Genomic DNA, 72,089 nt, shown 5'->3' with positions numbered 1-72,089 from the left:
CATCTATATCATCGAAGATGAGTGAGTCAGGAAACACATCGTATCGATCTAATGAGCAGCACATCGATCAGTATGGGAGGGCCAGAGACAGGGGTCGATTGAGAGTTTTTCGAGATGGACGTCAGGTACATATTGATAGACCGAGCATGCCATCACCTCCCATCCTACTGATCGATACTGTGCCTGAGCCATCATGCCAGTGGCCAGAGATGACATGCATTAACGAGAGGCGGATGTGAAGGAGGCCCCAATATCTTAATATTCATGCCTCTTGATAGTTCGATACTTGTATATTTTTTTTTTGCTAAAAAATTTTATAATCATCAATTATTGGGTTATATTATTTTAAAATTAATGTTATAAATTTTTTTTAATCTGAAAGCACATGTTATAATTTTTGTTGGTTACATAAAAAATTAATTGTCGACCTTGATATAGATTATATGGTTGGAGTTTGGAATTATTCATCATTTCTAAAATATCCTACCCTGTTAATTATAAACAAAGTTGGAAAAATTAGAATTTATGTCTCAAAAAAGTATATTTAATATAATATGATAATATATAATAATATAATATATTATATTTTATTTTATTAAAATAAAATATTAATATAATATAATTTTTTTAATATATTATATTACATTATAATAATATACAATAAGAAAATAATATAATTATATATTAATATAATATATTACTAAATAATTTATAATAATATTATATAATATAATATTATAATATATAATATTATAATATATAATTTACTTATAGAGTCATCCTATGTTAGGGCGACTTGTAGTGTCGCCCTACCATAGGGCGACTCGTGCTGTGTATCCATGCTGGCAGTAGGACTACAGTAAGAGTGCTAAACCAGTACATAAAGTCCTCCTATGATAGGATGATTTTGTTCCAGACAGTAGTTTGGTAAATACTTTTGAAAGAGCATTATTGTGATAATTTTTTTAAATTAAACATTAAATCGATAAAATGTTCCTAAAACAAAAGTTCAAAGATCAAAAATTTTTATTAACAAAATCATCAATCCTATGATTGGAAAAAAAAATCATGCATGGCATCTCTTTCTTTTGCATTTTCCAAATATAGTTTTTTCTTTTAGATAAATGACCAGATAATATATACCAAATAAATTAATCATCTACCTCTAGATAAATTGATATATAGTTTTCGAAACATGATATACGTCAATATATAATACATAATCTGGCGATATATACTAAACAAATTAGTTATCTAGCATCTCAATACACATTTTTAAGTAAATTGATAGATAGTTTTCAAATATTATAATTCTCAGTATACACTACATAATCGAGTAATGTATACTCATCGACTTCTTGATACACACTACAAGCTTCTTGGACAGATATCCAACAGTGATCCAATAAGCATCTCTAAGTAAATCAATAGATAATTTTGAAAACATGTTTTTTACTAGTATGCATTATATGGCCATGAAATATATATCAAGCAAATTAAGAGTCTGTTTGAATGGTTAGGCCCAAAATTTTATAGAATCTATAGGTTGAGCTAGTACAACCATCAAAAAATATTGAATTAGAGACTAGGCTGAGCCTATATCTATAACTATTCAAGACTATCTTTCATGGAATAGATTATTTTTTTCTGTATGAGATTCGAGCCAGTCCACTCCAAAAGCCCCTAGGTATTGGCAATATAAGTCTAGCCCAGACTTCTTTTTTCTATTTGCACTGGTTGAAACCTATGAGTCTCATGGGATTTTGGATTTGAACATTCAAATGGGCCGTAAATGATTTAGCAAGCCAATACACATTTTTAGATAACTTGATATATAAATTTTAAAAGATAATATTCATCAATATTAGTACATAGTGCACAACTTTTTAGCTTTATCTAACATAAGAAAATATATTTTTATTATTTCTTAGATTCTATAAACTCTTGGGTGTAGAGTCTTAAAAAAGAGAAGAATTTGAATGATGAGAAAGAGACATAGAAAGGAGAAAAGAGATCTCGTGAGCAAGAAAGAGAGTTTGATGAGAAAGATGATAGAAGGAAAGATTTGATAGAAAGTGAATGCCACGTGCGTTTAACTTTCCTTCTTTATTTTTTTTCAAATCATGGGACTGACAACTCCCGTAATATGAGAAGTCTTTTGACTTTTTGACTTCTGCTTTAAGATTGGCACTAGAAAAATATGTTAAAATATGAAGTCCGCCTTATATTTCTTTCTCTAGTGTCCGATCCTCTAAAAATACAGCTCTTTTGTGAATTCCAAATTTGAAGAATCTATATACTCCATATCATCTCCGGCACCCCAATTAGAGTTGACTAGGTTGGATATGATGCTACCAGCAATAATGCACCGTATTTCATCAGAAAACCAACAAAAACTTCAAACAAATCAAATATGAATAAGTATCCAATATTGGTACATTTATATTTGTACCCATATCTTTTAGCATCCACGTATAGGGATATGGATATCAAAATTAGCATCCATATTTATTATAAACAGGCACAGATACAGTCTGATGTTAACTATATCTATATTTTTTTTGTAGATACAAGTTGGATAGTAATCATATGCATGTTTTTCTATTTAATTATAGATATAATCGAATTGTTTGGATATAAATTAGATTTTAAGTAGAATTCAATAATAAACTTGCATTAATGAGATAATCATAAAGAATGAGAATGAATACCACTATCCAAATTATAGCAACACACTAATCCATTAAAGCTTATATTAAATATTAAAATTTAAAAATTATTTAAATTAATCTAATATAAAACCTAACAATGTGTCAAAATTAAATACCACATAACTCTATAATCATAGTATTAGAATAATAATAATGAATTATCTATTTTAAGAAAGTTTTAAAAAAAATATATGTAAATATAGGAATTTATAAGTTATTGATATTTTTATCAACAAAGTTATAAAAATAGCATAAAGAATGAATTAAAATATATTTATTTTTTCTTTCTGTTCAAAGAATCAATTTATTTATAGTAACAAATTAATTATTAGAATATGAAATATCATCACATACATCAAATAGAAATATCTAATTATGTGAATAAAATTTGAATAAGAGTAACAAATTATCATTTAAGAATAGATATAACCCCTCTAGCCATCTCTCCTATAGCGTCAACTTTCACCTTCGCTCTCGCCATGCCACCACTTCCATCTTTAGCTACGTCACTTATGCCATCGTCTACACCATCTCTTCTACCACATACATAGCTCTCATCAAGGGGCCAAAAGACTTGAACATTTTTATCAATGGTTGTGGCTTGACCAATTTGAGCTTTGGACACCATCTATTACCTTCTATCCAATCTCTACTCCACCCTCCAATAAGATCTCAAGGTGACCATGAGCCCTTTGATGGTTCAGCTACCACCACAATGATCACTTCTGCTGAGAAATTCAATCGATCAACATGACAAATTAGATTGCGATTGATGAATATTAGAAAGAAGGAAGTAGATAATGAGAAGCCAATGATGGAGAACATAGATTTTTGTTTTTTTTGTTTTCAGTTTTCCTTTTCTCATTTTCCTTCATTACTGTTATTAATGATGGTAGTGTCGTCATATAATAAACAAACAAGAAAAAAGGTGTGGATGATGCTAAGTATGTGTAACATCAAAATAATTATATGCAGAGATATGATAGATGTGTGTTAAGTGGACAACTATATGCCGGCATATAATATGTATCTATCAAATAGAAATAAATGTATGCCACATAAAGATAAGTGTACCGTACAAAGAAATAAGAGTATGAAGAGACCTCTCATCTCTCCTACACTTGCTCCTATGATCTCTCATCACCTTGCTCCTCTATTGAAGCCTGTCCATGTGGCCTTTCTTGTAAGAGAAAGTGCAACTCCTCCCTAGGCTCTAAAAGTGCAACTCCTCCCCTGTAGACTCTAACTTTTTGATCATCTAATATGAACAAAAAAAAAACTTATACATTGGCTTGAAAAAATTACAATGATAGATACAAACAAAAATAACTATATACCTCAAATCTTTTTAGCTTCTTCATAACTTTGATGATTGCCTCCACCTTGTGAGGGAATAGCTAGGGCATTGATCTAATGCAAGAGACATGATTCCATGAATGACAATTGGTGATTTTCCAAAAGGCTACTGGCATGCTCAACAACCCATGCCTACTAAAAAAACCAATGTACCATTACACTTTGAAACTAATATCTCTCTTAGCAATTAAATTACAAACAAATATAAAGATACTTACCACTAAAGCAATCATGTAGCCATCATACCTAGCAGAATCTTTGCTAGTTAGGTTCCTTCTCCTCACATTCTATGCTACAATAAATATCTACTTTTAGAAGAAAAGCAAAAATTGCAAGACCTCAACCATATGATTCTAAGTGATCCAAATCATTAAGATATGAACATAATGCCTTAAGAATGTCGTAGTTCATGGTAGGGTAATGAAAAAACATATAGGACCCATAACTTTATGAAATCCTCTACATCTTGCAGCCCATACTTTCTGACAAGAATTTTCCATTTATTTTTTAAGGTATCCCTAGTAGCTTTTTTATGCTCGCCATAAAAAATTGAGTGATGATGTTCGACCAAAGCCTCCCCTTCCTCTTCAATTCAACCTCATTATCCAAGGCCCTTAAATGAAAGATGCAGGTAAAATCGCTCCCTATAAAAGACATCTGTATCTTACCAAACCAAAAATCCTTCTACTCATCATTCCAGAAGGAGAGCAAAGCATCTAGGAGTGGGCCACTTTGCCTGATATATGAAAATCCTTGCAGGTGGCTAAATGGAGTGCTAGTCATTATCTGCTTCTACTTTTAAGATATGGACTTAACAAGGATGACTATGAAGTCTATGAAGTAGCTGAAGTAGCATCTTTTGTTGACCGTATTCTTGGGGCCAATAGAAGGTGCTTTGCTTTTTTTCAAACTTGAAGCATTCTTTTCTTCTTTGGATTTTATGTTTCTCCTTTTTTAGCTTTGCTATTTTCTATCTATATATCACAAATTACATTCAAACAATACTTATTATATAAAAATATGAGTCAACTATAAAGTGGATGAAAGGAAACAAAAAAGTGTACATACAACTCATGATCTTAAATTGATCCCAATCCAAGGATAGGATCTAGATCATTTAGGGCCATTATGATCTAAATGATAAGATCCAAGTTATGGATTGTGGAACAATAACAATAATGGATATCAACATTGACTAATATAGTTATCTATTGAGAAGACGATATGATTGATATTTGAACCCTTGCTAATAAATGAATAGTTCCTTTTAGAGTCTTGAACCTACCTCCTACCAAACATGTTATAGAGTTTTCTTCAAGTCTATAATGCATAGCACATAGTAAAGTGGCAATATTATATCATTAGTATCGGAAAATGTGTCCCAAAGTCAATCATCAGTCTGTTGACGGTTGTGCTAATTGATGTAATTATATATGAATTAATTAATAAAATATTTATTTGATAATTTTCATCATAAGCTTGTACATTTTCTATATCGAACTTCTATGTTATGATGAAAGTCCTTAAGACTATTTTAAATTGATAAATGAAGATTTATCATTTAGTCCTTAAATGAGTTTACGATTAAATGATATGCTATTACTAGAACGATAGATATATCAAGTGTAGGTCATTGTATGCCATATAGGTTGGTTGTCCTCTTAACCAAGTAGCGTGAAGACGCTGGTATGGCATGCAGGTGAAATGTAGGAGTATATTTCATGGAACATGACCAACTTCAGAGTACTCTATAATCAAGAGTCACTCCAAAGGAATATGGGTATAAGTATCCCTCTGATCTGAGATCACCACAGTGACTTGCAAGTAACTCACTGTGCTTTGATATCGAACTACCTAAATTTCTAATTCAGGATTGAAAGGTTTCTAGACACAATCAAGTACTTGTGAAGTCGGTGTGTGAGTCAAGATGGAATTGACCACTCCAAGAGATTGAAGAGAATACTTTGTATTTCAATTTAGTAAGACCTTGGCCAGGACAATCCTTATAAAGAGTCACAAGATTTATTAGGTTGAGACACATAATGGATGTACTATTAAGAGTTAATAGTTTAAACTCTAAGTCATCCTAGCATTAAGGGTCAAAGGGATGAATTATATGGTAACTATATCCAAATAAGTTCTTGAGTATTGCTTTGCATACATTCGGTCTATCCGGACATCGGGTACCATTGCTAGATGGTTACTCCGATTAGTGCAGGAATCAGTTCCTGTGCTACCGGCTTAGGTACGAACTTATGGGGTCACACGCATTAGAAGTTTCTCTTCGATTACATGATTAATCTGAAGAGTCCCATTGGACGGAGACTTTGCTGAAGAGTTCAACTGAATGGAGACTCTAGAGAAGAGTCCCACTAGACTTAGACTCTATTATTAATAAAGGATTAATTAATGATTAGATTACTAATTAGCTTAATTTAATTGAGCATTAAAGTCTGGATCAAGTTTGATTGAATTGGATTCAATCAGGTCAAGTCTGATTAGGTTATGAGATGACCTAATCGGTAAGAAAGAAATGATCTTGATTTGATTGGATCTATGACTCAATTAATTTATTAATTTGATCAAATTTAATTAAAATTATAGGAGCCTAATTAGATTAGATTCATCATATTTTATTTGGATTTAATTGAATTGGATTTAAAAGAAATCTAATTGGTTAAACCTTAGTGTCCCAAATGAGTGGGACTCTCTCTCTTGCGCCACCAAATTATCTCACACTTTTTCTCACTGCATAAAATCAATTTATGTATGAAAAAATCAAAAAATAACCCTTCTTTTATCACCCATTAAGGATAGAAATTGGTTGGTTTTGATTTGAATTCAAAATGGTTTGAATTTTAACTTAAAACCTTATCCATATCCTTCCACACGTTGGCTGTTTTTGAAGGAGCTCATTATGTGTGAGAAAAAAAAAATCTTTTCAATTGATTTTCATACCCAATTTTTTTTATTAAGTCTCTCTTTAAGTTAGATAAGGGTGAAAAAAATTGGGAGTTAAATTGAAATTCAAAATGATTTGAATTGCGACAAACTCCAGCCCTTATCCTGTCTTATCTGGTTTGTGCGACAATCATACAAATGCCACAATTTTGTATGTCAAAAGAGGAGAGCTTTTTACTGTGAGATATTAGAGAGAAAGAAGGTCGAAAATCCTTCTTTGGGATGTGAGGTTTGGGTGGGTTTCCTTCTTTCTTGGCGTGAACAAAAGAAGAGACCGATCTCCTTTTGGGTGAGCGACCTAGAACCATTCTAAGATTTTTGGGTGAGAAAAAAACAAAAGAGAAGAGAGTCTTCATCTAGTTTTCTCTACCATTCAGCATCCTCTTTTGATTCATCTTCGATATTGAAAAGGTTCAAGGCGATTGAAGGAAGAACTCAAATCAGATCTGCCGTCAGAAACCAACTGCGCGAGCTAGCACTCCCGTGGAGGGCTGATCGGTCTGAAAACTTCATGTGGACCATCCGTAGAGGTCAGATGCTTGTGTGGCTACGAGCGATCAGAGAGAATTTTTAGATCTATATTTTCGATCGTAAAATTCGACTATCTACGTTCAGATATTGCATTTGGAACCCTAGAAGTAGTAGATTAGATCTATTATTAAATGCTATTTTTAGTTCACATGCTTGTATTTTAGATTCAAAATTTATATATATATAAATTCATGTCATCGATCCGTTTGTAGGAATTTTAAGATCAGATCTTATATATGTACTTGTAGATTAAATAGTTTAATCTAATATTTTTCCACTGAAAAATTTTTAAAATACATGCATGAAACCCCTATGCATCCCAACAATTAGATCCTTCATGCCCCATATAAAGAGAATAGTTATATATGGAGTCTTAGATCTATCCTCTATTATATACTAAAAGATTTACTTCAGACAACTAGAACAATATTGTGTGAGAAATGTTATCACATATATTATTTAAAAATTTATTGGAGAGTCCCTAGGATGCCAAATATGGTTTTGTATGATGAAAATGACACACTATCCTCTCACAAAAATTTCTAGATAGAAAAAAAAAGAAAAATTAACTTATTTTTACTTAAATTCTTTCACATTAAAACTTTAAGTTGAGTTATCTAGGCTTAAATCTAAGATTATGATTCGGTATATAACATATACCTGATATCATATATTTACACCTCTCAGAGTATAATCATCTCATTATATTCTTAAATAAATACATTAGATGGAAAAGTTTAAATAAATTATGAAAAATAAATGCATGAGCTTTTGTGTGCCATCCTTTATCATCATAGTATTATCAGATGGCCAATATTGGAATATCTTGGAAGGGGTTGTTGTTGGATGGGTGACTTTACATTGATGAATTGTAATATTGTGGAACTTATCAAACTTCATACTCTTAGCTTAATTAATCATTTATGCTTGTAGTCCTCTTCTTATTTTCAAATTCCACTAAAATTCTATGGATCGAGACTTTTACATTCTCTTTGTCCAGTGTTAACAATTGCTATGAATGGAAATAGTGAGACAAAGGCAATTGGTTGGGGATTCATGTCGAAAAGATTGTACTTATAGGTCGGACGATAGAAGGAGGTAGAGGATCGAGAAGAAAATGCACCACTATAAATAAAGATGGTGGTACCAATTGGCCCGAATAACATGATGAGGATGAGGACTTCCAAGTTAACAGATGTTGGAGAGACGATGAGTTGTAGGTTGGGAAGATAGAGGGAGATGGCAGAGTTAGAGGAATGCACAATATAGTGCAAGAAAGGTGGAGTTCAATGAATTGGGAGCAGGGAAGTTAGAAAGAGCGTTAGGGATTAAGAAATTACAAAGGGCATAATTATCCTCTAGGGACTAAAAATTAAAATTATTTTTTTTGTAGACTAGATGCTACAAAGTCAATCAATAGGAGATAACTTAAGGCATGGTCCATAAATGAACCAGCCTTTAATTTCCTCTGAAAAGAATGGAAAATATATATTGAAAATAGATAAACTTATTTTTTATTGAATTGAATTGTCTACTACATATTTAACTTTGGAAGGGATAAATTAAACACAACTACTCAAGATGAAACTGGTATTGCAATCTTTATTATATGTAAAAAATTGGTTAGCGATGAATTGGTATTCTAGTGCTCAATCTTGCTATGGACATAAGATTTGATAGATTTGGGCTTCTACTTGTTATTGAAAAGATCCTTAATGCATATATACCTTCTAAATCATGTTTGGTTCATAAGACTTTAATAATCATATTTATAATTTCAAAGTAACCAAAATTTTTTAGGTAGGTGAATCTCTATCCAAGAATTTGTATCAAAGTTCCAGTGTCAGATCTTTTTCTTTCCAAATTTCAAAAGAAGTTCTGGTTTCAACTCTCGAAAAATAAATTCATGTAAAACTTTTTTCAAAAAAAAAAAGAAAAACACTCTTACAAAAATATCACCAAGCAAAACTCAGCAATGTACCTATACTAGGAACTTTCTTTTCCAATTATTTCTTATGCAAAAAAAAATAAAACAGATCAATATAACTCTGCATAATCTATACAAAAAGTTGCTAACAATACCATCAACAAAGAACCATGTATCTAGTAACTTTAACTGTTGTCTTTCATTCTATTCTATTACCGGATACTAATAATTGTATAATACCATAATCCAACATTTTTCTTTTGTCAATACAAGTGAAGAAACTACACTTGATGAAAATTAACATCCATGTAAGTTTAATGATATTTCAAAGATTCTTCAATAAAAAAATTCTTTATACACCACATCCGGTGTAGAAAAAATGCACCACCCATCTAATTGGGCCATGTAGCCACCACTTTCTAATACGATTTAATGCCTATAATTTCATTTTTTTGTTTGAAATTTTAAATGATAAAAATATCTTTCCTCTTCTGAAAAAATTATTACATCCTATGGCCATATTATAATATCCTGCAGTCAAATTATGAGTTCCTATTTTTTTTACACTACCCCATCTAATTGGACCATGTAACTACCACTCACTACAAAAAATTTGACTTTTAACGACGAAATTTTAGCGACGAAATTTATTTCATCACAAATAATTAAGCTTTTGCAACGAAATTTAAATTTCGTCCCCAAAAATCAGGTATTTGCGACGAAAAAAATTGCGTTGCAAAAAGTTATATCTTTTGCAACGAAATTTTTATTTTTGTTGCTAGAAATTGATTTTTAGCGACGAACATTTTTTTCGTTGTAAAAAATAATTTTTTTTGTGATGAAATATTTTTTTTCATAGTAAAAAAATATTTTTTTGTGACAAAAAAAAATTATTGCAAAAAAATTATATTTTTTACGATGAAATTGATATTTCGTTGCAAAAAAGAAAGGCTTTTGCGATCAATTTTATTTATATTTAGCGACGAAACTATTGCGTCGCTAAATTTTATTTTGTTGAAAAAATTTGAATATTTTGTGACAAAAATTTAAATTTCGTTGCTATAAATTGATCTTTAGCGACGAAATTTTTTTCATCGCAAAAAAATAATTTTTTTGGCGACGGAAAAATTTTTCGTTGCTATTTTTTTTTTGCTACGAAAATAATTACGTCGCAAAAAATTTGATTTTATGCGACGAAATATTTGTTTCGTTGCGAAAAACTTGATTTTACGACCATTTTTTATATTTGCGATGAAATTAAATTTTCGTTGCAAAAAATTAATCATTTGCGACGAAAAAATTTTTGTTGTAAAAAATATATTTTTTTGCGACAGAATATTTATTTTTAGCAATGAATGTATTTCGTCGCTACATATTTTTTAATTAAAAAAAAACCCCTTTGATATTTTGCCCTAATGGAAAATAAACCTGTTGATTTCTCCCTCTCCGATCTCCGCCGCGGTCATCCAAATTTTCTCCCTCCCCGATCTCCGACGACAGTCCTCCCTCCCCGATCGTCGGTCGTCCTTCCCGGTAAGTTCTCTCCCTCCCCGCCACCATCCTCTCTCTCTCTCCCTCCCCATCGCCGTCGAGCCCTCCCTCCCTGCCACCGTCGCCGCTCGAGCCCGCCCCCCATCGCTGATCGAGCCCACCTCCCAGCGCGCATCTCCCTCCCACCTCGCCACCCTCTCCTCTACGCACCGTCTCCCTCTCGGTCTCCACTGTGTCGCCATCTCCCTCCCTCCCCCACCGTTTCCCTTCTCGCCTGTCCTCTCCCTCCTCGCCTCCATCGTTTCCCTCTCCCTTCGCTTGCTCTCCGACTCCGACCTCCTCCTCCTCCCCTCCCAAACCCGGTCCCTCGAATCCTCCCTCTTCTCTGCCTCCTTCCCTCCGGTTCCCTCCAATCCCTCGAAACCCTAATCCTAGAGCCCTCTCCTTCATCTTCTTCCTCCTCTTTTGCCCCTCTTCCACCTCGAGCTGCAGCGCCGGCTGTTCCCCATTGAAGAAAATGGTCGAAGATTTTGCAGTCAATCTTTGGCCATACTGCAAACAGAAGCCGAACAGCGAGCAGAGATTAGGGCAAAGCCAGGTCCAGTGAGCCCCTTCACCTTGCCCCGGAGAAACTAAGAAAGCATGTTGTTCATAAAACGAAGGTGGTGGCCACCTCTCCTCCCTCCCTTTCCTCCTCCTTCCATACTTTCCTCATATTCTTCCTCGTCGGCCGCCGCCGAAACGACTACCTCCTCCTCTTCTCCTCTACCCTTCATGGCAGAGTACCTGATGGATCGTCTGGGCTACTCCAAGGATAAGGCCCTCATCGCCTCCAAATCCCTCCTCCACATCACCACCCCCGACAAGCCTGACGCCATCCTCGCCTTCCTCTGCCGCCATGCCGGCCTCTCCCCCCGCCAGCTCCATGCCTTCGTCCGCCGCCGCCCTACTGTCCTCGCCACCAATGTCCCCTCCAATCTCCTCCCCAAGCTCAAGCTCCTCGAGCGCCTCCTACCCTTTCCCGTCCCCCATCGCCGCCTACCGCTTCGGCCTCCCGTCCCCCGCCGCCGCCTACCGCTTCGGCCTCCCGTCCCCCGCCGCCGTAGCGTCTGCAAGGCAGTCGCCGCTGGTCGACCCCTCCATCCCCTGTCTCCCTCCCTCATTTTCTTTCTCAGTCTCTTACCTGAGAAAGAGTTGAAGGTCGATTCCTTACCTGGCTTGTCTGGTTTCGTAGGGCCGCCGCCGCCGGGCCGCCACCGCCATCGTCGGTTGCCGTCACTGTCACCATCACTGTTCATAGAAGAGTTGAAGGTGAGAACCATTTTTTTAATTTATATATTTTTTAATTTTTTTCTTAATAAATTTTAGCCATTAGAAGTAATTATTTATTGTTTTAGTAATTAGATATAATGTTAGATATAATTATTTGTTTGATATAATTAATTTTAATCATGATTTAAAAATATTTTAAAAATAAAAATATTTTTAATAATAATATATTAATTATAGCATAACAAATTTATAAGCCTTAGAATTTTCGTTCGAGGATAGCGTGCATAAACCAATATTTTTTTTATGAAAAAAATATTGGTGCTTTACACACTATTCTCAAATTGTCCTCGTGGATAGTTTGGGCACGTGAATGAATTTAATATTGCAACACATATGCTTCTATATCGCAGAGTTTTATCGGTATTTTCGATCATGTTCTCTGGATACATAGCACAATTTTAATGCTTGTGTATCTGGAGAACTGCGTCGAAATACTGTCGAAATTTTTTTGGTATAGAAGACATGTATTGCAATATTAAATTCTTACGTTCCTGAATGGAATAGGACCATCACCCTATAGGTAGGAGATATAAGATGTTAGTCAACTATTATTACATAAAATTGATTGTATAGTTTGCATCATAAATATGTAGGTATGGATCGTGGTTGGATGTCATTGCGTGATAAGTTCTGTCCCGAGTATATTACGGGTGTGATGACTTTTATGAATGTGGCGTCCAATCATACTAGAGAAGATGGAAAAGCTCGTTGTCCATGTCGTCGATGTAGAAATTTATTTTGGTATACCTTATCGGACATTCAGAATCATTTATACGAACACGGTATAGATGTGACTTACAAGAGATGGACTTGTCATGGTGAAGATTTGTCAACTAGCTCGAGCATGTTGTCCAGGAGTCCCATAAATCCGTCGTCAGTCGGTGGATCATGCTGTCGTGAAAGACAAACACTTGGTGAAGAAGATAGAGAAATTTTAGAGGATCTTCATCCGAATTATTTGAAGTAAATGTAGAAGCGAGAGCAGAACATCAGCATTCCATTTTGAGACAAGAAGCTGAAGAGGACAGTAATATATCTATAAATGATAGATTCGAGCATCTATTAAGAGATGCACAAAGTGATGTTTATCCTGGTTGTAAGAAGTACTCTCTGTTGTCCGCCGTAATAAAGTTATTACACATGAAGACACTTGGTAAGTGGTCAAACAACTCGTTTAATTGGTTGCTCAAATTTTTGAAGGACTTACTGCCAGAGGGAGAGTTACTTCCGTCAAGTCATTATGAAGCCAAAAAATTATTGAAAGGACTCGGTTTGAGAGTCGATGACTTGGGCCTACACTGTGAAAAGATACATGCATGTCCGAATGATTGTGTTCTGTTTCGGAAGGATAAAAAAGATCTACAAGCATGTCCGATTTGTCATTCAAGCAGATGGAAAGAAAGTCGTGGTAAGGATAAGAAGAAAAAAAAAATATCATGCAAGATTTTGCGGTACTTTCCGATTACACCATGATTGCATTGATTATTCATGTCGAGGCATACTGCTCGTGACATGCGATGGCATAAGGAGGAAAACAATATTGATGATGATGTCATGAGACATCCATCAGATGGAGATGCATGGAAACATTTTGATCATGAACATCCATGGTTTGCAGCTGATTCACGAAATATCAGGCTAGGGTTGGCAACAGACGGATTTAATCCATATGATAATCTTAGTACTACTTATAGTATGTGGCCTGTTATGGTATTTTCTTATAATTTACCACCATGAAAGTGCATGAAATCACCTTTTAATCTATTGGCCTTGTTGATCCCGGGTCTCCGTGCCCCTGAAAGAGACATAGACATATTTTTAGAGCCATTGATCGAAGAGTTACAAATATTTGTGGGAAGAAGGATGCGAAACATATGATCATGTTGCAGGAGGCATCTTTCGTATGCATGCAGCACTGCTTTGGACAGTTAACGATTTTCCTGCATATGGCGATATTTTTGGATGGTGTACAAAAGGGTATAAAGCATGCCCAACTTGTAACGATGATATTATATCGGACCATATTCATGGAAAGATTTGTTTTATCGGCCATCAACGTTTCTTGCCAGATGATCATAGATGGAGGAGAAGTCTTAAGTTCAATGGCAAGCATGAACGACATGCGCAGCCAAGATTCTGGTCTACGGACAATATTTTAAATCAGTTACCCAACCCACAGGATGTCATATTTGGTAAGGGTCTGGCCAGCCAAGTAGGGGTGCGAACAAGTATCGAAAATTGGAGAAAAAAGAGCAAGTTGTTTGATCTTCCATATTGGAAAATGCTTCTTCTTCGACATAATCTTGACGTCATGCATATTGAAAAGAATATATTTGATAATGTATTTTATACCATTCTCAATATCGAAGGAAGAACGAAGGATACCGTGAAGGCTCGTCTTGACTTAGAGGATATGCGGATTAGAAAGGAATTACATTTGATTCGACGAGGGGATAGGTTGGTGAAGCCATTGGCATGTTATACACTGAATCGAAGAGAGAGAAATCAATTTCTTTCATATTTGAGATCAGTGAGGTTTTTGATGGATACGCCTCAAACTTGAAACAGTGCATCAAGTCGAAAGATGGGAAGATTGTCGGGATGAAAAGTCATGATTGTCATGTACTTCTACAACATGTGCTCCCAGTTGGTTTGCGCGGATTGTTGCCGGATAATGTGTATGATGCGTTACTTGATCTGTGAACTTATTTTCGGAACTTATGTGCGAAGATATTGAGACAAAGTCAGATCGACATATTGGAGAAGAAGATTATCATTACTCTCTGTAAGCTCGAGATGATATTCCCTCCCGCCTTCTTTGATATCATGGTGCATCTTTCTATTCATCTTCCACATGAGGCTAGATTGGGTGGGCCAGTACATACAAGATGGATGTACCCAATTGAAAGGTAATTGCATGATATTGTAATATTTATTATTCATTATTATATTCTTATTATATGTGATATCAATTGATAATTTATTGAATAGGGAGATGCGTGAATACAAGAGTGCTGTCACTAACAAAGCACGGCCTGAAGGTTCAATAGCAGAGGCACATGTTATGAATGAATGTCTGACATTCTGCTCTATATACCTTCGACGAGTGGAGACCAAATTTACAAGGCCACAACAGAATATCGATGTTGACGAGATTCTGACCGATGGATTGTCCGTGTTCTCCAATGTTGCCCGACCATATGGTAAAAAAGATTTTCGAATGTTGACACCACAAGAAACGGATGACATGCATTGGTATGTGCTAAACAATTGCGAGGAGATAGAAGCGTACATAATGTGAGTATATATATTTAATTTTTATTTATTAATATATCAATGAATGTACATCGTCATGCATATTAAAATATACATAGTATTACTGTATCACTTCAGAGAACACGAAAGTGAGCTCAGAAGAAGTAATCCTACATGAGCAGCGGCACGACATAGGAATCAATTTGCATCATGGTTTGACGAATGGGTAAGTTATGTTCATGTTCATCCATGATTAAAAGTTTGTTTATATAGTATTTATTTTGTCAAATTTAACCTGCTTATTGTTCTTTTAATTGTAGATAGCTCAGCTACGTATAGACAATCCTAACTGTATCAGTAATGACTTGGCTGCACTTGCACGAAAACCTGACAGACGTGTATCAGTATATTCAGCATGCATAGTCAATGGTGTACGATTCTTAATGGAAAATCACGATCACGATCGAACCACACAGAATTATGGAATAAGCGTGGAGGGCAAGCACAAGGGTGAAATAATAGATTTTTTTGATGTTCTGCATGAGGTTATAGAGTTGAGATATAGTGGTCTTCGACGGATTGTGTTATTCAAGTATCGATGGTATGACTTAGGACGACACAGGCCAATTGTTATAGATTCTCAACTCGTCAGTGTCCACACTGGTCATGTATGGTATGAAAGTGATCCTTATATTTTTGCAAAGCAAGCAAGACTAGTGTGGTATATTGATGATAACAAAATGAAAGAGCCTTGGCGAGTTGCAATAAGGGCTCCGCATAGGCATTTGTTTGATCCCGCACTTTTCACATGCCCGAACGATGAAGATCTTGAGAATGAAGTCCGTGCAATTATTGAAAATGAAGCATATCAAATGCAAGCACCAGATAACATATTAGTGCCAGATGATACGATTGACATAGGACAATTACAAAGAGACGACTATGAACCTGAGGATGTTTCTATTGTTGGATCGTCGATAAGGGCACGGGCACGAGCACGATCCAACAATGACTTCATTAACGACGATGATGATAGCACTTCAGGGTCGAAGTCTTCTATGACTCTCACCGAAGATGACTATATGGACACGAGTTCAGAATCTGAGAATAATAATTAATATGAATAAGTAATTCAATTTATTTTTTTTGTTATATCATGTAATACTTGAGTTTTTTTGATTACGTGCTGATTTAAATTATTTTAATCATTGCAGCATCATGACTGATCTTGGATGTAGACGTTCACGGGATAGGCAGCAGGCTCCGCTTGATGATACACATACTCACTTTAGCATTTTGCATGATGAATCAAAGGATTTAGATGAGACTCAGTTACCCGAGTCCACAGAGCAGACTAGTGCTCAGCCAGAGCTTGCCCAGCCGGAGGTCATGGTACCGCAGCATCATCCCCTTACAGGTACATCTCTATCAATTTATAAACCATATATATTTTTTTGTTATATGCATTTAGTGATACATGATATATGTTCATTTCACCAATTTTTACATGTAGGAACACAGCATCGACGTGCAGTGCGTGGTCCAGTAGGGGTCTTGTTTTGAAAAAATATGTGCATACACACAATGAAAAACCGAAGGTACAGATATTTTGAGATCATCCGATTGGCACAGAGGCTAGTATTGTCGCAAATGAGATCAGTTTGTATATGTGGAATCATTTTTCGTGGGCTGCTGAAAGTTTCAAGCATGTAGCTCCTCGATACCGTGATGCTCTAGTTTCTCACATCAGGGTAAGAATTAAATTTGGATGTCTTGCATATCATTACATGATCCATATTATTTTTGGTTATATAAATAAATTTTTTATTATATGAATAATTTCATGTATTTGCTTTTTGGTATGATGACTGTGTAGGATAATATTGACTTCGAGGATTGCACCGACGAAGAAGTGACGGCAGGTATTCTCAAAATGGCTGTAAATAGATACAGAGATCGGTGATGTAGGCTTCATAAATACTACAATGAGCTGCAGGCGAAGGAGATTGATCCTGTGACCCAGCCATACAGAAATTGGGCTGGGTCTAGTGACGATTGGCGGTGGTTATGTGAGCATTTTGGAAGTAAGGCATTTCAGGTATGTCTAGTGTTTCAGGTTATTTTAATTTTGTTATGTCCTTTATTGGTTATAATTGTATGTATTTTGTAGCGACGATCGGAGACGAATAAGGTGAATAGGAGTAAGATTGATTCTATTCACACGTAAGGAGTGCCTCTTTTGCACAGGGAATGAAGAGGATGGTATGTAACTACATTTGCAATCATACTTTATAACTTCTTATTAAATATTAATATTATTTTGATATCTTTTTTTTTCTTTTTTTTTGTTTGAACAGGGACTATCCGGAGTTGACGCCTATGCTAAATTCTATCAAAACAAGAGTGGCGAGTTCGTGACCGAGGAGGCGAGGCAGCGTCATGTAAGTATCATTACTCTACATTTTGAATACTTTTAAAGAGTTTGAAAAAAAATTATGATTTTATTTGATTTATTGTGAAGAAAAAAATATTAGAATTGAGAGACCAGGCGATGAGGGAGGTGGGATCTGACGGTGATACTGGATCGCAACAGGTTTGTTTGATGACAGATGATACGATTTTGGATACCGTCCTCGGGCGGCAGCTAGGATCTGGTCATAGCATGCGGTCCAAAAAATCACGCAGTTTGTCATCCGGTCGGTCTGATGATGCATCGGTGCCAGAGGCAGTTAGGACATCCATGAGCATGATGCAAGATCAGATTAGTTACTGGATGAATCGTAGTCAGACGCTCGAGAGGATAGTAGCTGCAGTGGCGGGACGGCTCGGTATTGATGCTTCTGAGTTAACACCTCTACAGTCACATGATGCCGCCTCTGCACCACCATCGCGACACATATCGGGTCAGGGATCGATGTCTGGGGAAGGGAACGAGGCCAACGAGTCAGATCATACCTAGTTTGTAGTTATTTTAAATTTAAAATGGTGTATGGACTTATATTTTTGTATATGATAAAGATGGTTATGAAACTTTTTGATACTTGGAATTGATCTTTTGACTTAGAATATTTTTATTGTGTTAATATACTATTTATTTAAAATATGTTTGATCAGAGAATTTGTATTTGAGCAGATTTTTTTTGAAAAAAAATTAAAATTTTATTTTTTATCCAAAATTTATTTTAGCGACGAAATATTAATTTCGTTGCAAAAAAATTTGTGAACCCAAAAAAGTAAAATTTTTATTATACATTGCGACAAAATTTTTTATTTCATTGCTATTTTTGCGACGAAAAAATAGTTTCGTCGCTAAAAATTTTAACTTTTTGCGATGAAATTTTTATTTCGTCGTAATTATGGCGACGAATTTTTTTATTTCGTCGTCCTTATAGCGATGAAATTTTTATTTCGTCACCATTATAGTGACGAAATTTTTTTTCGTCGCAATTATAGCAACGAATATTTTTTTCGTCGCAATTATTGCGACGAAATTTTTACAACAAATTTTGTTTGCGACGAAATCCGTCGCTAAGTTTTACGACGAATTTTGTTTTCGTCACAAAAAATAAGAGAATATTTTTTTTTAATCACAATATTAAGCGATGAAATTATTTTTCGTTACAATTTTAGCGACAAAATTTAAGCTCTTGTGACAAAATATTTTCATCGCTAATACAGCACATACTTCGTCATCTAGGTTTACTATTTTTTGCGACGAAATAAAATCGTTTCGTCGCTAAGGTTTTTTGCTACGAGGCTTTCTCTACAAATTTTTAGCGACAATATATTTCATCGCAAATACTTTTAGCAATGAAAATATGATTTTTGACGACGAAAAAATTTCGTCGCAAAAAGTCAAATTTTTTGTAGTGACTTTTCAATGCGATTTAGTGGTTGCAGTTCCATTTTTTTGTTTAAAATTTTAAATGACAAAAACATCCCATCTCTTCTAAAAAAATTATAACATTCTATGACCATATTATAATATCCTATGATCAAATTATGACTTTAAAAAGTCATAATTTGGCTATAAGATGTCATAAGGAAGGGAGAGGCATTTTTGTTATTTAAAAATTTTATAATTTTTTAATGATGAAAATATTCTTCTCTCTTTATAACTTCTGAAAGAAAAATTATGATATCCTATGCAAGAAGTCATAATTTGATAGTAACATATCGTAATATGGCCACAGGATGTCATAATTTTTTCAAAAAAAAAGAGAGATTTTTATTATTCAAAATTTCTAACGAAAAAGTAGAACTGCAGGTATTAAATGCATGTTGGAAAGCATCGTAAATATTCAATGATGAAAATGCCCTACCCTCTTTATGACTTCTGAAAGAAAAATTATGACATCATATATAGAAAATCATAAATTTACCGCAAGATGTCATAATATGACCACAGAATATCATAATTTTTTTTAGAAGAGGAGGAGTGTTTTCATCATTCAAAATTTCGAATAAAAAACTAAAACTGCATGCATTAAATGTGCGTTGGAAAGCTGTGGCTATATGACCCAATTGGATGAGATGGTATATTTTTTCTACATCGAACGTGGTGTACAAAGAATTTCTCTTCTTCACTGTAGTCAAACCTGCTATGTAGCAAAGTTTGGTGGGTGTAACCCGTTAAAGAGCCCTCCAACAACTGGTAGCCCACCAAGCATAATTAACCCATTGGAGGGCTCTCCACCACTAGTAGTCTATTAGTATCGATAACTTGTGCAATTAATCAAAAACAAGTCTAAATTAGATAAGATGTTTGGGGTCCGAAATAAATTTAAAATTAGTTTAAATTGGATAAGGAATTTAGGCCACCAAAAAAAAAAAAAAAATTCGTCCAAGCTGTTCACAACTGGCTGGCCGGCCTGTGCGTGCACAGCATGGCCAAATGGGTCGAGCCAATCATACAGTGTTTAGCCCAAAACCCACGAACCCAATTAGGTCTTCCTAGTTGGAGATGGCATAAGCGCAAGTTATCTTGCATCATTGAAACATCCATTACGGGATAAATAGAAAAAGTCAATGAAGGTTGGAAGAAGACTACTTCTGGATGAGTGTCTGTATTGTGATTTCTTTATGGACGGTTTCTTTGATCTCTTGTGATCATGTATTCTAAGTCCAAACAAGCTATAAGCTGTACAAATTTGGGTTTTGATGCTTCAAAAGGAAAGCAAAGATTTTTTCCAAAATCTCTCTCATTTTGGAGAAAATCATCCTAAATCAAATTTTTAAACATTTAATAATCCACCATAGAATAACCCAATGAAGGCTAATTTCTTTGGAAATTGTTTATGTTTAATGACTTCAAATTAGATTAAAAAAAGTTAAGGACCATACTTTCAAACCATCAAAAGGCAGCATCAATCTCAATATGATACCCACTTTTTCATATGCATCCATCCATTGTTAGATTGAGTAATCGTTATTTGAGATCTGTGCAGCTGGACGACTCAAGAAGCTTGGAGTGCTTTAAGAGCTGTGCGAAGCGCAGTTCAAAAATCCACATCACCAAAGAAGATCCATCATTCTTTCATGTAAAAGATGTAATCTGAACCTACAATTCCAAGTACAAAAACAAGTTGCAAGAAGAAACCAAAGCAAATTATTCATACTCTCTCATCCTCCGAAAGGTCCAAAATATTGGAACTTATGAGCTAATCCGAGAGAAAGGAGTGCGGTAGGGAGACTTTGCTAGGAATTATAATTATGACCCTCATGTATGAACTTTGGCTCCCTCTTGTAAATCCAACAATAAGGGTACTCGGCTGCATATTAAATTATTCAATATATAATGAGGTCCAGGAACTCTTGGTCATTTTACTAGATGCAGAGGTGTTTAAACTTAGTTCATTTGTTGGAAGAGTTTGAAGTTTGCTTTAAGAGGCTTTTTATCCGTGCATAGAAGTTAAAAGTACGGTTATGTATAAACTGTGTGGGAACTAATAACAAGAGAAATAAAAATTGAATAAGATTGGCTATAAAAGAACAACTATATAAATTCCATATCAGATATATTTTATTAGATGCCTGTTCAATTAGATTCAACGGCTTAGAATGTTTCTCGATTAAAATTATCATATATAGTTGTGTGCCATGGAGCCTCTCTCATATTGCCTAAAGAATGTTGAGTCAGAGAATTTGTTAGCATAAGTCAAATGATGGGGATATAACGTGTGCGGGCATGCCTTCGATGCAGAATTAATTGAAAATATAATAAATGAAAGAATGATGGAGAGTCGTATAGATTCAGGTATCATAAATTTTAAAATTTTTTATCAACATCGTACCATTATTAAAAGAAAATAGATCTAAATATGGATAGGATTGTAGTACAAAACTATGATAGAAGAAATTTTAAGTTATAGCTACTTCTATAGTAAAAACCATTAGTAGATTAAGAACTAAAGATGAGATAAAATACGTTGATTTGAATTATCAAAGAGTTCCTTAAGAAGTCTAATTTTGCCTAATTATATTAACAAATAATAATTGCCCACTTCGATGTTTGCACCCATATTTGATCTTTACTTTCAATAGTTTGGATAATTAATGCTGGTTATCCTCTACTATGTTCATTAATACATTTGCTTCACACCAATCATTAGATTGATAATAATATCTTTTATCCTTGGCTTATTCAGTTTTTTACATCGGCCACGGTCTTAGGCACTTTAAGAAAATCATGGATATCGATTCAATCACATTGGCCTACTCCTGCTTGTCATCAAACTTTATATATGTTGTATCGTGATTGGTTTGTCAGCTTGCTTATTGGCGTCATAGCCAAATTTGACCTTTTAGTCTATACCATGGCGTGCAAAATTTCTCATGGTCGGATCCTATCCAGCCTAGTAACCATCATGCAATGTCTATTTATCTTTATTATGATTGTGCAAAACACATACAACTCATCTAATTGGTTATTTACATCTTGTAAGATGTGAATCATGTGATGCACTCGCATAACTTTTGAAACTAACATCAAGTAAATTCTTGCTTATTTGTTTATTTATTTGGATCCTTTGGAACAGGTTTGGGTTTGGTCTAGGTAGGGAAGCATCCATTACGGTTAAACCCATATATCGATGCAAGTACGCAGGTAAATTTTAGGACACCAAAATATGGACCTAAAAAGAAAAAAGAAAAAAAAAAAAAGATGGGTCTCTTTCGGACCCACATCCACTTGTAAGCCCAGATTGGCTGCACGCCTACGGGCTTTAGAGACAATTAACTCCCAAATGTCATCATATTAGCTAGAGATGAGCATGGTCCGATTTGGACCGGTTTCATACTTAAACTTAAGTTGAATCAGTCCTAAATAAATTAACATTTTTAGAAATCAAATTAGACTAATAGAATATTGAAATCAAACCAAACTAACATGATTTAAACGATCTGATTTGGTTTAATTTATCGATTTATATTATTATTATTATTATTATTATTGTGAGTCATGAAGACTTATTTTTCTTTCATATAAGAGTACCACTAAGATAATTTATCAAATAAAATAATTTAAATTGACATAAGATATAATCATTCAACAAAGTAAAATTTTTAAACAAACACCATCATTAAGGATTAAGATAAAGATCTCCAACATATTACAAAAAAAAAAGAGTTTTTACATATATACCCTCCTAAATATTCAAATTTACATAAATATTCTTTCAAAATTGATATCTATATATATACTCTCATAAAATATCTTTTTTGCATACATACCCATATCATCTAACACCGATAAAAATTAACGGTTTTAAATTAAAATGACTAAAATATCCTTATGGATAGATGTGTAAAAAGAAAAATTTATAAGGGTATATATGTAAATAGTAATTTTATGAGGGTATTTATATAAATTTGAATATTTGGAAGGGTATGCACGCAAAATTTTTTTAACATAAATACACTGCTCTTAGTTTGTTAATTCTTTCCTTATTATAATATAAAAAAATAACAGATATAACTAAAATAATAAATTTACTTAATTTATTAATTTATATAAATAAAATAAATTTTTTATCAAATGATAGATCAAAATTATTTTATTTAGAAAATAAACATATCGTAACCATCAATGTTTCCTCTAATGTATAATAATATATTCTAAGAAAAGTAGCTAAACTTAATATTAGATGAATAACTTATATATTTACATAGAATGGATATAGTTATGGATTTGAGCATTATGTAACAATAAAAATTTATAATCTTATGATATTTTATTTTAAATTTTTTATCAAAAATATCTTTATGAAATGTATAAGGTATATCATGTTGTTATAAGATGGACATAATCGTCCCATCTTGCATAAAAATAAAATATAAGATAGTATTCTAATATATAATATATTATATAATATCGTCATGGTGTTGTTATATTATGTAATATATTATTACATTATAGAATAAGAGGGTCTGAATCTATCTAGATGAAATAAATAAAAATTAAATTAAATTTTTTTAGTGTATATTTTTCTAAACATTTAAAATTGTATGAATATCTTTATAAAATTGCTATTTGTATATATATGCATATCTACCAATAAGGATATTTTAGTCATTTAAATTTTAAATCATTAATTTTTTAACAATATTAAATGATGTGGGTATATATACAAAATAATAAGAAAAAAATAATATACATATGAAATAAGTATTTTATTAGGATATACGTACAATATCAATTTTGAAAGGATATTCACACAAATTTAAATATTTAGAAAGATATACATACAAAAAATCTAAAAAATAAATAATCCAGTAAGTAAGTTACTTGGGATTTAAGGCTAATCAATACAAAATCAAATTGATAAATAATATCATAAATTTAAAATTATTTTCTAATATATTAATACTCCAACATAAACAACATCCTAATCAAAATGACGTCGTTTTATTAAAGTCGGTCTGATTCAATTTGAGAACGATTTTATTTAAAATCAATTTACATCTATTTTTTATTTATCAAAAATCAACCAAATCAAATCGAATAAAATTTTAAATCAAATGATTTGATTTAATTTTACTGATTTAATTGATTCAGATTTGATTTTTAGTCACCCCTAATATTAGTAGCGTGGGGGCATCTATTGCTAAATTAAAATAAATACTAATATAGTAAAATAATAATTAAATAATCATTTTATTTAGATATCACTATATGTAAGATAACAGAGGCCTCCAAAACCACTGTAGTAGTTACCGTGTCAAAGAGATTGGTGATTTCTTTGTGCTATGTATATATTATATTAGGATTGTCCATTGGCTCTCTCCTTTTCTCTCTCCTTCTCGCAATCAAATTTTTGTTCAATCCTATATCATAGCCGTCCATCAAACACCTCCCCCCCTAAGTTGGCGACTTACATCCCTGCAATCTGACATAGATGCAACCAAACATGCCATACCCTCTACCAAATCTTAAGCCTTTCGAAGTCGGTTCCGGTCGAGTAACAACCATTCCACTTCAAAACAGCGAACCCCGACAACTATCCGTTCCGTTCATCTCACTGTACGACGTTGCACCGATTGGACAAAACTATCACGCTCCTTCCTATGAGACAGTCGGATCACTAATCCGAGAGTATGATCAACCGAGCCACTAAGAAAACAGTATGAGAAACAAATGAAAATCGGACACCTAGCACAACCACATGACGCACACGCTTTCACGAACAGCCCTATGCCCCAATTCACGTCACGAGCCGTACAGTTAATCCTCCCCAGACAGTCACCACGTGGACCGACTTTCTCTTACCCCAAACGCTTGCCCGCGAGGCAGAATAAGCTACGGCACTTCCGGATCCCATCCTCGACCCATGGCCTCCTCCTCCTCCGGTGACGCCGAAACCCTAGGCCCTGCCGGCGAGTCCCAGAGCCTAATACCTGGCCTCCCCGACGACGTCGCGGCGGTGATCCTTGCCTCGCTTCCGTACTTCCACCAAGCCCGTCTCCGCGCCACCTGTCGGTCGTGGAACGCCTTCCTTGCCCCCCGCCGCCTCCTCCCCCTCCGCCGCCGCCTCCGCCTTCCGCCACGCCACCTCCTCTGCCTCTTCCCGGAGGACCCCTCCCTCTCCCCGCCGTACCTCTTCGACCCTGCCGCCGCCGCCTGGGCGCCGCTTCCGCGACTCCCCTGCAGTCCCCACCTCTACGGCCTCTCCAACTTTGTCCCCGTTTCCCTCGGTCCCCACCTCTACGTCCTCGGCGGCTCCCACTTCGACGCCCGCTCCTACCCTATCGGCATCCCCACCGCCTCCGCTGCCGCCCACCGCCTTGACCTTACCGCCCCGCCCTCTCTCCTCGCCTGGCACCGCCTCCCCGACATGCTCTCCCCGCGAGGCAGCTTCGCCTGCACCCCCGTCCCCTGTGGCGACGACGGCGGTGGCGGCATCATCGTCGCTGGCGGCGGTTCCCGCCACTGCATGTTCCCCTCCGAGGGCAGCCGAATGAGCTCCGTTGAGTGGTACGATGTTGACTCCGGCGAGTGGAAGATGGGGGAAGGACTGCCGAGGTACCGGGCCGGGTGCGTGGGGTTCTTGGTCCGGCGGGGGGAGGAGGAGGAGTTCTGGGTGATGGGAGGATACGGGGATTATCGGACAGTGTCGGGGGTGGTCCCGGCCGACGTTTATTACAGGGACGCGGTGGTGCTTGGGATGAGGAGCGGGAAGTGGAGGGAGGTGGGGGATATGTGGGAGGAAGGGGAGAGAAGGAAGCTTGGGTCGGTTGTGGTCGTTGGTGGAGAGGATGGGCAGACACCAGGGATTTTCATGCTCGATAGAAATGATATTTTGAGGTGATTCCTTTTTACTGCTTCTTTTTTGCATGTTTAATTGCCTTGTTGCTTTCAATGTGCTATCTTCTGATGATTGTGTTTCTTTATGTTACTTTTTGGCTCAATTCTTTGAAGCCTTTTAGAAAAGATGCAACTTGGCTTTGAGGGATGTCATATGAAGTCTTTCTCTTAGGAGCTATAGAATTTTTTTCTGATTGTCTATACTATATTAATTTAAGCTAGTTATGCATACTGGATAGGGCTTTATGATGCCAAAGACTGACTATGCATAATATCGTAGAAATTACTGATTTGAGGGGGTGTTTGGTTGGAGGAAGTGGGGGTCTGGAATCGGAATCGGAATGGGTGACTCTCATTTCAATCGTTTGGTTGGGAGGAGTCCCATTCCGATTTCGATTCCGGAGTGGAATGGGAATAGTTCAATCTATATAGAACTCAATCCCTACTCTCCTTTATGGATTCAAATTTTCATTCCAATTCCAATTCTGATTCCGACTCCGATTTCGGTCATGAATCAAACGTTTTGGAGGATTTGGCCATTCCGATTCTGATTCCAAGTCATTCCAATTCTCATTCCTATTTTGATTCCGGTTGCGAACCAAACACCCCCTGATAGTTTTTCATGATGGTATGAACTTTCTTAGATTTTTTGGAAGTCATTGCATAGTCTACTGTTCATATTGAGCTGATTCCCATGCATTTAAATGGTATTGTTGCTCGAGTATGTGACAAGAAAATTTTATTATCCACCGATAAAATGAGTAAAAGATAAAAAGAAGATTTTCAAGTCTCAGGTGTTTGAATTTTGGCCCTCTTAGTCCAAGTCTATTTCGGAAAATTTCAATAGGTCTAACTGATATGGTTCATTTTCCACCATTCCAACAACCCCATCCACCTGATTCATTTTCTACCATCCGCATATCTGTAATGGTGTGGGCAATGGAAATCAAGAATCTGTGCAAGGTTTTGAGAAATCTTTACGCTCTTATATTATGCCCATGAATCGAGGAGGTTGAACTATCAAAATACCAAATAAATGCTGTTAATAAGTCATGAGAACTTGTAGGGCTTGTTTGGATGCTCGATAAGCTATAGATTAGATGCCTCCTCACAAAGAGTGGTAGTTGAAGAGGAGAGGAGATATGTGAAAAGAGATTTTTAGAGATCAGGTGAGGATACCAGTGCAACCAATCTCTGAAAATCAAGGTAAGGAATTTCATTAAAAATGTCATGTATGAGTGACCTCACTTGAATTTCAAACATAAAAACAATTGTCATAGTTGTCATAATTGAAGAACATGAGTGGACCCCTAGCCAATTGGTGAAAATAATTTCAAACATAAAATAATTGTCATAATTGATGAATATGAGTAGACCCCAGCCAGTTGCTGCACAAGTGACTCACTCAAATTCGATGAGGAACCTTTATCTGGATGTTATTTGTGTCTTCATGTGAATTACAAATAAGGATGCAAGTGGACTGCAGGCTAGGTGGTCCATGAGCAGCTGCACTTGAATTTCGATGAGGAAACCTTTGGATCAGTGACATACTTGGCTCCTTGGTCAAATGTGTGAGTGGACCCTGAGGATACGAGTGTCTCCATTTGCATCAGCAGCAAGGATGATGAGTGATCTCATGTGAACTTTTAGGGCTTGTTTGGATGCTTGATAAGCTATAGACTAGATGCCTCCTCACAAAGAGTGGTAGTTGTAGAGGAGAGGAGATATGTGAAAAGAGATTTTTAGAGATCAAGCGAGGCTACCGGTGTAACTAATCTCTAAAAATCAAGCTAAGGGATTTCATTAAAAAATGTGATTTATGAGTGACCTCAATTGAATTTCAAATGTAAAAATAATTATCATATTTGAAGAACATGATTGGACTTCAGCTAGTTGGTGAAAATAATTCAAACATAAAATAATTGTCATAATCTTTATATGCATGAAAGGGGAGTTCAAAGCTTTCCTTTTGCAGCACTCGTTGCAATTTTGGGAGCCTGAACTCCCCTTTGTCCAAGCCAAAAAACAAAAAAAAAAAATCCATCACCCAACATCCCAACTCATCACTTTTACCCATCAGAGGGAGTCTGAACTCCCCTTTGTCAAAGTTTTTTTTTTTTTTAAAAAATCCATCACCCAACGTCCCATCCCATCATTTTTACCCATCACGTCTGTTTGAACTCCCCTTCATCGAACCCAAAAAAAACCCACTCCATCATCCATCATGTTCCATCTCATTACTTTTGCCAAAAAAAAAAAAACCACTTCATCACATCCAATCACGTCTCATCAAGATGTGGAAATCATCTAAAGGAAGAGAAGGAAATGGATCTGGGAATGGATAGCCATCAATAATCTCATGTGTTAACAAGGACGGAGAGAGAGAGAGAAACTGCATGCGGTGAAATGCAGGAGGGAGCAAGACCGAGAGAGAAGAGTACAATAGACGGTATTTGGGCGGAGACGTCATCAAATCTAACTAAGAAAAAAAGAGATGAGATTATTCATTGGTTTTTTTTCGTCATTTCCATCTTAGTGCTTTATTTCTACACTTCTATTTTTTGTTTTCGAACAAATTTCTTAAAAAATTATATCATCATTTTTTTATAAGTTGTGTGATCATTTTTTTTAAAACAATTATGCAATCATACAAAGATTAGCATCTGGTCCATGCTTTTATTTCTTTACCTAGAAGCCTAGTTGGATAGATTGTATTGAGTACGAGAATTTTAAAAAGGATAAAGATAAAAATTTTCATGATATTCATACTCCATAGGATTAGACTTAGTTGTGGAGCGAGTTTCAAAGTCCTTTTTTAAAAAGAGAGAAGATGGTTGTAAAGTGGAAGTAGGATCCATGCAATGCACTAATAGATGAACCGACCTCAGGAACCACCAACCTGTCCTGACTCTGCCCACTTTTCACTCTCTATCTCTTCTTCTTGGACTTCTCATGCCTTTTCCCTCTTCTCTTATCCTTGGAATTGAGGTCAAGAAGATTTGGTGAGATATGATTGGGAACTGCATGCTATCAATTTTATGTTGTTTTCTGCATATTTTATGCAATCCCCTTGCACAGCGTGGGTTCCATACTAGTTAAAAAATATGAGAAGACACCAGCCAATTGGTGTATGAGTGACCTCACTCAAATTTCGTTGAGGAACCTTTGTCTGGATGCTATTTGTATCTTCATGTGAATTACAAATGAGGGTGTAAGTGGACCCTAAGCTAGGTGGTCCACGAGCTGCCGCATTTGAATTTTGATGAGAAAACCTTTGGATCAGTGGCATACTTGGATCCTTTGTCAAGTGTATGAGTGGACCCTAAGGATATGACTGGCTCCATTTGCATCAGCAGAAAGGATGAGGAGTGGTCTCATCTGATTGTCAGTGAGGATACAAGTGGCCTCGCTTGCATTCGCGATGATGATATAAGTGGTCCTCGATGGTATGAGTGAAAACCTTATAAGAGAATGTGAAACTAAATGAAATATCAAAATTTGATGTAGAATGTGTTTTGATCACTTTCTTCTTGATTGAAGGATTTTAATTTCTGAAGTTTTGATTGACAAAGTGATTTAGTGAACCTTGGCAATTTGATATTTTTAAATTCCAATGATGTTTTGATCATAAATTAAATGATATTTTGATTGATTATATTGGTCCCACTCGGGAATTGGGTGAGTTTGAATTTCCAGTTGTGATATAAACATTTCTTCTGCAAGAAGTGTTTTATACATAGATTAGCTATTTAGCCATCCAAATGGATCCTTATTCAATAAGCATTCATGATGTTGTTTGTTTAATTTAAAATGGGGTGGTCTTGATGCTGTTACTAGGATGTGATATTTGTGAGAACATTGATAGAATTTTGAAGGTATCCAAGTCTTGGTAGAATGCAACTACAAACTGCATGCTTGTGATGGTGGAAGAGGTTTTTCAAGGTAGAATGCTGAATTGTGATGAAAATTACCTTGGTGTGGTTATTTGTAGTGAGCTTTTTTGACATTGTCTATTAGTATAAAGCTTTTTGCCCATAGGACTTAGGGATTTGTAGTATTTGCATCATGAAATAATTGTGGATAAGAAGCATTCATTGGTAAATTGTCTGTAATATAATAAATTTACCATTAAAATTCTAGACTATCAATCAAGTAAAGCCTTATCTAAAAAATCACCCATTTTGAATCCCCCTTTTTTGGTACAATCATCTTGAATTTGTTGGATGCATACACAAAAGGCATAGAAAATACATGATATCTTGTTTGTAGCCAATTTGATTGTTTAAATCATGATCAAAGGTGTGGCTACAGTAGAATTTCAATGGGAAGCATTCAGGGCATATGCTTTCAAAAGCATTGTTATTATTTAATAATTGCAAAATATTCACTTTGTATTAATAATTTATCTAGCTTTGAAATTTTTAGTGCAGTGTGCAGGACAAGCTTTGTCTATTCCCTTAGTGAGTGACCATAAAACCTTAAATCTCTCTCTCTCTCTCTCATGCGCGCGCATGAGGCTTAGCTTCCCCTTTTCTTGCCTTTGTATTGGGTGTGGTGGGATGCCTTGTTGGCTGAACCTTCCATGAGAAACCCTCTATCTACCTGAGCAAGGTTGATGGAGATTACAGTTGATCCATGCTAGATTGGTGCCATGGTTACCAATTTGCTTGATGAAGCTTAATAGTCATCTATCTTGATTTTACAGTTAAGGATGCCAAACTTATCGGTTCTCTATCATAATTTTACTTGAGAGTGTGCCAAGTTTACCACTCTACTGTCCCAAAGATATATAACTTACAAAATATTTTACTACTCATGTATCCTGAATAGGGTTTGTTGAACCATCCCAACGGCAATTGACATGGTTCGAGCATGAAAAATGGAACACCAATGAGGAGGGAGAAGAAAAGAGAGGAAAAGAGATGGGGGGAGGGAAGGAGACCAAGGTCGGAGAGGCTCCAGAGGCCCATCGAGGCCACTCGAGGGTCACTGAGGCCTCCAGAGCTCCGCCCTCCTTCGTAGAGAGGAGATAAGAGAGAGGGAGGGAGAGAGGAGAATGGAAGGAGTAGGAGGGCAGGGAGGCAGACAGTGGTTGCTAGAGGGCTGCGGAGGCCTCCGGAGAGTGGGATCTTCCTCCCTGCCCTTCGTCGGATGGAGCATGATTCTTTTTTTTTTTATCATGATCCATAGTTAAGAGGGAAACATGGGGTGGGAGACTTTAGAGGAGTGGATGGACAAGAGGGAGGAATGGGTGGGTAGATGGGAAGGAGGGGGGGCTAGGGATGGGATCAAGAGAGATTAGATCATTAGCGAGAGATGGCAACCTTAAAGAGAGAAATGGGATTGGGAGAGATGGGATCGATGAAAAGAGTGTGGTTTCTCTCAACAATATATTATTTTAATGGATGGAGAGACATCTAGAGAACATGGGTAATTTGGTTATCCAAAAATTACCCAATCACCCATTTACAGTCCTTTTGAAATAAAGAAGCCTGAGTTTCAGTTGGAATTAAAGTTGACCCAAGCCATTATATTAACCGAAATATGACCCTCTCATGTTCCTATTTAATTGATCAATTATTTTTTTCAATGTAAAGTAATCTTATGAGTCATACCTAAGTTTAACAAAAAAGCTCCAACATTTAGTCTTACATGGTACAAAGTAAAGCATTCAATGATAACCACAAAAATGCAGAATTTTGACATGAACTTGTGTCAACTGTTAAGAAGAAAATGGCTGAATACATATATTTTAGTATAAAACAAAACTGAAATGTTTGTTAATTTTCTAAGTTGTTTTTCATATTATGTAGACCAGGGTAGGATACTATCATAAGATAAAAAAACATAATTACTGAGAATTTTTGTTAGTATATTAGACTTGGGTTGAAGTAAGCATTCAAGAAATTAATTTGACTTGGCCTTTTTCTTTAGCTAGAATAACCTATTTGACAGAATAAAATGGATGTTCTTTTTCCAATAGAACATCATATTTCCAATTTTTTGCTAATAGTTAAATACTTTAACAGATGGTATGTGATCCTTTTTGGATGGATGCATGTTGGTGTTGCTCCTAAAGTAGGTACTGTTCAGGTGCCCTAATGCTTGGTCCTATTCAAGTGCCGCTTATGCGAGAACTAGTTGACAATTAAAACATTACCAGAACAGCTTCTATAGAAATCCTTTAGTAAGAAAGTTATAAATATGTTGTTTCAAACTATGATAGACAATTTCTCAAGTTTCTGTCATTGCAAGACAAATACAAGGGGAGGTTTGTTGACTGAAAATTAGTCTAGTGTATGAATTTGATGGTTGATGTGATGTCATGATGGTGGTGTACCAGTTATTAGACTTGCCTTGACAAATTGGAAATTAGAAGTCTACACAAGATTTGTGCACATTTGGTTAAGGAGCCTAAATCATAACCGTGAACTTCGGTGCATTGCATGGAGCAAAATAGATCAGAATCAAGGATTTAGGTCCCAGCGAGATGTCCCACGGGACATCGGGACAAAGGGTATCATCCCATATGTCGGGAAGGGCTGTTCCGCTAGCGTCTCAGCGTCCGGATCGGTACGTCTTAGGATATACTCTGTCTTAAGTATCGGGACGGGATGGGACGGCGGTGTATCCCGTTCTTTGAGAAAATCGGGATAGCCCCATCCCACGGGATTTAAAACTTTGATTAGAATACCAACAAAAGAACATGTTAATAGAAACATATGAAGGTTATGTTTGTGAATGCAAAGATACGTTCGCCTTTTTGAGGATGTGGGTGGTCAATGTACCTATCACAGTACATGAATGATCATATTTAATCATCTGTAGATCTCTCTATTTTTGTTTTCAGTAGGCTGTGCAATTTGGAAATGTGAAAGTTTCAGTATGGATAATTGGGTGATTCATCATTGTTAGATGGATGTAATGTTTCACTTGAAGCAGTAATGGAAGTTCAAGGAAACAGGATGGCGTTTCCATTGAGGACACTTAGCACAGACATGGAATTAGGGACAGCTTACTTTGACAGATAATGGGTTGCAATCATGTGCATATCCTCTTTGTAGTGAGCAGAAAATTTTATTTCTAAGTAGAAGGAATCCTAACAAGCCTAAATTTAATGAAAACTTAATAGTTTCAAAATGGTTGCATATACATTGAGGAGTCGCAAGATTACAGACATATTTTTTTATCCATGTTCCTTGGTCATAAGCTTTGACTTTTGTGTCTAAGATTGATTATGTTTCTTCATTATATATGATGTGCTCCAATAATGAGTAGATGGACTTTTTATGTGGTGGTTTATCAATACTAAAGCAGGTCCAGTAATTCTCCTATTTGCTGGAATAATTTTCTGATCTGATTTGTTACATCATTTTCTTGTATGGAGAACTGGCCCTTGACTCATGATACCAACAAAATCTAATCTGGAGTCCTTTTCAAACATCTCTCATCCATGATTTTGATCTTTGATTGTATCCTCTTACAATTAGAATCCTTAATTTCCTACTTCTAATTAAAGGCGTAAAAACCCTTTCATCCTATAACCTCATTGTAGCCTTTTTCTTTCCCTCTCCAAATTTCTTCTAGTTTCCATTTGTTGCTTTCCCATGACATCTGTATAGTTGATAAAAAATGTATTTTATCTTAATCTAACTGATTGCATATCGTAATTGCTAGAGTACTTTAGTTCAGTAATCTTTGTAGGTGTCTCATCTGCCATAATTGAGAAATGAATTTTATGGTGTCTATTTAATGTTAAGGCATAAGTGTTGGCAATTTCATGTTCTTCCACTTTCCTATCATAGAGTTCTAGGACTATTTATGGCAATCATCATAACTATGCCCATTGTAGATTGAATCTCTACCTTGCAATTCCCACTTTATAATTTTAATCCTCAATATATTCTTCTTAATCCTATCATCTTCCTCTTCAATTAAGCATCTTTTATTAATGTAATAAAACTTAGCTTTATTGCAGTTGTCTGTTTTATTATTATACCATTTTCTGCATTCATTTATCATGCATTTCTTCAAGATGCAATGATCATATGTTTTATCATACTCTTTTACTTTATCTATATACTTCCTATGTGCTTGGTTTTGCACCTACTCTCAATTGAGTAACTAAGATCATACCACACCAAATAAATCCTTTAGATTTGCTATTTATATGCCATTAGAGATTAGTGTAGCAATGAGGGCGAGCCTTGGTGCAGCAGTAAAGTTGCTCCATCGTGACCTGGAGGTCAATGGTTCCAAATACAGAGACAACCTCTTTGCATACGAGATGAGGTTGCATACATTTGATATTCCCTGGACCTTGCAATGGAGGGAGCCTTGTGCACTGGGCTGCCTTTTCTAGAGATTACTTTGTGGTCTATAGTTATTTCAGGTAAACTTGTGTTGCTGCCATATCATCAGGTTTATTTTCTGCCACATCACCTTGGATCCCTCCCTCCCTTTTCCTCAGCTGGTTTTTTGTTCTTATTTTGACAGATGAGATTCTGCTTTTGAGTTTGCTTGGCTTATCCCTGACACAAATTTGAGAACCTTTTGTGAGACCTCCATGGTGTAAAATTAGGATCTATTTTGTCCCTTCTCTCCCCTTCTTACCTTTCTGCCTATTTTCTAGTTGTTTCATTCTTCTATCTTCTTTTATTAACCTAACACTGAAAACACTCCCATATGAAAGCACCAACCCTTTCATTTGATTGGAACCAACTATGTTGTATCCACCTTTACTCTCTCAAACATCTATCACCTGTAACCCCCTAAGCCAAGCATTTATTAGTCCAAACTCCATATACACAGTTTATTTGCCCTCTGAGATCTGTTCAACTTCTCTCCAGCCCTAAGCTCTCAAAGCCACCGTTAAGTCTGAACCCCTTGTAGACCTAATTCCATTAGTATACTACTTGAGATGATCCCAAATCAGCAAATAGAACTGCTCAATCTTGGACTTGGGAAAGGATTTGGTTGATCTCTGAAATGGTTTTAAGGGCAGGACTTCTCCTAGTTGTGTTCTTAAATTTTGGACCTGTCTTGAAATTTGGCAATATGTTTACTAATTTCAAAGCGAGTATTGGATCTATCAATTCATTTCCATTCTTGCATTTCCTTCTATTAAATTTGGTGTAGGACAGCCTTGATTAGGGAAAATTCAGGGATGTTTAATGGGGCTTTTTGGGCCAAAAAAGGTAGGGAATTTATGTAAGAAAGTAGGGTTATGTTGGTATATGGATGGGAAGTGATTTGGGTGCAAAATAGGGTTAAAAAGATGAAGTTTTGAGGGTTTTATGTGAGCTGGAGAAAGAGGGGAATAAAAATTTTGTTTGTTTTGTGAATCTGAAGGTTAATTGATAGATGGGTGGCTACAGGTTTGTTGCTTTTGGTTGCCAGGGTTTAGTGGAGATGGAATTAGATCTGAATTTGAGGTTTTAGGGTGTTTTAATGAAAGAAAAAAAGAAGACAAGAGAGAGACTTTCCAAGAATCAGACCTGGAATCCTGTAGGCATCACATCTAGGGTTAGAATTGCATCATACATCTGCAGAAGAAAGTATAATTACTTAGGAAAAATCTCTGAAGTTTTTCATTGTGTACATAATGAGAAATTACAGCTTATTTATATGAAGTTCTGAATTTCTAATACTCCTAGGACTTGGACTCCATATAACAAATCTGTAAATTTTGATTAATAAGACCTCACTAAAGATGATAAACAAAGTCTCAAAACATAAATAGACGTAAAATACAACCCATCAGCCCTATGACAGCATATGTGCAGAAAATTTGGAAAATTACGGAAGTGCTTCTGATTCTAAAAACTTAAGGAAACATTCATAAAACTGAACCAGCATCGTAATATCGCTGAAAATCATAAAATCAACATTCTATATTGACTAGTTGATCCTAAGCAAGGTCCCAAGAGGGTCTTATATCATCCGGCACATTCCAAATCAAATCTTGAGCATTAGAACCAGCTGTAGGATGCCTTTTAGAAGTCTACAGTGGCTACTGCCAATGTCCTCCATCATCTCTTCGGCTTGAGATGACTCAACCCTGCGAGTTAAAAGCATTGAATCTATTATAAAGATCATGATCAAGCTTTTGGAGCTCTTGATCTGGGATCTGTGTACTCTCTGAAAATGGACGGCTTCTCCATTTTAACAACATACTTTTGGTAGCTACCACCTCTTGTAGAATTCACTTAATGGTCAATAATATCTTTAATCTCCGCCCAAATGTGGGGCTGGTGGAAGTCGAGCAACAAGGGTGTTATGTCATACATCGTTGTCATGACTTTGGTACAAATTGAGATCTTTAACATTAAAGATATTCCCATCCTCATATCTTTGGGTAGGTTAAGAACATAAGCATTAGAGCTGATTTTCTTGAGAATCTTTGAAATTTCTTGTATGCATTCATAGCATAATGTGTAGATCGGATTTGCACCATAACCATGTCTCCCATCTTTGAATTCAGCAAACTGTCTTCTCAAACAGTGTGTACTTTATAGCCTTCATTGCTCAAAGTAATCTTTCTTCGAATTTCATCGTGTAACTCAGGAATATGCTTGGCAAAAGTTTCAGCTTCATTCATATTCTCGCTAAAATAAGCAATTGGATGGCTTTCTTGACTAAGTATGCCCTCTATACCATCATGCAATTGATCACAAGATACCTCAAACAACATAGAAAAATCTGGAAGGTGCAAAACATATGCTTCAATCATCCTTTTCTTAACTTCTTCAAATACTTCAGTTGCTTTCTTGTCCAAACAAACTGTCCCTTCTTTATGCAATTAGTGATTGGAGTCATTATATTGCTGAAATTTTTGATGAAACACCTATAAAACTTCATGCAAAGTAGAAGGAATAGGCCACCCTAGAACAGCTTCGACTTTTCTTGGATCAACCTCCACTCCTTTGGAAGAAGCAACAAAACCCAAAAAGACAACACTTGAAGTCATGAATGAACACTTCTTCATAACTTGTAGATGAGAGATATGCTTTTCATTTGCCTTACCATATATCAAAATATCATCAAAATAAACAACCACAAAGTGGCCGATAAAGGGCTGTAATATATGAATCATGAGGCATATGAATGTGCTAGGGGTTTTAGAAAGGACAAAAGGCATGACCAGCCATTCGTAAAGGACATCCTTGGTCTTTAAACTTGTTTTCCATACATCTTCAGGCCTTATACAGATTTGATGCTGGTCACTCTTCAAACCTATTTCTGGAAAGATGGTAGAACCACCCATACTGTCCAACACATCATTAAGACTAGGAATAGGAAACAAATGCTTGATGGTAATTATGTTTATAGCTCAGCTATCAATGCATGTGTCAAGAACCATCCTTCTTTGGTGCAAGTAAAGGAGGAACAACACATGGACTCGAACTTTTGTGAATATGTCCCTTAGACAGCAGCTCTTTGACTTGCCTTTTGAGTTCATTATGCTTATTTGGATTCATGCAATAGGCTAGGGACTCCGGTCCAAGATCTATAGCATGCTGAGTATTACGAGAAGGAGGGAGTTCATCAGGCAACCATTCAGGTGCTAAATCAGAAAACTCGAACAGCAACCATATCACTTCTGGGGGCATATCTGAGTCATAACCAGCACCTATTTCTTTCACTTTTTGAGCTACTGCAACACAAATAACACTTGACTTTTTGCTCTCAGCCTGAAAGTGCTTCTTGGTTAGGATAGTGAGGTGCATTTTCTTATTTTCAGCAACAGCTTTAGCCTTGGGGCCAGCTTTGCCTTTGGGTCACTGGCTTTTTTCTTTTTAGCAATCTTGGAACTTGGTTCCTTAAATTTCTCCGTCCTGCTTATAGTTATAGGCTTCAAAACAATCGTTTTTTCACCAAAAGAGAAAGTAGGGTGTTTTCTATCGTGCTTTCTTTACCAGAATGTTGCACATCTCGATCAAAAAGCCAATGCTGACGTTTCTCCAAGAAGAATATAAGTAAGTTTCATAGGAATCACATCATACCATATAGAATCTTTGTAAGCACCAGTAGAAAAGGAGACAAGACATCTTTGAGTTAGTGGAATGATAGTTTGCTCAATCCAAGCAACCTTGTATGGTTAGGGGTGTGTGGTTCAGTCAGAAGCTTGAGGTGCTCAGCTGGTGATGCTGAAACAGCATTTGTGCTGCTTCCTCAATTAGCTTCTTAGCTTGTCTTCTGTAACAAACCAGCATCTGAAAAATTGAAGTATGTCTCCAATCTTCTTTCTCCACTTTAAGGGCTGCAAGTGTCCTTTGAACAATGGAAAAAAGGTAAGTATCCACCTCATCCTCTTCCAAGTTATCAGCTGCATCAATCCCCATGGCAATCCCACACTCCTTGTCTTCCTCCTGTATTTGCTTATCTTCCTCTTGTTTTTTCACCCCAATATGCAGTCTATTCTTTTTTGGACATTAATACCCCATGTGACTAGGTTCTCCATACTTAAAACAGATGTTCTTGTTACCATTAGGTCTATTAGTCAAAACTACCTTTCTTTTAGAAGCCGCCCCATGAGAAGCAGCAGCTTAGACCTGTTGGAACGGTTGAAAGATTGTGAAGGTACTGATTTCATGCTATGATTTGCATCCTATTATTTGCATCATTAGATCTCTTAGCTGCACCCTCCCCAGCTTGAGACTCGATTTTTCTAGCAATAGGGAATCTCAAATAATCGTCCATGTTTAGAGCCACTTGGAACGCATGTTCCACACTATAAATTGGCAGGATCCTCCACAAGTTGGCTCCGAGACTTCAGTCCATGAAACCTTTGCACATACTCTGCTGCCAATATGCTGCCCTGTTTCTAGTCTCAAGTTATTTGCACAGCTTATTATGATAATTTGCCCGCATATATTTCTCATGAAGCTTGCCTTTTATGTCTTGCCACGTGCTTATTGGTGGCTGCCTCAACCTCCTAATATCACCTTCAATACTAGTCCACCAAACTTTATTAAGCCTACTAGCTTCATCTTGGCAAAGCTCACTCTTTGTTCGTCGTCATGTTATACCAATCAAAATACTTGGCAATGGAAGCTAGCCAATCGGGGAATATTGTAGTATCAAGCCTTCAGTCAAAATCTGGAACCTCCATCCTAACTTTCTTTGTGATATGGTAAACTCTTTCAAAAAAAATTTTAGCCTGGTCAAGATTAGGATTTTGACAAGCTCCTTGGACACAAACAGCTCTCAAATCATATATTTGAGGAGGATTTTCTTGCTGGTTTTCAAGATGATTCTCCCGATTTTCAGCATTATTGTTACTTTTGGATGTTTCTCCTTGAGGACCAGCCCTTCGTTTGCAACGAGGTTGAGAAAACCGGCTTTCAGCGGCATCCAATCAAGCACTTAGCCCATCTAGTTGCTCCATGATTCTGATTCTCATCTTATCTCGTTGGATATCAGTCAGTCTTCCTCTAGAAGGCCTTCCCATACATATCGATATGTTGCGAACCTCAGCTCTCATACCAAACTAGTGCAGGACTGTGTTGATTAGGGAGAACTGAGGGATGCTTAATGGGTTATTTTAGGCTAAAAAGGGTAGGGCATTTGTGTAAAAGCTAGGGCTTATGTTGGTATATAGATGAGAAGCGGCTTAGGTGCAAATAGGGTCAAAAAGATGAAGTTTTGAGGGCCTTCCATGAGCTGGAAAAAATGGGGACTAAAAATTTTGTTTATTGTGAATCTGAAGGCTGATTAATGAATGGGTGGCTACAGGTTTGTTGCTTTTGGTTGCTGAAGTTTAGTGGGGATGGAATCGGATCTGAAGCTGAGGTTTTAGGGTATTGTAATTAAAGAAAATAAAGAAAGAGAGAGACTTTTAGGAATTGCACCAGGAATTCCATAGGCATCACACCTAGGGTTAGAATTGCATCATACAACTCTAAGAGAAAGCATAATTTCTTAGAAAAAAATCTCTAAAATTTTTGACTGCCTTTATAATGAGAGATTATAGCCCTATTTATATAGTTCTAATACTGCTACTAGGAGCCAGACTCCAAATAACAAATCTGTAACTTTGACTAATAAGACCTCACTAAAGACTGTAAAGAAAGCCCCAAAACAATAGCAGACCTAAAATACGGCCCATCAGCTCTATGACAGCCCATGTCCAGAAAATCTGGAAAATTACAAAGATACTTCTGACCCTAACTTAACATTCATAAAACTGCTGGAAAACATTCTATAATTACTAGTGGACCCTAAGCAAGATCCCAAGAGGGTCTAATATCCTCCAACACATTACAAATCAAGGCTTGAGCTTTAGAACCAGCCTTAGGATGCCATTTATAGGTCTTCAATGTCTGCTGCCAACATTCTCCATCAAAATTGCTTGAATATCCATATTGTGTTTTCATCTATCATAGTCATACCAATAGGTGCAATAATCTCTATTAGCTTTGTCTTAGCCTCGTCTATTATTGCATACAGTGTTCCTATATCCTGTGCCTTATTTGACATCAGAGTTCAGATTTTCGCTATTCCAACATTTACAACCTTGTATGAACACTAACGTGAGGCATGTTTAATGCATGCAAAGAGAACATTAATAGTCATATCACTTGTCATTTGAGAACCATAATTCAAATGTGAAATAAAAAGCGGATGGTATCAGATGTGAAATACTAATAGAGCACAAATTTCATCCCTTTATTTGTGACAAATGCAGATATGATTTTGCTTTGAACCGATGGTTGAAAGAGTCAAGTCTGCGAAGGAAGGTTCCAGCGGATAAGCCTTGTGGATTTATTGCGATGAATGGAGAGTTGTATGTGCTAACCAATGCAACACACAGCACTGACGGATCAGATCCCCGAAGGCTGCCCAAGAAAAGGCTTGCTCTGGAAATTCAAGCGTACAACCCTGATAAGAGGAAATGGCGGTTCCTAACTTCAAATACGCCGTTCCATCAACCTATACATTTTAAAACTGCCGTTGCATGTACAATTGGATTGTAATTTTGTGGATGATCATTCCTGTATGCACAGTTTAATGTAATCGGCCGCAACTTTAATTACTTGGGCTTCTGTGAATATAAATACTTTGATGTAAACTTTCTTTTTAAAGAGTGATCCCCTGGTAAATGTCATTAACCTATATGTCAGTCACAATTATTCATGTATACCAACATTGCATACATTAAATCTCTGTACATATTATGGGTTCGATATATCTTTTTTGTATCTTTTGATTATGTTTTGTATTCTTGTTTTATTGTAGTAGTTAGCTTGCCTGATAAAGTCTGAGAAGTAAAGCGCCTCTAATAAGAGCCACCGTCACATTTGCTGAGTTTGAAAATACTTGCATTGTAGTTCTTCTCAGAAAAGAATTTCATTGTTAAAGGCTATAGATGAGCAATTGAAGTCTTGAAACCATGCAAATGCAATTTTCTGTCTGTTCAAAGACCTTTCATCACACCTCTGCTTAGCCCATGCAGCCTGTGACAAATTTTCATCTAGCAGTAGATGTTTTGGATTCAATTTTTGGATGCAACATCCATGAATACTAAATATCTAGATGCATGCTTATGGTCTATCTTAAAAAAAAAAAAGAAAAAAGAAAAAAAAATCCCTTACTGCACCTGAGCTACTTTTCCCAGTCTCTCTCCATTATCAATCCTATGGTTAGGCTAGCGCACTCTCGTGGCTCCAGTATTATATTGTGATTTTTTGATTTATTTTTTATTTTTATTTTTCTTTGGACGAAGTTGGAAGGGGGGTCCCACCCATTTTTTATTTAAGAGAGTGTATTTACAACTTGCACCAGCCTGCCACCTGAGTTGTGGCCTTTTCTGGTGGGGAAAAGTTACGTTTCATGCCCCACACTTCAACAAAATATGCAGCGTAGTCGCTTCAAAAACTTAGTTTTGGCTCTTTAGGGAGTAAGAAGCTAATGAACCTGTAAACAACGTGATACTTCTTCCCATGCAACCCACTGAGGCCAGTCGTGTAACCTAAACCACCTTTTGTGGGTGTATTATTGCAATCTGGTCTGGGTTTTGTTATCTCCTAAACTACCTTTCGTTTACCTTACTGCATTCCATTCTTCTGTCTATTATTCTCCATCGTATTTTGTCATGTGAGAAAGGTGGCAAGGATGATTTGACGCAGAGGTGGCCAGAAGTGTGGTCTCCTTCGACTCTGTTATTCTTTGATTAGGGATATTGCTTTAGGTGTGGAAGTGAAGCCGTTCAGATGCTGAGGCAGAATAGTATGGTTTGCTTCTTCTGCAAAGAACTTTCCACCTATTTGCAGATGGAGAGCCCGGCTTCCCTACAAGGAGATGTTCATCTCGAGCTCGTAATGCGTTTTTTCCAGTGAGTTGGGAATCTTTTGGGAGATTCAACTCCCTGCAATCCAAAGAAGTGCTGCATGTTTCACCAAGGAACCATCATGCCGGCAGCTAGGAGCCGGGGGTCTCAAATATGATAAGCAAATAGGCCCCGACTAAGACACAGACTAACTGTCAAAAAGACACCTTTGGAGATGATGCCCTGATGCTTAGCTCCCTAAAGAGGAGGAGGTCCTAATGGAATTAGCCATGAAGTGCAGGAGGTTAGTGGGTGTTGGAACTCTGGAAAATGTGGGTTAATTAGTTCCTTGGTTAAACAATTCTACATGTCAGTTGAATAGAAGATCGAAGTTCATATCATACATTCCGCTTTACTTCAGTCAATGATCCTGTTGATTGACAGTTGAAGAAGGATTTCTGATTGGAGCTTGAATCTACTCACCATCTTTCAGTGGCTGATGAGTGATTCTTGGGGGTGCTTGATTCGCGACCGGAATCAGAATTGGAATGAAAATAGGAATCAGAATCGGAATGGTTTGGAATAAAATCGAAATGGCCAAATCCTCAAAACGTTTGGCTCGTGATCGGAATCGAATGAAAATTTGAATCCATAGAGGACAGTAGGGATTGAGTTCTATATAGATTGAGTCATTCCCATTTCACTCCGAAATCGGAATCGGAATGTTGCTCCTCCCAACCAAATGTTGGAATGGGAGTCACCCATTCCGATTTCAATTCCAGACCCCCACTCTTCCTAACAAGCACCCTCCTAGTATTACTCGTTGGATGAATGAACGGAATGGGAATGACAAAATTAGAGAGGATTTGCCGGTTTTCTCCGACTTTGATAAGACTCATGACTTGGTAGATGATGACCTGAAAGGAAGATTATTCACCTAGATTAACCGTCAAGAGGCTCCAATTCTGGGAAAATTGGATGGTTTCCTGTTCTCCCTTGAATGGGAGGTTTTTATTTTATTTTTTTTCCTTCATCTATTTATAAGTTGTTTCCGAACCACTCTTGCTGATCATGCTCATTGGTCTCTTGTGGTCACTAGCTAATTGGAATTCTTGTGTGTTAATATTTGAGATATGTTGGTGGTTAGAATCAAACTGAGAAGGCTGAACAAGACATTGGCTTGCTTTGGAAGGATAATTTGAAGAACCTACAAAGGACTCGAGGAGTGGAATAGAAACATAAATGTAGTAGATCCTTGACAAAAACAAAGTTGTTTAGAGATTATCGACCAATTCGATATGGAAGAGGAATTGAGAAACCTCTCACAAACTCAAAGACAGGAAAGAAGAAGATATAAAGCTACCAATTAGCCGACTGATACTCTTGAGAAAAGATTTACTGAAAGTAACGAGCTAAAATTCCATGTTTCAATTAGGGAAACTGTTTTTTGCTTTCTTCCACAAAGGTCTTAGCAATCGCAAACACCACAACGTGATTTCTAGGATTGAGGTGGAAAGGGAACCTGTGGACTCTCATAATTGGTTAAAGCTCTGCTGGGAGGAGAAACATGGCTTCTCGGTCCTAGACTATCCATTTGAGATGGAGGATATTCTATTGGCTGCTTTCGGCTTGGGGGGTGATAAAAGCCCAGGACCAGATGGCTTTGCAATGATGATCTTCTTCCAAAAGTTTTGAGACCTTCTCAATGAACTAGAGCTCCTTTTAGATTCTTAGTGGCTCCTTGGAAATGGATAGATTTAACTATATGTTTCTCACTTTGATTTCCAAGATCAGGTCAATAAGTTTTGTAGAAAGTATAGTTAAAATCATTAAGACCTTGGTGAATAATCTGACACCTCTGTTGCCTGTGCTGCTATGTGGAGCACAATTTGCTTCATAAAAGGTCGGTTAATCTTGCATAGTGTCTTAGCTGCCATGAAACTATAGTGATGGCTTCAAAGAGCGGGGAAGGAGTTATGTGTAAATTAGATTTCAAGCATACAATCTACTAGACTAGATTTTTCTGCTGAAAGTATTCCAAAGAAGAGGCTTTTGCCCGGGATGATGTTTGTGGATACAAAGCCTAGTGTGTACTAGAAAGATGGCAGCTTTGGTAAATGGTCGACCAAGTAATTGGATTCCCTGCCATCATGGTCTTAAAAAAGGGGATTCCCTTTCTCCTTTTCTTTTCATCATTGCTGCTGATGTTTTCTCTTGTTTGATATCTATGGCTCCCGAGGAAGGCCTCATTTCTAGCGTAGGGAATTCTTGGATGTCTATGGGGTTTAAGAACTTACACTTTGCTGATGATACTTTGCTCTTCTATGCAGCTGACTTGAATTAATTGGATACACCAAAACTTGAATTAATTGTTATCAAGTCCTCAGATTAAGTTCTATAAGAGTTCGATAGGTTTGGGACCAAGTGATAATGAAGAATGTTGCTTTTCTGCCGTACTTAACCATAAAAAAGAATCTCCTATCGAGTATCTAGAGCTACCTATATCAAGCGAGAGGCTCTGGAAGGAGTGAAGGAAATTAATTGAGATGTTTGACAAAAGATTAGCTTGGTTGGAAGAGTAAATACCATTCTCTAGCAGGGAGATTGTCATGTTGAATGTGGTTTCAACACTCTTCCCTCTTATTTTATGTTTGTGCTCAAGCTCCCTCGATGGGGTGAAGAGGATTGTTTAGATTAGAAGAGCTTTGCTTGGGAGTGGAACTAAGCTACCATCGTGATTTTGTTGTCTGGTCATCTAGAAGAATGTCTGTAAATCAAAGGAACAGGGTGACGTAGGGATTAACAATCATGAGTAAAATATACTTGGCCACTAAGTTGTTATGGAGATTTTTCATAAAAGAATGCTGGTATGGTGTAGAGTGGAGGATTTTATTAGTTTCACATTGATTGTGAGTCAAGGAAGACTTGACTTATATAGGAGGAGATCATTTTTTCCACATGAGGTGTCTTTTAAAGAGCAAAATTGTGAGGCCCATGGGTCAGAGCAAACAATACCTCACGTGCAGAGCCATGAGCTCTTGATCGTAACATTGGTGCTCACCATGGGGCCTATGCGCCTCCTTGGGATTGTGGGGCTCCTCCCATCCACACATCAATATATGGTAAACATAAAAAGAGGGCACCTGCCATCCGTACACAGGCTCCCTCAGGGGCTGACTCCTCCTTGACTGGAGGGTTATGTTATGGTGTAGAGTGGGGGACTCCTTAGTCCTATATTGATTGTGAGTCAAGAGAGACTCTGACTTATATAAGAGGGGACCATCCTTCCCACGTGAGGTTTCTTTTAAAGGATAAAATCGTGAGGCTTATGGACCAGAGCGGATAATACCTTATGTGTCGAGCCATTTACTCTTGGCCATAATATTTTCTCAATCTTTATGATCTTGGCAGTGACTGATAAGTTCATATTTATACTATATTTTCTTACCCTTATTTACTAAGTTTTGATTCATTTTTGATTAATTTTGATGTAAATTATACTCTAATATGGGTGTATTTTGCATTCCAGGAAAGAAGTAAAAAGAAGAAAATCCATGCAAAAATTGGAACCAAAATCAAGTAAAAATCATCTAAAAATTCAAAAAAATAGTCTTCGATGCACGATGGACCAGCCGCTCGATTCACGAGTGATCCATAGAATAGGACGTGGCTCACAGGATGGTCCATAGACCGTGCAATGTTGGGTCCATCAGCGGTGCACCAGAACAGTAGCTGACGGTGTTTGTCGCGGTGCATGGGATGAGTTTGGGTGGCTTTGCACCATCGGATGATTGAAGGGCATGATGCATGAGATCGAACGACTGAGATCGGGCTTTCTCATATCCAGCAGTGGTGGCCCACTTCTTTATGCGATCCGATGGTGTGCTTCACTCTGGGGTGCGATCCAATAATCCAAGTTCGTTGCGATTGAGAACTAAGCAGAAGACTTCATTGGATGCACTGATCGACGGCCCAAATCCCATCTGAAGGTTGATCCAATGGTCTACATCTTTTCGACTGAGAATAGAAATTGATCAAGCACAATCTAAGGCGTTTAAATTCAATCCGAGGGTCAGAACTTGATTTACCTGATACACTCACTTGGGACACTAATTTGAGGTGTTTTTGGACTTCGTGGCCTACCAGGATATGGAAATTCATAGCCTATAAGAGGGGACGATCTGAGATGAAGCGAACAGAGAGCAGAAAAATAGAGGACGTTCCCTTTCTTTTTTTTTTTTCCTTCTCTCTTCATCTTCAAGTCCAATATTTTTCCATCAATTTTCTTCATGCCAAGAGCAAGAGATTGAAGCAAAATTCAGCAACAAGTAGTACTCTATATGGATTTTATGATGTTATTTATTTTATTTACTATTTTTGTTCTTTTCATCATGAATTAATTTTTTTTGCTAAGGCTAAGGTGTAGCCACTCTTGATACAATATTTAGTATGATTGGATTTTAGATTTAATTTTTGTTCTTGAGGAGTATGCAAATCTATTTTTAATACTTTTAGATTATTGACCATCTTCTAATTGATCTGATGAGCATAGATAATACGGATCAAGTACTTCTATGTCAATGCTTCTTGATTTGTATACCTTGTATTTGAATCGGATTAAGGTTCCTATGCATGCGATAATTTTAGTACACTTTGGATGCAATGTATTTTAATTAGAGGGTTTCATAGAAATTAATGCATCATTGCTTATTTAAATTATGTCTAGACCAAAAGGTAGTTAATAAGTAATGATAGTTTTGCTATACCTGGATCAAAGGGTAGTGAATATCCTAGAAAACTCCACCGTCATATGAAACAAAAATTGATCTAGTTTACATAATTACTTGAATATTGTATTGATTGAGTTGGTGAACCAATTGCTTTAGTGTTTAGTTGTTCTTGATTTCAACCCTAACAAGCACATCCTTTTTGTTTTCTTGCAATTTCTTAATTAATTAATTAATTATTTTTTATTTTTTTATTCTCTTTATAAATTAGTTTTCTAAATACAATTTCAGAAAGTGCTTTTCAGTACTTGTTTTTCAATCTTCATGGGATGATACTCTATTTATACACTATGCTATTTGATCGACTGGTGTACTTGCCATAGCGATAGATTTGCATACATCAAATTTTTGGCACTGTTACTGGGGATTGTGTCTAAAATAATATTAAAATTATGGTTTTACTTTACTTTAAATTTTTTTTTTTATATTTTATTTTTGATTTTGATTTTGATTTTATTTACGGGTGTGTTCAGTGCATGACTCATACTGGACATAGTGACTTAGTGCCACTTGATCTAAAAATAGAGAGGACAATCCATAGATTAAATCGCGCTCAAGAAAGAAACATAGCAACTGAAGATCCGAGATTAGATATGGTGGTCAAGGAATGGTAAGAGGCTATTCGAGCAGCACATCGTTCGTTAAACGATTATATCACACTATTGGTAGCCGACACAGCTTCGAGCAGTAGGAGATTGCCTAGTGCGAGCAAACAACTTTGAGATAAAGCTGGCGATGATCCAGATGATTCAAGCAATTGTCCAATTTAGTGGACATGAGCAGGATAATCCGAATGCCTATATTTTAAATTTTTTTGAACTCTGTGATACTTTTAAAATTAATGGCATGTTGGATGATGCCATTAGATTGAGGTTATTTCTTTTTTCTTTACATGACAAAGCTAAAAGCTAGCTTCATTCTCTTCCTGTAGGTTCTATCACCACATGGGATGCTCTAGCTCAAAAATTTTTAGCTAAGTACTTTTCACCTTCCAAGACTGCAAAGATGCATAATGGTATTACTTCTTTTGTGCAGATGGAGATGGAATCATTGTATGAGCTTGGGAATGTTTTAAGAAGCTGCTAAGGAGATGTCCACATCATTAGGGGTGGAATTGGGCCATGCTGGGCTAGGTCCTACCCCTACCCGAACTCGGTCCGAAAAAAATTTTTGGGCTTCAGGTCGGGCATAGGCCCGATGAATATATAAAAATTTCGATCTGAGTCCGGCCTGAGCCCAGGCCCGAGCCCAACCTGAAGACCTTTGGGCCAGCTCGAAGATCTTTGTGCCAGCTCGAGTTTTGTTCAGCCCAAAGCCCATGCTCGCCCACTCCCTCCCCTTCTTCGCCTTGTCCTTTGGTGCCGTGGTTGAGACCACGTTCAAGACACTCTCCAGCCTGGCGACACCTCCTTTGCCAACTCTGCCCCCTTCCAATCTATGAAGGCTCCTCCACCATCATCGCCCGATCACAGGCCGCCGTCGACACTCGTGAAGGGAAGGAAACAGTTTCCCTCCAGAATGCCCAAGTTGCATCTAAAAATTTTCTCTAATGTTCTACTTGTTTAAGGATCAAATCCTTACTTGAATCGCAGTGGAACCAGAGATCAAATCTCAAATTATCTAATATAAATCTTCGTGGAGGCCTGGATATGCAGATCCTCTACTCTCTACATGCATGTCAGATGCTACAAGAAAGTAGAATGAACTCTAGTCCAATTGGCTTCACGACTCAATCAATCGAGGGATGAGATCTGATGATGTGACACCTCACACCAGTAGGTAGGATGCCCAAGAAGGATCCATGCCCAAGGAGAGGAGGCAACAACAAAGGGAGAGATGTAGAAGATGAAGGATCTCTCTCTTCCTACGCCTCTCTCTCTCTCTCTCTCTTTTTCTCTTCTCTCAATTTGATTAGTTTGCTATTCTATTCTCTTTATCATCCATAGGTATAGACTCTCTCTATTTATAGATGATTCTCATGATCCAATGAGAGGAGGACTTTTTATTCAAATCTGATTTGAATTAGTCCAATACTCATAAAAGAAGGACTCCTATATGAGATATAATTGCCATCACTTATGACATCCACTTTGCACCCACTCCCACACCCACTTGGGACACCCCAAATAAGCATCAAATCAATTTTTGGTCATGCTTCATGAGTGGATATTTCCAGTGCAAGTAGGAATACTCATATCTCATCCAAAACAGATCTGATTCGAATCTGATTCGAAGTCTGTTCGAAATAATTTTGAAAGGCTATCAATCCTAAACTCTTTAAGACTTTTGTACTAAGTCTAACTTGGATTTTAGATCTATTTAAGTCTAATTAATTCAGATCTAATCTGAAATTAATTAGTACTTAAATTCAATCTTTCATATATTCCATGGATCATAGATAGAAATTATTCATCCTCGGGATTGAACCTGAACCTCATGTGTAGTGCTACCTAGACATAGCCAACTCTTCAATCTCGTTTGACCCATAACTCAATTCTCAATCAAGTTAGCTTATATGTTCAATCAAATCAAGTATTTCCAGATTGGACATATAAAATAGGTCAAATCTTTTCTACTTTGTTTGATTATGTGCGTGACTCCAAGGTTCAAACACTAAGTCAGTAGCACAGGAATCAATTCTCGCACTAATGAGATATCATCTAGCAATAGTTTTCGATGTCCAGATAGGTCGAATTATCGCAAAAGAATATTTCAGAATCCATACTCATGGTTACCGCATAATTCATCCTTTTGATCCTGGATGCTCTAGGATGGTCTCAGGTTAACTGTCAATCGAGATTGCTTCATCCATATTGTATTTCAACCTTTCAAATCCATCTCATGGATTATTCTTATCAAGATTTACTAAATTGAAATACAGTGATACATCAACTTCAATAATTTGGAAAGATCAATCCCATCTTGATCCACACACAGACTTCACAAGTACTTGATTATACCCAATGGCCTTCTGTCACTGCATTAAAAATTCAGATAGTTCGGCACCAAAGTACAGTGAGTTGCTTGCAAGTCACTATGGTGATCTCAGATCTGAAGAATATTTATACCCATGTGTTTCGCGAGTAGCTCTTGACAATAGAATGCTCAGCAGATGAGTCACTTGTTCAGTGATGATGTACCCTTATATCTTACCTATATGCCATACCAGTATCACCACACTCCTTGGTAAGAGACAACCAACTCATATGGCACACAAGGACCTTCACTCGATAAACGTCATCGTTCCGTAATGACGTATCATTTGATCGCGAACTTGTTTAAGAACTATACGATAAATCTTCTTTTTATCGTACACTAGCATAGTTCTAGAGACTTCATCACAGTACAAGAGTTCAAGAAAGATATCACTTTGTGATGAAAAATATCAGAATAACTATTATTCAATAATCAATAATTTATATACAAGGATGAACTCAATTATCACATGATTGATTTTTGGACACAATTTTCAACAACTCCCACTTGGACTAAAGCCAATCGGGGCAGTATCTTATATCCATCTTCTATTTGAAGTCATCGAACTCTTTGATCTCGAGATCTTTAGTGAAAGGATCATTAGGTTCTTCTTTTCATCGATTTTTTGAAGCTCAACGTCACTTTGGTTCACGATCTCTCGCACAAGGTGATAGCGACACAGAACATATTTAGTATGATGGTACGACTTAGGTTCTTTCCCTGAGCTATGGCACTAGAGCTGTCACAATACAGCAGGACAGGACCATCAATGAAAGGTACAACTCCCAGTTCGATAATAAACTTTTGCAACCACACCGCCTCCTTTGCAGCATCCGATGCAGTAATGTATTCTGCTTCACATACAGAATTGGCCACAATATGTTGTTTGAAACTTTTTCAGCAAACAGCTCCTCTATTCAAGGTAAATACATAGCTCGACATGCTTCTGCTGTCATCACAATCTGACTGAAAATTGAAATCAGTATATCCCACAAGTTTTAGATTAGAGTCTCCATAGATAAGCCATTGGTATTTAGTATTTCTCAAATACTTAAGAATTACTTTTGCAATCTTTCAATGCTTCTCATCCGGATCTGACTGGTACCTACTCACTACCCCTAGTGAATAGGCTACATCCGGTCTTGTACATGTCACAGCATACATGATAATCCCACTGTCGAAGCATATGGTATTCTACTCATGCATTTTCTCTCCTCAGGAGTTATCGGACAATCCTTCTTGAAAAGAGTAATTCTATGGCCTATCGCAAGATAGCCTTTCTTGGAATTATTCATGTTGAACCGCTTCAACAAAGTATCAATATACGTAGATTGGGACAATCCGAGCAACCTTCTAGATCTATCCTTATAGATCTTCATCCCTAGGATGTAGGATGCTTCTCCTAAGTCCTTCATAGAGAACTATGATGATAACCATAGCTTCACACTCTGTAAAGTGGGATATCATTTTTTAGTAACAATATATCATTCACATACAGCATAAGAAAAATGATCACAGAATCGCAAGCCCATTTGTAGAGCAAGGCTCTTCTCCATTTCTAACGAAGCCATACATTTCGATTACTTTATCAAAAGCATGTTCTAACTCCTCGATGCCTGCTTAAGTCCATAAATTGACCTTTTTAGCTTGCACACTTTCAACTCGTCTGTGGATGTGAATCCTTCTGGTTGTATCATATACACCTCTTCTTTCAGCTCTCCATTAAGAAAAATAATTTTGACATCCATCTGTCAGATCTCATAATCTAAGTGTACAGCGACAGCAAGCATAATCCGGATGGACTTGAGCATTGCCACAGAGAGAATGTCTCATCATAGTCAATACTATAATGCTAATGATAATTCTTAGTAACTAGATAGCTTTATAGGTCTCTACCTTCCCATCCGCTCCTCTTTTTTTTTAAAAATCTATTTACACCCTATGGTTTTATCTTTCGGATGGATGAACTAGTGTCCAGACACTATTGATCTCCATAGACTTCATCTCGGACTTCATGGCCTCAAGCCATTTTTGGAAGTCGGGCCTTTGCATGACCTCCATATAGGTGATCGGATCCTCATCGTTCTCATCAAGTTCAATAGGATTACCGTCCCAGATCAGAAAACATAGTATCTGTCCGGCTGACGTGGTACTCTACCGGATCTCCTTAATGGTGCCTCTACTAGCTTCTAATTCGATTCACCAATCGAACCCAATTCTATATGTATTGATCTTTCTACCTCATGAACTTCATCAAGTTTAATTTTACAGGTATAGCTCCTTCATCAAGAAACTCCTTTTCCAAAAAGACTGCCTGACTGCTGACAAACACCTTTTATTCTGCAGCGAGGTAGAAGTAGTACCATTTAGTTTTCTTGGGTATTCTATGCATAAGCATCTATCGATTTTGGTCCAAGCTTATCTATCTTTAAACGCTTGACATAAGCTAGACACCTCCTGATCCTAAGATGTGAGAGCACCGCTTACGCCCAGTCTATATCTCATATGGAGTTTTATCGATAGATTTATCAGGCACCTTATTCAAAATATAGCAGGCAGTCTCCAGAGCATATCTCCAAAAGAATATTGGCAGACTGAAAAAGTCCATCATGGATCAGACCATATCTAACAAGGTTCGATTCCTCCTCTCAGACACACCATTATGTTGTGGTGTTCTAGGAGGGGTCCATTATGAGAAAATCCCATTCTCTTTCAGATATATCAGAAACTCACTGGTGAGGATTCACCTTCTCGATTTGATCGAAGGATCTTAATACTCTTTTCAGTTTGTTTCTCTACTTCAGCACGGAATCGTTTGAACATTTCAAATGATTCTGACTCATACTTCATAAGATAGACATACCCATACCTTGATAGGTCGTCTGTAAACGTAATGAAGTAGTAGTATCCTCCTCTGGTACTTATATTCATAGGCCGACATACATCAGTATGTATTAGACCTAGGACATCACTGGTTTTTTATCTTTTTTTTAAAAGATGACTTAGTCATCTTACCAAGTAGACAAGATTCACAAGTAGACAATGATTCACAATCATCTATCTCAAGGACACATTTCTTGATCAACCTGTCAATCCTATTCTTGTTCACATGACCAACTTACAATGCCAAAGGTAGGATTTGCTGACATTATCTATTTTAGGGCATTTACTAGGTGTGTATATTATATTAACAGGCTGTGATATTTTTATATATCAAGTTTTAATTATCCACGCATAATTATAGTATCATTCATAATGATATCACAAAAATTATCCTTTATTATAAACTTGTAACCAAGTTTGGCCAAAAGGCCTATAGAGATGATATTCATCATAAAGGAGGGACAATAATGACAATCATCTAACATGACACTATTGGACTTGAAGACAAGCTGCAAAGTTTCCAAGGTCAGAACTGGAACAAGGCTTCCATCTCCAACATTAAGGAACCGCTCGCCCTCTCAAAATTTTTTACTTACCTGCAATCCCTGCAACGAATTGCATATATTAATAAGACTTTCGGTATCCAATACCCGGATAGCAGTATCACAAACAGAAAAATTACAAGGTGTTATCATATAAATACCTTGTGAAGCAACTACTTGCCTCTTTCTCTTGTTCTTAGGTCTGTTTGGATCAAGAGTGGCTATATAAGCAGGACAATTTCTTTTCTAATGATCCAGCTTCTTACAGAAGAATACTCTGCCTGGTTCTTATCAATTTTTGATGGTTTGCTCTGCTTGGGATCGACGGCACAAGATTTTTGCACCTTTTTCTTTTTTCCTCTCCTAGAGGATCGACGTCCTATGGATGAACCTCCCACTAAATTCACTGGTTCCTTTTGGAGCTGGTGATCCTTCTCAAAAGTCTGCAGTAACCCTAGCAAATCATGATAGTTTACTACAGGCTTCGTCATTCTATAATGACTGAGAAAGGGTAGGTAGAATTTCGATAGCGAATTGAGGATAGCATCCTTGTCTAACTGTTCATGCAACGAAAAGTCAAGTTTACTAAGGCATTCAATCTGCTCAATCATGTATAATACATGATCGGTGACTGAAGCTCCCTCTCGCATATGGGTATTGAACACTGCGCAGGAGATTTTATGTCTCTCCACATCCTCAGGGGTGCCGAAGGACTCATTCAACATTTGAATCATCTCCTCAGGCTGTGCATCCTCGAACTTATGACTAAGTTCATAGTTCATAGCTATCCTCATCATGCAATGCACAGTCGTGCGATCATTGAGCCACTTCATGTTAGTGTCTCTCGCAGCATGAAGAGCATTGGCTGTAGGTTCTTCAGGTGTCTGATCCATAAGGACATACAAAATCTTCTCATGCTCTAACATGATTTTCAACTTTCGATACCAGCTATCGAAGTTGGGTCTGGTGAGCTTGTCGTTGTCCAACAGCGAACGGAGGGATAGTGTGTTGGTCATAACTGAAAGGAAAAAATATTAGACTATTAGTATATGAATTATTATTATTTTTTTAATCCTGAAGACATGAACTTTAGTCTAAAGGTCCTCCTACTATTTTTTACAAATTGATAGCTTCTACCTCCAACTTGAGGAATTACATTAATTTCTTAGCGGGTACTAGAATCCACACGGACTGCATTCGGGTCCGAGTGTGGCTTGGCTAACCCTAGTGCATCTATGGGTAGGTTCATAACTAATTATTTCTCCAAACAACTTCTAGAATTGGGTTTTGCCCCAAACTTTCCTTCAGTAGGCATGTTGTGCCTCCACTGAAAATCTTGATGAGGTCCAATCATTAACATGACACATCAAGTGCATCCAACAAATGGATGTCCAGGTCTGAGTGTGGTTTGGCCAATCTGAGCATTGATCTAAAGGTACATCATGATGGTCATATGATGAATGACAATTTCAATACGTAATAGACATCAGGCGTGTGGCACCTCCAATGCCTATTTGGAATATTGGACTCATTATCACATACCTTAATAGGAGACAATGACCAAGTTATCTCATAACTTTATCACTTTATGGACCTAATAATTTAGAGAATTTGATTTCATTGATCTGAGAATAAGAGAAAAAGTCGACCTGTAAGCTGCAAATCCTTCCACTGACTTTACCAAGTCATGTAAAGGATTAAACACAAGTTGGTCTAAAGACACCTAAATCAGTCACACTGATTCACTTTAATGGCATGGATCTGCATGAATCGACTAGTGACCTAATCAAAATATAATCTACCATGTTGGCCAGGTATGTGAAATCAGCAGGAGGGATCTGTTCTTAACTCACCGTCGACACATCTCGGTGAATAGCTCCCAATTAAAAATCACTTGATCAAATCTGCCAAACTTATTTTAGACACCAATTAATTAATTAGTTTCGATTTGGCACACCAGAAGATTTGGGCTCAACCACGGAGCCATGATCATGGTCCATTTATTAGGGTCAAATATATGGACTTGATCAAACTTCAACTATTGAGATTGATTTAGAGAAATACTGACCTAATCTAATTCAATACTTGATTAGATTTAATTAATTTCTCTACTTGATCCATATGTGTTCCTAACCCTAGATCTAACCCATTAAAAGGACCTAATTCATGCTAACCCTTTGCTTATCATATTATGTGGTATCTTAATGATCTTTAATTCTCAATTCTAGATCATTCAAATTTAATTCAAAATTAAGTATATGAAACGTGTGTTTCAGTTTGTAGAACTATTCTATAAGAATTTCAAGTAAAGCATACCATATGTTTCAACATATAAAAATAAAATTTTATAATATATTTAATAATTAAACATACATAGGTATGATCTAAATTTTATTTATACATCTCATGTATCATGATAACTTTTAGATCAATACCAATTACATCATATGTAACATGTAATTTAGATCTAAAATAATTTTGTATATAAATTTTATCCTATTATAATGAATCATAAATTATTTTAGATCTAATCTAAATATATTTATGATCAAAATAATACATAAAAGTCTATTCACTTTTTTTCTTCATGAAACTGGATCACAACGATACCCCTACACATCATAAGAGAACCATCTAATAGACAAAAGAGAGATTAATCTCTTCAATCTCTTATGATCGGACGATCTGATGATCTCAGCAATCTGAGTACTAGGCTACTAAGATCTGAAATCTAATTTCATATATAATTACATCAACATGCAATTATTGATAAAATTATTTTATGTCTTGAACGTATCCTTGATCTCATCAATTATGTTCTTCATCTAATCCAATTAGATTTGATATATCATATACATCATATCAAGTCTAAAACTTATCTTATACTAATTATAAAATATCAATTTTAGATTTGATATCAAATAAAAAAATAATTAGATGCAAATACGAATGCATAAGGAATTAATTTATGATAAAATTTATTTTCGTGCAGTGTTGAATTATGATAGGATTCAGATCTAAATATCCATCTTAACGGATCCAATTTAAATCTGAGATAATCCTCACTTCATAAGGAAAATAATAAAATTAAAATTTTATTAAAATAAATTTAAAATAAATTTTTAATTCATATTATTTTTATCAAAAATTTAGCAACAGCAGAATTATGTTATAATAGATTTATAACAACCTTAATCAACCATTGATTAGGCACCTCTAATCCAATCAAAATTAGATCAAAAATTTTATATAAATAGATTTAAATGAGATTTAATGTCACATAAAAAATTTTAATTATATCTCATATAAATAATCATAATTTTTTTTTATATACATATATTTTAGGCCAGCTTTAATACCAGTTGAATGGAAGGAAATAGTTTTTCTCCAGAATGCCCAGGTTACATCTAAAAATTTTATCTAATGTTCTACTTGTTTAAGGATCAAATCCTTATCTGAATTATAGTAGAACCAGAGATCATATCCTAAATTATCTGATATAAATCTTCATGGAGGTCTGGATATGCTGACCCTCTACTTCGCATGCACGTCAGATGCCACAGGAAAGTAAGATGAACTCCAATCCAATTGGCTTCATAACTCAATCAATCAAGAGATGAGATCTGATGATGTGATACCTCACACTAGCAGGTAGGATGCCCAAGAAGGATCCACGTCTAAGGAGAGGAGGCAGCAACAAAGGGAGAGATATAGAAGATGAAGGATCTCTCTCTTCATATGCCTGTTGATACGATCGTGATGCTGTTGTTAGGATATCGTGATTATCAATCAAATTTTAACTTCAATAAAAATTAAAAAATATATAGAAAGTAGTGAATCAGATCAAATCTACAGAGAAGACAAGATTTTAATTTGAAATCTTTGATTTTATAAAAAAAATAAAATTTTAAAAAAAATAATTTAAGTCGAAAAATAAAAATTAAAAGTATGAAAAATAAATCGGATACTAAGATTTACTAACTAGATCCTAGCATCTACTTGCAATAAAAATAAATAATAAAAATTTAAAAAATATAAAAATAAATTGATACTAAGATCTACTAATTAGATCTTAGCATCTACGTGCAAAAAATAAAAGACAGGAATTTAAAGTACAAGAAAATAAGTTTTGCATTAATTGAAATTGAAATTTAAGTACAAAAAATTTAAAAAGAATAATAAAATAAAATAAAAATAAAACTGTAATAAAGATTTAAAGTTGATCAGTCAAGCTTTATCAGAAAGATGGTTGATGACCTCTCCATCTTCCGTCATACTCCGTAGAATGAACCGACTTTTCTCCTTCTTTTTCTTGGGTCCCTAAAGCTATTTAATTTTTTTTTCTATTTTGTTTATACTTTCTACTCAATTTTTTTGCTTTCAAAGCTTATTCCCGGACCTCCTATTTATAGATAAATTTTTCATAATTTTTTGATAGAAAAAGGAGTCCTAAAATCTTTAGAAATCATATTAATCCCCCTAGGAATATTTCTGGCCATCGGATGAGCTTTGGATCGCTCAGATCTGATCAAAATCCATAGTTTTAATCCTTATCAAAGTTGGGTCGAACCACAGCCATCCGATCATGCTTGGGATTGGTTCTGGACTATCGAATCATGCAAAAATCTATTCAAAGTCAGAAACGTCCTCAGCCATCCGATCTGGCGATGGATGCATTTTCGGCCATTAGATCGCACAAAAACCCCTCTTTATAAACCGACAATGGATGCTGATCGTCAGATCTGGGTCGGAATGAATTTCAGCCATTGGATCGTGCAAAATAGCTTTCACTGCTCGTAAACCGTGCCTGTGGATCACGTAGCATTTTCGGTGGACCGCACCCTGGCTTTGTGGACCTAGCGACCGGTCCACCGTACACCGAAGGCTATTTTTTTATTTTTTAAGATATTTTAACTCTATTTTTACTCTAATTTTTATCTGAAAAATTAAAAAAAATATGCATTAAATTTTTCAAAAATTTCTCTTCATTTTGATGCTTAAATTGCTTAATTAAATTAACATATATTTTTTTATAAATATATCTAATTTTATATTTTTTTTAAAATCATTTATTTTTTAAAAAAATTTAATAAATTCATGAAATTAGAATTTTTAAGAAGATGTTAGCACCATAAATTATCAAAAATACTTTCAATAAATATAAAAATATACCACTTATCACCTATCTCTCTCTCTTTTTCTCTTCTCTCAATTTGATTAGTTTGCTATTCTCTTCTCTTCTATCATCCATAGGTAGAGACTCTCTCTATTTATAGATGATTCTCTTGATCCAATGTGATGAGGACTCTTTATTCAAATCTGATTTGAATTGATCCAATACTCATAAAAGGACTCCTATATGAGATATAATTGCCATCACTTATGACATTCACTTTGCACCCACTCCTACACCCACTTGGGACACCCTAAATAAGCATCAAATCAATTTTTAGTCATGCTTCATGAGTGGACATTCCCAGTGCAAGTAGGAATACTCATATCTCATCCAAAATAGGTCCGATTCGAATCCGATTCAAAGTCTGTTCGAAATAATTTCGAAAAGCTGTCAATCCTAAACTCTTTAAGACTTTGTACTAAGTCTAACTTGGATTTTAGACCTATTAAAATCTAATTAATTCAGATCTAATCTGAAATTAATTAGTACTTAAATCTAATCTTTCATATGTTCCATGGATCATAGATAGAAATTGTTCATCCTCGGGATTGAACCAGAACCTTATATGTTGTGCTACCTAGACATAGTCAACTCTTTAATCTCGTTTGACCCATAACTTAATTCTCAATCAAGTTAGTTTATATGTTCAATCAAGTCAAGTACTTCCAGATTGGACATATAAACATAGGTCAATTCCTTTCTACTTTGTTTGACTTGTGTGCGTGACTCCATAGGTTCGAACACTAAGTCGGTAGCACATGAACTAATTCTCGCACTAATTAAGATATCATCTAGCAATAGTTTTCGATGTTCAGATAGGTCGAATTATCGCAAAAAAATATTTCAGAATCCATACTCATGGTTACCGCATAATTCATCCTTTTGATCCTGAATGCTCTAGGATGGTCTCAGGTTAACTGTCAATCGAGATTGCTTCATCCATATTGTATTTCAACCTTTCAAATCCATCTCATGGATTATTCTGGCCAAGGCTTTACTAAATTAAAATACAGTGATACATCAACTTCAATAATTCAGAGGGATCAATCCCATCTTGATCTATACATAGACTTCGCAAGTACTTGACTGTACCCAGTAGCCTTTCATCACTGCATTAAAAATTCAGGTAGTTTGGCACCAAAGCATAGTGAGTTGCTTGCAAGTCACTATGGTGATCTCAGATCTGAAGGACATTTATATCCATGTGTTTCGCGAGCAACTCTTGACAGCAGAACGCTCAGTAGATGAGTCATTTGTTCAATGATGATGTACCCTTATATCTCACTTATATGCCATACCAGTATTACCACACTCCTTGGTTAAGAGGACAACCAACCCATATGGCACACAAGGATCTTCATCGATAAACGTCATCATTCCGTAATGATGTATCATTTGGTCGCAAACTTGTTTAAGAACTATACGATAAATCCTCTCTTTATCGTATACTAGCATAGTTCTAAGAACTTCATCACAGTACAAGAGTTCAAGGAAGATGTTACTTTACGATGAAAAATATCAGAATAATTATTATTCAATAATCAATAATTCATATACAAGGATGAACTCAATCGTCACATGATTGATTTTTGGATATAATTTCCAACAACTCCCACTTGGACTAAAGCCAATCGGGACAGTATCTTATACCAATCTTCCATTTGAAGTCATCGAACTCTTTGATCCTGAGAGCTTTAGTGAAAGGGTCGGTTAGGTTCTCCTTTCCGTCGATCTTCTGAAGCTCGACATCACATTGATTCACGATCTCTCGAACTAGGTGATAGTGGCACAGAACATGTTTAGTGCGATGGTGCGACTTAGGTTCTTTCACCTGAGCTATGGCACTGGAGCTGTCACAATACAGTAGGACAGGACCATCAATGGAAGGTACAACTTCCAGCTCGATAATAAACTTTCGCAACCACATCGCCTCCTTTGCAGCATCCGATGCAGTAATATTTTCTGCTTCGCATACAGAATCGACCACAGTATGTTGCTTAAAACTTTTTCATCAAACAGCTCTCTATTCAAGATAAATACGTAGCCCGACACGCTTCTACTGTCATCACAATCTGACTGAAAACTGAAATCAGTATATCCCATAAGTTTTAGATTAGAGTCTCCATAGATAAGTCATTGGTCTTTAGTATTTCTCAAATACGTAAGAATTACTTTTGCAATCTTCCAATGCTTCTCACCCGATCTGACCGGTACCTACTCACTACCCCTAGTGAATAGGCTACATCCGACCTTGTACATCTCACAGCATACATGATAGATCCTACTGTCGAAGCATATGGTATTCTACTCATGCGCTCTCTCTCCTCAGGAGTTGTCGGACAATCCTTCTTGAAAAGAGTAATTTCATGGCCTATCGCAAGATAGCCTTTTTGGAATTATTCATGTTGAACCGCTTCAACAAGGTATCAATATACGTGGATTGGGACAATCCGAGCAACCTTCTAGATCTATCCCTATAGATCTTCATCCCTAGGATATAGGACGCTTCTCCCAAGTCCTTCATGGAGAACTATGATGATAACCATAGCTTCACACTCTGTAAAGCTGGGATGTCATTTTCTAGTAACAATATATCATTCACATACAGCACAAGAAAAATGACCACAGAATCATAAGCCCATTTGTAGACGCAAGGCTCTTGTATGTTCCTAACGAAGCCATACGTTTTGATTACTTTATCAAAATGCATGTTCTAACTCCTCGATGCTTGCTTAAGTCCATAAATTGACCTTTTTAGCTTGCACACTTTCAACTCGTCTGTGGATGTGAACCCTTCAGGTTGTATCATATACACTTCTTCTTCCAGCTCTCTATTAAGAAAAGTAGTTTTGACATCCATCTGCCAGATCTCATAATCTAAGTGTGCAGCGACAGTAAGCATAATCCGGATGGACTTGAGCATTACCACAGGAGAGAATATCTCGTCATAGTCAATACCATAATCTAACGGTAGTCCTTAGCAACTAGATGGATTTTTTAGGTTTCTACCTTTCCATCTGCTCCTCTTTTTCTCTTGAAAATCTATTTACACCCTATGGGTTTTATCCCTTTGGGCGGATGAACTAGTGTCCAGATACTATTGATCTCCATAGATTTCATCTCGAACTTCATGGCCTCAAGCTATTTTTGAGAGTCGGGCCTTTGCATGACCTCCATATAGGTGATCGAATTTTCATCGTTCTCATCAAGTTCAATAAGATCACCGTCTCGGATCAGAAAACTGTAGTATCTGTCCGGCTGATGCGGTACTCTATCGGATCACACAAAAGATCTTCTATTCAAAGTCGGGAACGTCCTCAGCCATCCGATCTAGCGATGGATGCATTTTCGACCGTTAGATCACATAAAAACCTCTCTTTATAAACCGACAATAGATGCTGACCATCGGATCTGGGTCGGGATGAATTTCAATCGTTGGATCACGCAAAATAGCTTCCACTGCCCGTAGACCGTGCCTATGGACCGCGTAGCATTTTCGATGGACCGTGTCCTGGCTTTGTGGATCGAGCGGCCGGTCCACCATACACCGAAGGCTATTTTCTTTATTTTTTAAAATATTTTAACTCCCTTTTCACTCCGATTTTCATCTAAAAAATTGAAAAAAATATACATTAAATTTTCAAAAATTTTTCTTCATTTTGATGCTTAAATTTCTTAATTAAATTAATATTTATTTTTTTATAAATATATCTAATTTTATATTTTTTTAAAAATCACTTATTTTTTAAGAAAATTTAATAAATTCATAAAATTAGGATTTTTAAGAAGATGTTAGCATCATAAATTACCAAAAGTATCTTCAATAAATATAAAAATATACCACTTTTCACTTGTCTCTCTCTCTTTTTCTCTTCTCTCAATTTGATTAGTTTGCTATTCTATTCTCTTATATCATCCATAGGTAGAGACCCTCTCTATTTATAGATGATTCTCATGATCCAATGAGAGGAGGACTCTTTATTCAAATTTAATTTGAATTGGTCCAATACTCATGAAAGAAGGACTCCTATATGAGATATAATTGTCATCACTTATGACATCCACTTTGCACCAACTCTCATACCCATTTGGGATGCTCCAAATAAGCACCAAACCAATTTTTGGTCATGCTTCATAAGTGATTATTTTCAGTGTAAGTAGGAATACTCATATCTCATCCAAAACAGATCCGATTCGAATCCGATTTGAAGTCGGTTTGAAATAATTTTGAAAAGCTATCAATCATAAACTCTTTAAGACTTTTATACAAAGTCTAATTTAGATTTTGAATCTATTTAAGTCTAATTAATTCAGATCTAATCTAAAATTAATTAGTACTTAAATATAATCTTTCATATGTTCCATGGATCATAGATAGAAATTATTCATCTCTGGGATTGAACCTGAATCTCATGTGTAGTGCTACCTAGACATAGTCAACTCTTCAATCTCGTTTGACCCATAACTCAATTCTCAATCAAGTTAGCTTATATGTTCAATCAAGTCAAGTACTTTCAGATTGGACATATAAACATAGGACAATTCTTTCTACTTTGTCCGACTTGCGTGCGTGACTCTATAAGTTCAAATACTAAACCGGTAGTACAAGAATCAATTTCTACACTAATCGAGATACAATCTAGCAATGATTTTCGACATCTAGATAGGTCGAATTATCGTAAAAGAATATTTAAGAACCTATACTCATGGTTACCGTATAATTCATCCTTTTGATTTTGGATGCTCTAGGATGGTTTCAGGTTAACTGTCAATCGAGATTACTTCATCCACATTATATTTCAACCTTGCAAATCCATTTCATAGATTTTTCTAGCCAATACTTTACTAAATTAAAATATAACAATACATCAACTCCAATAATCCAGAGGAGTTAATCCCATCTTGATCCACACACAGACTTCGCAAGTACTTGACTGTACCCAGTAGTCTTCCGTCACTGCATTAAAAATTCAGGTAGTTCGGCACCAAAGCACAGTGAGTTACTTGCAAGTCACTATGGTGATCTCAGGCCTGAAGGATATTTATACCCATGTGTTTCATGAGTAGCTCTTAACAGCAGAATGCTCAGCAGGCGAGTCACTTATTCAGTGATGATGTACCTTTATATCTCACCTGTATGCCATACCAGTATCACCATACTTTTTAGTTAAAAGGATAACCAATCCATATGGCACACCATGATCTTCACTCAATAAACGTCATCATCCCGTAATGACGTATCATTTGGTCACAAACTTGTTTAAGAACTATATGATAAATCCTCTCTTTATCATACACTAGCATAGTTTTAGGGACTTCATCACAGTACAAGAGTTCAAGAAAGATGTCATTTTGTGATGAAAAATATCAGAATAACTATTATTCAATAATCAATAATTCATATACAAGGATGAACTCAATCATCACACGATTGATTTTAGGACACAATTCCCAATAATTCGATCATAGACCGTCGTGTTCTGGAGCTCTGGATCCTTCTTCGCCATCCTCCTCTAGCTCTTGATGGTGATAAGGGCTGTGTCGGGGCCACTCGATGGGGTTTCATCCTCTTCGAGCCAACCAAGCGATGGGCACTCTCGGGTCCATTCGATGTCTTGCCTTTCTTGACCACTCATGAAAAAGAAGAACTGGATATCTTGAGGAGGCTCTGGAGGCCATTCCTCTTCCAGTGAAGCCTCTCGGAGAAAAACCACCACCTTGGGTGCCTTTCTTCGGCCCATCATGCTTTTCTTGATTCTCCTCCGCTGTTTCACTGCCCGATGGATCAAACCAGGCAATGCGTCTCCTCCGGAAGAAATGAAGAACGGTGTTGGTGGCGCCACCACCTGTAATTCCTCCTATGTTTAAGAGGTCGAGCAACGTGGCGAGAGAGAAGAAAGTGGCCAAGCGGTGAAGGTCGGAGTAGATCAGGAGATGGGGGCTTGGGGGAGGTGGTCGATGGAGATGGGAGCTTGCCGGCTTGGGAACAGCCAATGGGCTGCTTTGATGATCAAGTAGGGCAAATCGAGAGCATATGGGCTGCTTTGATCGGGCTTTGATCGGGCCCAAATTCGGGCTTGGGCCCGGATCAGGCCCGGATCGGGCCAAAAGTCTGCCCAAGTCCAGCCTGAAAATAAAACGGGCCCTATTTTTTGATCCAAACCCAATCCGAATGATTTCGGGCTGAGCCCAAAGCCCGGCCAAAAGTCGGCCCGGCCCGAGCCCACTTCCAGCCCTACACATCATCAATTATCCATTTGGCTTCAGGTATAAATTTTTTATAATGGTTTATCTTCTACTAATCGTTCTATGATTGATGCGGCTACAGGAGATATCATTAATCAAAAAATTGAGAAAGAAGCCTTGGATCTAATTGACGAGATGCATCAAATAGTTATCAGTAGCAAATAGATAGGATGATGCCAAGAAGACCAGCAGTTGCGTATGGAGTGGACAGCATCCCTGCTTTATCAGCTAAGATTACAGCTCTTCGGGTTGAATTCAACAAGATGAAGGGAGCAGCTATGCATGTGCAGAGCATTACTTGTGAGTTGTGTGGAGGAGGACATGATACAAGTGACTACCAGATAGGTAATCTCTTTGCTAAAGCCTCAGATATAGCTAACTATCTTGGTACTTTTTCAGACCGCAGCAGAACAATCCTTACTCCAACATCTACAATCAAGGGTGGAGGCAGCATCCAAACTTTTTGTGGAGTAATGAAAATGTAGCACAACAACCACCCTTGGGATTCCAATTATCTGAGAAGAAGCCTGACATGGATGAGCTGATGATCAAATTCATGCAGAACCAAGAAGCAGTCATGCGAAACTTGAAAACCAAGCTCACATAGAACTAAGAAGCCGTCATTCAAATTTGGAGACCAAGCTCAGGCAGGATCAGGTAGCAGCAATTCAAACTTAGAGATGCAAGTAGGTCAAATGGCAAGATGATCTTCAGGAGACCACAAGGATATCCTTACCTAGCACCATCAAGACCAATCCAAGAGAGCAACTCAACACAATCACGTTAAGAAGTGGTAAAGAGCTGAAAGAGTCACATCAGAAGAAAGAGACTGAAGAGGAAATAATGAATAAGAGGCCGACCAATAGCAAAAATCAGCTAACTCAAGTTCATTGGTCTCCTAAGCAGCCAGCAGATGGGTGGTCCCTAGGCATAAAATTTGCTAATCCAAATGTGAAGCCCTATGAGCCACCACTGTGATTTCCTAAGAGACAGATACAGCATCTAAATAAGCAGTTCTCTAATTTTTTCAATATTTTAAAGAACTTATACATTAATATTTTTTTTGTGGATGCTATCACTCAAATGCCTAAGTATGCTAACTTTCTTAAAGAAATTTTAGCCAATAAAAAGAAATTGAAGGAGCATGAAACTGTGAATTTGAATGTAGAATGCTCAGCAATACTTCAAAATAAATTACCATAGAAATTAAAGGATCCAAGGAGTTTCACTATCCCTTGTATTATTGGTGATTGTAGTTTTGAAAAAATTTTATGTGATTTTGGAGCAAGTATTAATCTCATATCTTTTTCTGTTTGTAAGAAGCTAAGATTAGGAGAACCACAGCCAACCACTATTGCTCTTCAGCTAGCTGATAGATCTATCAAGTATCTAAGAGGTATAGTGGAGGATGTCCTGGTAAAGGTAAACAAGTTTATTTTTTCTATTGATTTCATTGTTCTTGATATGGAGAAGATATTGAGGTACCCTTATCTTAGGGAGATCCTTTTTAGCTACTGGAGGAGCTTTAATTGATATTCAATAAAGGAAATTGATTCTTAGAGTCCCAGATGAATAAGTTACTTTTAATATTTTTAAGGCTATTAAACATCCCAATGATAATCAAATTTGTTTTCGAATTGATGATATTGATCAATTAATTCATGAATATTTTGTAGAAAATAGATTTGAGGACCCTATTGAGGCTTGCATTGTCCAATCAAAAGAGGGGTCAATTGAAGATGGAAGGCAAGTGGAGTGCATACGATTGTTGGAGGTCAGGTCACACATTCTATGAGCATACAGACCATATTTTGAAGAGTTAGAAAGATCATCTACTCCTCTCTCAAAGCCATCAATTGAAGAGCCTCCTACTCTTAAGCTTAAACCTCTTCCTTTTCATTTAAAATATATTTTCTTAGAAGGTTCTTCATACTTACCTGTTATTATTTCTTTTTCTTTGATAGGTTTGATGGAAGAGAAGCAGTTGAGAGTATTGAAAGAACATAAGAGGGTATTTGCATGGATCATAGAAATATTAAAAGAATTAGCCTCTCAGTTTGCATGTACAAAATTCTCATGAAGGACAACAATGAGCCTGTGGTTCAGCCCCAAAGGAGACTCAACCCAAAGATGCAAGAAGTGATCAAAAAGAAGGTAATCAAGCTACTAAATACAGATATTATCTATCATATCTCTGATAGTTCTTGGGTAAGTCCTGTTCAAGTAGTTCTTAAGAAGGGTGGGATCATAGTAGTTTAAAATGATAATAATGAATTGATTCTCACTAGAACTATGACTGGATGGAGAGTATGCATGGATTATAGAAAATTAAATGATGTAACTAGAAAAGATCACTACTTTCTCCCATTCATAGATCAGATATTAGAGAGATTAGCAGGACATGATTTTTATTATTTTCTAGATGGTTATTTTGGTTATAATCAAATTGCCATAGCATCTAAGGATCAAGAGAAAATTACTTTTATGTGTCCTTATAGTATATTTGCCTTTGGAGAGTGCCATTTGGTTTATGTAATGCACCAGCTACTTTTTAGAGATACATGATGGCTATTTTTCATGATAGAGGATTTTCTTGAGATCTTTATGGATGATTTTTCTATTTTTGGATCTACATTTGATAAATGCCTGCCTAACTTGTCTCTTATTTTGTAGATATGTGAGGATACTAATCTTGTCTTAAATTGAGAGAAGTATCATTTGGTACAGAAAGACATAGTGCTCGACCACAAGGTCTGCATAAGGGGATTGAAGTGGATAGAGCTAAGATTGAGGTGATTGAAAAGCTGCCTAAACCGACTTCAGTGAGAGTTGTTAGGAGCTTCTTGGGGCGTGCTAGATTCTACCATCGATTTATAAAGGACTTCTCTCTAATTTCTAAACCTCTATCTAATTTGTTGTGTAAAGATGTTCTTTTTTATTTTTCTGATGAGTGTTTGTAGGCATATAACACCCTTAAAGAGAAGCTGATCATGGCACCTATAACGGTACCAGATTGATTTCTTCCATTTGAATTGATGTGTGATGCTAGTGATACAGCTGTGGCAGTGGTACTTGATTAGAGGAAGGATAAGATTTTTCAGATTATTTACTATGCTAGCCATACCTTGACAGAGGCCCAAAAGAAATATGCAACCACAGAGAAGGAGCTTTGATAGTAGTATTTGCTTTAGATAAATTTCACTTTTATCTTATTTTATCTAAAGTTGTTGTATACATTGACCATGCATCTCTGAAGTACCTCCTTGCCAAGAAAGATGCAAAATTCAGATTGATCAGATAGATTCTTCTACTGTAAGAGTATGATTTGAAGATCAAAGATAAGAAAGATACCGAAAATGCAGTGGCTGACCACCTTTCAAGATTGGAGAATGTCATGAAAGAAGAGTTAGATACTTGTCCTATCAAGGAGGAATTCCCAGATAAGCACCTCTATATTATTACAGATAGAAAAATTTTATGATATGCTGATATTGTTAACTACTTGGTTGGTAAGATTCTTCCACTTAATCTTTCTTTTCAACAAAAGAAGAAGTTTTTATCTATTATAAAATATTATTTTTTGGATGAACCTTTCTTATACAAGTGTTGCGCAGATCAGATCATTAAGAGGTGTGTCCCAAAGGAAGAGATGGAGAAAATTCTATACCATTATTATGACCGTGAGGTAGGAGGACATTTTGTCCTAACTAGGACAGCCTATAAGGTTCTTCAATCAGATTTTTATTGGCCCTCTTTATTCAAAGATGCTCATTCTTATGTTTTTTCATGTGATTGCTGTCAAAGAATTGAAAAACTCTCTAGGAGACATGAAATGCCTTTAAACAATATTCTTGTGTGTGAAATTTTTGATGTTTAGGGTATTAACTTCATGAGATCTTTTTCTAGTTCTTTTTGAAATCAATATATACTTGTGGCTGTAAATTATATTTCAAAATGGGTAGAAGCAGCAGCTTTTCTAACTAATGATGCTAGGATAGTCATTATATTTTTGAAAAAAACATATCTTTACACGTTTCAGTGCTCTTAAAGAAATCATTAGTGATGGGGCACATACTTTTATAACAAGCAATTTGAAAATCTTTTGAGTAAATATAGTGTCACTCACAAGATAGTTATCCCATATCACCTACAAACAAGTGGTCAAGTAGAGGTGTCTAATAGGGAATTTAAGAGAATCTTAGAAAAGACTATAAGTGCATCTAGAAAAAATTGGTCATTAAAATTAGATAATGCATTGTGAGCATATAGGACTGCATACAAAACCCCATTGGTATGTCCCCATATAGGCTAGTCTTTGGAATGGCATGTCACCTCCCTGTTGAGCTAGAACATAAAGCATATTGGGCAATAAAAATTTTAAGTTTTGATATGCAAGATGTAGGAAAGATCAGATTGATGCAGCTCAATGAGATGGATGAGTTTCACCATGACGCCTATGAGAATGTCTGGATCTACAAAGAACGTACTAAGAAGTGGCATGATAAAAATATTGTAATGACAGTTTTTATATGGGACAGTAAGTTCTTCTGTACGGTTCACGGCTATATTTATTCTCAAAAAAGCTGAAATCAAGATGGACAGTTCCCTATACTATTACTAAAGTCTACCCATATGGAGTAGTAGAGATCTCTCATGATCAAAAGGTATCTTCAAGGTTAATGGCCATAGGTTGAAGCATTACATAGGTGAAAATTTTGAGGGAGAAAAAGAAGCCCTCCAATTGCAAGATCTAGCTTAGAGTCTTATGAGAATCAAGCTGACGACTATAAATCAGAACTACTCAATTATGTTGTTTCTTTTCCTTTACTCCTTTAGTTTGATTTTTTTTTCTTTTAATTTTTAGTAGTGTCTTGTTGCTCTTTTACTGCTTTGGTGTTACAGAGAAGATAAAGCTCATGCTAGTTTGGAGGTACAAGAATCACATCACATCAGTTGGATGCATACCCACAAACAGAGAAGTTTTCGTTGTCCCCTTGCTCTTTATCTATTTTTAAACATTGAGGACAATGTTACTTTTAGTTTGGGGGGTGGAGAATTATTTTAATCCTCAATTTGGCATGATAAAAAAAAAAATAAAAATTTTAGAACAAAAGGAGATGAATTGATGTTTTAAGTCTCATATTTGTGTTTCTTTTCTCAATTTGAACATCACTGATACGTGAATATGATTGTCATAGATTTTTATTAAAAAGAATGTTGAGAACCCATACTTGAGAAATTGCATGATTCTTTTGTTAATTTTATCTAGTTCATGAATGATGGAATTCTTTGAGCCCATATAACTATGATCTTGTGAATCGACTGTTATTTGGTGACTAATTATGTAGACTCTATGATTATGATAGGACCCTTTAAAACTTGTTTTATTGCACTCGAGGTAAAATCCTAGATCATCTATTAACTTAGAAATGATTTAGGCATTCTTTGATATGCTTGAGCCAAAAAAAGTCTACCTTATTACATTATCACTAGTTACCCCCTTCGAGCCTTAAATGAAAAGAATGGGCCTATGCTAAGAGCATAGAAAAGTCCACCATTTACTTTTATTTCTTTAACCTCATTAACTTACCCTTTAACTTGAAAAATCAATAAATTACCCTTCAAGAGAGCTACAATGTGCAATTATGAGTTTCTTAGAGAATGGTATATAAAAAAAGGTATGGTTATGATGCATTATTTTGGTGGGATAGATGAAAAGAGCAAAAAAAGGTCAAAAGGGAATTATTTCAGCAAAAAAAAAAGAAGGAAAGAAGAAGAAGAAGAAGAAGAAGAAGAAGAAGAAGAAGAAGAAGAAGAATGCTGCATATTTTTAGTGCTTATCAAATTTTTTAGCTCTCTTGCTTTTGATTTTTCCTTATCCCTTCTTTGGCAGCCAATACCATAGCCCCATTATAACCTAATAAAGACCTTTTGATCTAAGTTAATAAGATGCCTATATTAGTGGAGAGCTATGAGAAGAGCAAGCATATAAAGTACTCATATTCATTATTCATGAGTTTGCATGATTATAATTGAATACATGAAAGGAACTTGGGATTGGTTATTCACACACACATCTCAGATTACATGATTAGATATTATTAACATTTGAATTATGAAAATTTTTGGTTGAGTTCTATATATTCTCTTGAATCATTTCTGTGTACTATTTTTGAAGCATAGAAGTGAATATCCAATTGAGATTAAAATGCATAAATATGAGCTTATCTGTTGGTTTATCATTCTTTTTGCTCGAGGGTGATCAAAGCATAGTTTGGAGATATTTGATAAGCTCATATGTATACTATATTTTCTCACCCTTATTTTCTAAGTCTTGATTTATTTTATTATAAAATATACTCTAATATGGGCGTATTTTGTATTTCAGGAAAGAAGTAAAAAGAAGGGAAACCCACACAAAAATCGAAACCAAAATCAAGCAAAACTCATCCAAAAATCCAAAGAAAATGACCTTCGATGCATGGTGGACCAGCCGCTCGGTCCATGAGTGGTCCACAGAACAGGGCACGGCTCACAGGATGGTCCATAGACTGCGCAATGTCGGGTCCATCAGCGGTGCACCAGAACAATAGCCGACGATGTTTGTCGCAGTGCACGGAATGAGTTTGGGTAGTTTTGTGTCATCGGACGGTTGAAGGGTGTGATGCATGAGATCGAACGGCTGAGATCAGACTTTCCCATATCCAGTGGTGGTGGCCCACTTCTTTACGCAATTCGATGGCTGTGCTTCACTCTAGGGTGTGATCCAATGGTCCAGATTCGCTGTGGTTGAGAACTAAGCAGAAGACTTTATCGGATGCATTGATCGACGGCCCAAATCCCA

General features: G+C 36.4%; 1 protein-coding gene across 1 annotated transcript; it reads left to right on the top strand.

Annotated features, from left to right (window-relative positions):
- The first annotated feature begins 25,314 nt into the window (after positions 1 to 25,314).
- On the top strand, positions 25,315 to 41,579 carry LOC105034090 (F-box/kelch-repeat protein OR23). The gene is made up of 2 exons (XM_010909113.4): positions 25,315 to 26,365; positions 41,055 to 41,579. The coding sequence occupies exons 1-2, from the start codon at positions 25,392 to 25,394 to the stop codon at positions 41,341 to 41,343; spliced, it is 1,263 nt and encodes a 420-aa protein (XP_010907415.1). The 5' UTR covers positions 25,315 to 25,391; the 3' UTR covers positions 41,344 to 41,579.
- Positions 41,580 to 72,089: the final 30,510 nt, after the last annotated feature.

This window comes from Elaeis guineensis, chromosome 3 (assembly GCF_000442705.2).
Source record: "Elaeis guineensis isolate ETL-2024a chromosome 3, EG11, whole genome shotgun sequence".
In the NCBI taxonomy this organism is placed as follows: domain Eukaryota; kingdom Viridiplantae; phylum Streptophyta; class Magnoliopsida; order Arecales; family Arecaceae; genus Elaeis; species Elaeis guineensis.
This window is presented reverse-complemented; position numbering and strand designations above follow the sequence as displayed.

What these genes read in the sequence shown, in the direction of transcription:
- LOC105034090 (XM_010909113.4), top strand. Translation starts at nt 25,392, where the DNA reads ATGGCCTCCTCCTCCTCCGGTGACGCCGAAACCCTAGGCCCTGCCGGC. An exon ending in GATAGAAATGATATTTTGAG is followed by an intron (nt 26,366 to 41,054) that starts GTGATTCCTTTT and finishes TGACAAATGCAG; the next exon opens with ATATGATTTTGCTTTGAACC.